Genomic DNA, 72,089 nt, shown 5'->3' with positions numbered 1-72,089 from the left:
TAATAATTCCTGAAAATAAATTTATCAGCTTAAATTAACTTAACAAACTGAACATTCAAGAGGAGAAAGCTCTCTTAAGTGGATCAGTGGGCAAATTCTATAAACAGAAGAAACAATATTCTTTTCTGATTCCCACCATCATAGAACTTTAGTAGATTGGATATTTGCTTTATTTTCTAATCCTAATTTCTCAGAAACCATCATTAAACAAACATTGAAACATTAAGTCAAGCTTCCCAAATTATTTAGAAAACCGATCAAGAAATAACAGAAGAAGGTTTCAAAATTTTCATTCTTTTTTTTTTTTTTTTTGTATCTTATCTAAAACTTTTCCAATGGCTACCATAACACAAGTAGATAAAAGAGAACAAAATTACATAAACCATAGAAAAATAACAGTAATAAAGGCAATGATAAACAACAAAAATTAAAAGAGGAAAAGGAGAGAGAAATACCTGAAATAGAGAAATGGGTTGGTGGTATAGTTAATTTGGATTGTGTAGACAGAGAAGAGAAAGCGGGAGAAGAACTAGGCTGATAATGATAACTAAGCAAAGAGGACTTAGCTTTATTCATATAAACGTTTTGAAATTGATACTGATTAAGATAATGGGAAATTTTAATATTATTAGAATACAAGGTGGTGGCTTGGCATGGCGTTAGCGTTGTGAAAGCCGCCATTTTTCTCTCTCTCTGAGGAGACGAGAGATGGGGAGAAGAAGGTGGACGAAAGGTATGTGATTGGAACGCTTTTGTGGTTTTCTGTTTGGTCTTTTAATTATTAACACACAAAACCAAACCAACAAAATATCATGTTTAAGGCCTACTTCCTTGCCTCTCAATTTTAAGAAGAATTCATAATGTTTATTTTATATAAAATACGAAAATTATCATAACAAAATATATACGAATATATTAAATACAAAATATTTTTTTTTTACTTTTTAAAAATCTATACATATATATATATTTTTAAAAAAAATTTTAAAACATATTATTTTTGTATCTATTTATATTTTGTCAGCATATTATGTTTAAAATTTTCAAATATATTTTCAAGGATTTTTTACCGATGCGTATTTGCCAAGTGCAAACTTACCTGCTGACAATGTTCTATGATGTTTGTTATTAGAGGGTCAAAAGAAATACTGTCCAAGTTTTATCAGAAAAACCACTTCTGACAAGTCATAATCATATCATACTGACTATAAAAATCCCAATTATAATAATTAATAAAAATAAATAAGCAAACACAAAAATGTATTCCAAAGGAAGAACAAAGCAGCTTTTTCAATTGATAGAGAATTCATCAGTCAACCTTACATTCAGCCGGTTACATTTTGTCTTCTCTTACAAACATTACAAACTAAACAAATTAATCTCAGTCACCATACAATCATGCCAGTTTTAAAGTCAACAACAAAATAACAATATCAACGGTTAGATGTTTAAAATTTGAAAAAGGTAACGTTACAAAGATACAGATACAGTTTTGGAAGAACCAAAACTTTGAGAGTTAAGTGTCTATGGACAAGAGTTTGAGGAATATCAAGCACTAATGAACATGAATGAAGAGGTTAGAATATGAACATTTTTGGTTCAACCTCATGAGAAATGGCAAAATTCAGAGGGAACTTCCACCCGAAAAGTATTATGTCTGTTAGCAGCCCCTTGAAGTCATCAGGAATTAGCCATTTTTTCTTAGAATAGTGTTTCAAGCAGTTTCGGAGAAGACAAGGTTGCCACAGATTTAAACTGGTATAACAAAAAGCTCATTAGAGAACATATAGGAAACCATTAAATCAATAGTAATTGAGTTCCTATAAAAGTTTTGAAAGATGCTACTTGAGCTTAATATTCAGTTGTGTATAATTCAAGTTCAAAGAAGCTATTACCCTTTGTTGCCTATATTTCATGCGTATAACATTTAGAGGACAACCGTTGGTGTTCAACTGTAAATCTTGCAATGCATGAACTGTGGTTTTGAGATCTGATACATTGTATGCCGTGTAGTGTTCTAGAGTTGGATTCTGCCAAGAAGGAAAACAAAGAGTTAAGCCAGAGATGTACAGGATAGAACCAAATGAAGGACCAATGAAGAGAATGCAGACCCATGGGTGACACGACTGATCCAAAGTCCATCTGGCAAGAAATACAGCTGATGCAGCTACGATAGAAGGAGCAAAACTTAAGAAACCATAGTCAATTAGTGTCAGTTCTGCAAGATAGTTTGCCAAGTATTCCAATTCTATGCTAGGGCTCTGCAATTGGCAATTAGGTGCAGAAAATTCAGTCATATGCAGAAATAAAAGGAGCTTGGTACCGCATGAATTAAGGCCAGTTCTATCCCAAAATAAATATGTTACCGTGTAAGAAGCTTGTGCTGCTCTTAGGAATCTCCTGAAAAACAGAAATTTTGCAGGAAAGAGAATTAGGATAATAATGGAGTATTTTGAGCCTATCAGACTTTCATATGCATACATACATATTTGGGTTGGGCTAAAATACCTGAGAAAAGTTTTTGCAGTAGGTGCAAATAGTTGAAAACCAGAATACTTTAATACTTGACTCTCCATTTTTAGCACCTGCCAATTTCTTTATGTAAGAAATATAACTAAAAGTATGTGAACAAAGGAAGAAAATAACTTCAGTTGGCTCATTTTAGTTATGTCCAGGTAACCATGTCAATTTCATTACCACAACATTTATGTGCAAAGAGACATACATGTTTACACGAATTATAACTGTTCAAGTGGACTCTTAAGAACCCCATTTTATTTAGCTCAAGATCAGAGCTAGAACATAACTGCCAATGCAGAAAATCTAGCTGAAAAACTTTTAAAAGTCATTTAATTGCTATCCGGAAAAAGAAAGGAAAGCCACCGGACTATAACCATCCTCCTCTTCCCACCTTCCTTTTGTCCCTTTTTCTTTTTTTGAAGTCAGAAACACTTCAGCTCCAAGCCACATAATTCTTTTCTTTTCTAATCTTTTTACCCTATATTGGCCAGCTCATCTGAAACAATGACAGCCAAATTAATGCATACCCTGTTTTCTCACCTTCTCACTGAATTGGCAACAAAAAACTCCTACAGCACAAAGCAAACACTATGTGCAAAATAAAGACAAAAAAAGAATAGTAACAGCCTAAACCAAAAATTTTACAAATGTTCAAGTAGATGCCTGTTAATGAAGTATCAATGACATACCTCCTCTCTAGTGTAAGTGTTGTCTGTGATGAAGCAAAATTCTTCTACACGAGGTGCACATATTTCCTCATACTTGCTTCAAGTATAAAGAGAAACTAATGTTAGAACTACAAAATGGAAAGCAATGTAGAAGTTATTTTATGATGAATCCACCATTTTAATCTTCAAACCTCTGAGATTAAATTATTTAAGTATACTAGCAAACTAGTCTCATTATGATTAAGTAACATTGACAGAAGAATAAGTTTAAGACTCTGGTACAACAACAGCATGGGAATCACTTTCCCCTTCTTGCAAGATTGCTGTTTGTCAAACTTGACAAGAAACTTTTCTAATCAATTGAATTTTGGACTGTCTCTCAAGCAACGTGATCATATTTCTAAACTTTCTAATACTGTCCTTATGCAACCACTTCCTTCTTCACAATAACATTGTCAGCATCAGGCAATGCTCTGACATAACAGTGCTTAGCATAAATGATGAGTACTTAGATTCATTGCTGTTCATCTTCATTTTCTAATTGTAGCATCTACTGTATTTGCAGTACTAAATACAAACTAAAATTTTGAATTTTTTACTGAAAAGAAATCATGGAACAAATCTGAAATGGACGCGACAGCTTACGATGCTATCAGCATGCAAGTGATCCCAAGAAGTTGAAGTCTTTGTCTTTCGATGTAGTTTTGAGAGAGAAACCAATCAATTAGGTACACTGTGAGGTAAAGTGTGTCAGGCACCAACTTATATTCTTCAGATACCTGAAACCAAGATGGTACTTCCTTTGAACATTGGTATAGGAAACAAAGAAAAGAAATAAAGAATTCTGTCATTAAATAGCCATTATAAACAGCCAAAAATATATAATTGGTTTTCAACCAGAGGTCAAGAGAATTTATCTGTATGGAAAAGTTAATACCTTTTAATGTTGATATGCATCAGAAACAATAATAAAAAACTAGCAAACCATTTTTCATATCCACATCATACCACCAGTGCCCCAAGATATGATGGTGTATCGTTGGGAATGCCGGTTTTTACTTGATAGATCAAAATCTAAGAAAGCACAACCTTCATGACTGTATGTTTTAAGCGATTAAACAATATTTTGATGGCAGAACTATACCAACCTCCACAAGCCAATCAACCAAAATTCCCCGCATGCTTTGAGTGATATCTCGCTGTATTGTCTCCATAAAATTAGGAGATGGCCTGCGGACAAGCTGAATAAAAAGAGAGATTAAACCAACTGCAAAGACCAAAAGTTCAGGCTAATGTAGAAGACAGTAGAAACACAAAAAGTGCCCCTGTTCACTCCCTGACTGAAGTAGGAATTCAGAAGTCAAACCACGAATGTTATGGGCTGGAAACGAGCTCAGAAAGCACAACAGAGCTCACAAAAAGTATAATTTTGTTCATACCCGAAAAAAACATTACATAGCTTTGAAGTCTGCTGTTGCATAATGTTAGCTAGTAAAATCACACACTATGCATGCACCCAAACTTTTTGAAAAGAATAAGTCATCAACTATGAAGTTTTATTCAATCAGTTTTGATTGGAGAGACCATAGCATAAAAAAGTGTTTTGTGGATGATGATGCAGATTCTCTAACTAGTAAGTGTCCCACTTGAGGAGTTCTATTGGTTCAAACTAAAGTTCAGCTCAAACCATCGCTGATGCATATAAATTTCCAAGTTAAATACAAAAAAATAATAATAATAATAAGCCATGGAGAGTAAACGTTCCAAATGCAAGGAGTTAATCACTCATTCTTTTTCATGCGTATGAGATCAAAGATCAGCTCTCAATCAATTTTAATTTGTATACACCTTTGCTTCTTTCATCAAAACTCAATCTCTTAATTTCACAGAACGCTTCAGTTTGGGGGTTTCTAACAAAAGGCCTGCTCTTGTTCCCTTCTGGTTGATTGAGCACGGGAGCAAACAGGTCTCAAATATTTTCTGGTAATGATAGAACAAGGTTTGGCAAAGCCAAATGTCTGACATATTTCTGAGTAATTTTTAAAAGATTTAAGTCACAGTGGAACCAAGAACTGCAAATATACCATAAGACAGGATGTATACATTATATGCACCCCAAGTCACATAAATTAGATTGCTTGAGGTAGTTACTCATGTTTCCAATTTTGCTGGTTTGGAATGAAATTCATTAGTTCCTTAGTAGATCTGAAGGGAATAATAATGGATGTGGGAACATGAAAGTGAAACAAAGATAAGAATGTCTATAGCACATACCTCAGCAACCTGCAAGTTGTTATAGATTTCCGGGGCATAGAGGCTACAAAGTTGAGGATCCTTCTTATCTGAATCAATGTCTATAAAGTCTGGATCACTAGATGTCATTGAAGTCGCAGAAAAGCCAATCTTCTCTACTGTAACCATTTCAAAAATGTCAGTATTTGCAGCACGAAGCCATATAAAACAACAAGGCAAGCATATGTCAACCTATATGGCTATATCTCCAGCTTATAACCATTAACAAAACAAGAAAACAAGCAATGCAAAGTACATTTTATTTTCCAATCTGGAAAGAAACATATTGCTTGGATAATAAGGTTCCAAGACATTTAGTTTTATGAATGTAGTGCTAGGACGAGTCTCCATAGGACTTTAAATTTTACTAGATATAATAATACAACTAACTAAAAGAATAAAATTATAGAGCTATCTTTTGACTATTACTTGGCTTTATAGAGATTGAAAATAAACTGTTGTTGCTTGCTTTGTTGTTTATGTTCTTCAAAAGATTGCCTATTATGCCATTCAGAAGAAATCCCATTTTGTAGAGAGGATAAACTGACTATTTGGTTTTGAAAGCACCTCAGATTAAACCTGAGAACAATCAATTTTGCCCTTTCCTAGTGCTGATATCCCCACCTAATATCACTGAATGGATGCGTAACCATGTCACCAATATTTTTTTTTTGCCGAGATCATGTTCCGGATCTTTACTGTTAATATGAATTTCATATTTCATGTCCAATTTGGATGACAAATAGGCAATATATTTAAATTGTTTCACCTATTAATGTTGGTGTCTACACTCAACATTTGTACTCAAATGCCTAAAATTGTTAAGCACACAATTCTCTCCAAGGTGTACTTTCTCCCATGCTAACCAAACTTAATATATATGCATTCTTTCATAAATATTTTATCATCAAATTTGGATGTAAGGGTGAAGGAGAAGGCTAACCATTTCTTGGAGGGCTTTGGGGTTGTGAAGGCATTGTGAAACTTTGATTTGCAAGCCAATGGTGTTGTATGCTATCATTTTTTATTCTATTTAACAGAAGAGTGGCATCTCCTTTCACATTAACTGAGCACGTAACTTCTAATTTAGCTTCTATTTTTGCAGTCTCTTGAATGCCTTCTTTCTGTGAAATGGCTTGAGTTGGCTGGACCTGTGGTGCTATAGCAGGGGCTACTTTGGACGAATAGGCCTGCCCTTGTCTAGCCTGCTTGCTGCTCTTAGCCTGGCAGTGTCAAAATCATAAATCTAATTACAAACATCTGAGCAGTAAAATACATTTTTCATGAACAGATTGAATATGCGTATCATAATCCAATGTCTTTAAAAATATATGCATGTAAGACCATAATTGAACTGATATTATAAATTGACTAAGGATGGCATATTAACCTGGATTTTGGTTTCATTAAAGCACTTCCTATATGAATTATTACAGCAAACATTCGTTACATCCTGAAGCACTGCTCTCTTCTTACGCTGAAGGCCTGCATTATCAAGTGCATTGGTGTTGTTTTCGTCCAAGGCTGTTCTTTTGGTATTTGCTCGCAAAACCCGTTTCTGATCTGATTGATTAGGTGCATTTAGAGGTGGCAACTGTCCAGAAGCACGCAATGCAGCTGCTCGAGCACGTGTGAGTCGACCATTAAGTTCTCCAACATTAGCAGAAACTACATTTTCTTTCCTCATATTTACACGTCTTGGAGAATTGCAACACGGAGCAATAAAATGAAGCTAGAAAAGTAAAGCCTGCATCAATGCTCAAAACCATACCAAGTAAATATCAGTATAAGGAGATCAAGCAACAAGATCTGATTAAAACTTATATCTTAAACATAGAATGGTAAAAGATATGGCAATGTCAGATAACAAATCTCACAAGCACATAATGTAACATAGTAACAACATGGTGGGAGTTGAAATGCCACAACAAAGACGAACCTTTTATACTTCAAATTTCAAAATAACAATACACATTGGTACATTCATCCAAAATAATGTTTCTCCATACTGTTATTTATAGTCAAACTATGTCTCTTTTCACTTATGATTGGTCCTGTCAGATTTGAAGAGGAAACTACTATAACTTCACTAGATCACACATCACATTGTAAATCAGGCAATGCATTTAGGGAACTTTTGCTCCTTTTGCAAGTTGTTTGTAAGAAAAATTTGCCATGTCCTAATGTTTTTCTCTATGAGAAATCCCATTTCACCTGTCAGTATAGACATAACTTAAAAGCCAGAAAAATGAACAAATTAAAAGCTTGTTCCTCTCCAAAAAAAAAAAAGCCAAATCAAAGGCTAATACAATGCAGAAAACTAAAAGGAAAAGACCTTGAAATTTTGATAAAAGGAAACAAATCAAATCTCGAATCTGAAATCTATGTGAAGCTAGTACCATGAAAACAAAACATAGATTTGAATCTTACAAGAAAGCTTTCTTCCAAATTTTGGCTATAATGTTTACATATGAAGACTTTAAGTAGCAATCTAAACAACAATCTAAAACAACCAGAAATCAAGGGTAACACGTGAAAAATTCAAAAACATTTGACACAATCAACAATAATGTACATGGAAATTTAAAAACAACAAGAAACTAAACAATAAAAGGAAACAAAATTTTCTGTCTAAATAATGTTTCCAAATATAAAGAATTTTGAAAAAAGATTGAACTAAAAAGTCAAGATCCTAAAAACCAAGAAAAATAAAAAAGAACTTCAACCCACATTTCCCTGAAAGCTTCAAAATTTTCAAAATTTGAAGCAAACCAAGTAAACTCAAATCGATCTGGTGACTCGTAAAGCATTATACATTGGAATTCAACAACTCAAAAATGAAAAAAAAAAAAGGAAACTTTTGCAAATGGGTATTTTCTAGAATTAAATGAATGTGCATAAAGATTGAAAGTTTGACCTGATTTTTTATCCTTCTCTAAGCTCCAAGAAACATCTCCTCAGAGCTTAGAAGGAAGAAAAGAAGGAAATGTTTGTTTTCTTTTTAATCTGTAGAAAAAAAAAAAAAAAAAAAAAGAGAGAGAGAGAGAGAGAGTGAGTGAAGTGAGCGGGATTGGAGTGTTGGTTTAAACTTAGAATATAATAAAATAAAAATTAAAATAAAGTTTAAACAATTTATTTAAATTAGGGTTACGTATATTTTAATTGGGGGTCTGATCTTAGGGTTGAGTGAAAAGAGTGTGAAGACAGTTCATCGCTCGGGGGTTTGTTATATTGGTTTTGATTTTGTGGTTAATGGGGCGTTGGGTTGCTTTGATTTAACTGTTGGCGTTTTTACATGTTTAACCCTTGATGTTACCCGTTGGCTCGTTGACTAAGGCTGGAATTTGAACGGTATGATGGTCAAGGGGGGAATCAGATTGGCTTTATTGTTTGATGAGGAGGAAGAATAAATTTCTCTACTGGCGAAGCTATGAATGTCGAGAATTAGGGCCACTGGCTTAGTGACATGTTTCACTTTTTTTTTATAAGAGAGCAAAGAATTTTAAGTGTGTATATATACATATATACCTGGGATAATTTCTCCTCTAGCTGCAGTAATTTAGAAAATTTCTAATGCAATACATGTAATAAAAATTTTTACTGTTGAATGTGGTACCTTATTTTTATTATATTTATCATTGTTTTTAATTTCATTTATTTATTTATATGTGAAAAAAAATCAATCAAAATGTGTCACGAATAAAAGGAGTGTTACATTTTGATTCATTACATGTTGCTAACACTTAGTTTAATCTCATTCATTAAATAAAATATTTTTATTTTAAATAAATAAAAATTAAAAAAAAGTACTTTTAAAATTTTTTCTCTCCTCTGCTCTTTACTCTTCTTTTTTTTTTTAATTCTTAACTTCAATCACTTTTACTTAATCTAAATTATCTAGCAACTATTGGATTTGATAAAATACGGTTTAATTAAATTAGATTATTCTCTTATTTATATTGATTAAGAGACCAATTTTTGTGCGAAATTTTTTTTTTACAAACTGGGCTCACGAAAATATTAGATAATTAAATTACTGTCTCCTCCTTTTTTCATCTTAGGTAAATTGTTGCAAGATTTAGAGTTTGTATAGTATAAACGCTCAATGCTTTTTATGAAAAAACCAAGAAAAAGAACAACGCATACTACTCATTTAAAAATCTAATTTAAAATTAAAATCTTTAATTTAAAACAACACATACTACTCATTTAAAAAAATCCAAATATTCAAACAATAAAATTATATTAAACTTTATTTTTTAATTAAAATATTTTTTAGAATAAATTTGAGAAGAGTTGAACTTTAAATTTTAGGTTAAATATAAATCTAACTCATAATATACTAAGAGTATTCAATGTTCAAATCTAAAACCTTGTTATAAAAACAATTTTGAATAGTAAAATGATTAGATCTAAGATTATAAATTTATCAAATTAAAAATGATGGTAATCAGTATTTGAGCGTTTGGTATGTTTTTGAATTAGTTATAAAAATTTCAAAATTTAATCATTTGAATTTTTTGTCATAATAGCATTACCATTAGCTCATCCAAATAAAAAATTTAAAAATGTTTTTAAATTTTAATGAAAATTAAATTATTAAAGTATAATAAAAATGTGAAAACAAATGTTAGGAAGGAAGAGGTTAAACAAATACTTAAATAAATATAAAAAATATTGTATATGGTTAAAGGCATCAGCCAAGAACCAATGATTTGAAAATTTGAAAACAAGAAAAGTCAAAAGAGGTTAGTATATTTGGATTTTAAATTGGAGATACAAAATTTTTTAAGATATATTGATTATTTGTTTTGATTTTTATTATTTTTCAAGATAATTTGGACCCCACGATATGGGAGAAGCAACCCATCGCCCATTAATGTTAAAAAAAAAAAAAGCTTTGCTTTGTATTTGTTTGCTTTCAATATTTTTTTTATTAATCTTTTGTTATTTTTTTAATTGAAATAAAAGAATTTGAATTCCACCTTATTAGTATAAAATTTTAAATACATGTTATTATTTTACTAAACAAAATATTTAAAGTTTAATTTTTTTTGAAATAAAAATAAATATACATATCATTTAATTACATACTTAACGGCATTCATGTTTATTAATTATTAAATATTAGTAAACACACTTTGCAATATTGCACATTTCTAATTATTTTAATTTTTTTACAATTATCGATTGACGAATTCAAGTCTAGTATATATATTTTTTTTACAAAAGTAAAAATAATAAAGTATTATATTTTTAAATCTTAAAAAAAGGTTGAAACTTCAATCAATCATAAAATCTCAATATTAGTATCCATATCATAATTCATCATAATTCGATTATATAAAAGCATTCACACCAAAGTTTCCTTCCCTCAAAATACGATGAAATGTACAAACTTAATTTTTATTCTTCAACTCATGAATATCACCAATTAAAAGAATCAAAAGGATAGCACTTAATAACTGTTACTAAAATTAGATCAATAACAACCCCAGCATCCAATTCACATTCAACCTTGTAAGGCATTCTTGCCATGCTAGCATCCACATTAGAACAATAGAAATGCCAAACAATGACAAAAGCAGTTGAAAGTTCTATAATTACATTTTCCAACAGTGCTGACCGTGACAGAAATTAATTTCAAAGAACCAATCATAAGCATGGGTTTTAGGAAAATGATTCCAAGTTGTCACATAGTCACGAAAAGAAATCTTAAAAAAAGCCTTTTTTAATTGTTTTTCAAATAAATAAATTCATCTAATTTAATAATTCATTTGGATAATTGGTGTGAATTTTTACGGCATAAAAGCATTATTTTGTCGTTGATCATTAGGGAGTTAATGTTGTTTTGATGCTTAGGTGATAAAAATCCTTCTCAATCTATCCAAATGAAGCCTACAAATTCATTATTTTACCCGTTTTTTAGATCAGAGTTTAGCTGATTTGTATGTGGATGTATTTTATCTATAATTTTTTTATTATAATTTTATAATTATTTAATTATAATAAAAAATTATGTAAGAATTACTATTCATAAATATGAGTTTCATATAACATTTTAATAAATTTTATATAATTTTAAATTATAATTAATCAATTATAATTTAATAATTATAAATGATATTGGATGAGTATTGGAGCGAGATAGTGTTGGAAGACCTCACTTTGATTTTACCGAAACAAAGAAAAGCGTGGGATCAATTGGATGATATTGAACGGGAACAAATGCACCAAAAACGCAGAAGACTGAGTGAATTGGATTGGTGACACTCAGTAAGTTTTTTATTTTAATCATTGACACTCAGCAAAAGCTTTGTTTTTTTTTTTTTTTTTAAATCATAGTTACCTAAATCAGAGCAAATATTGAATCGTTTAAGGTTTTAAATTATCGAATAAATGATTTAACCATTAATTCAATAGGTTAATTGTCGATTTAATAAAAAATATTTTAAAATTTTAAAATTCAAATTTTTAATTAAAATTATAATTTAATAATTCAACCATAAAACTATATATAAACTACAAATTTTAAAATATAATATTCATAAAATAATTAATTACTAGTTAGAAATAAAATAACTTAATATTTTATTAAAATCATATTTTATATTTTAATAAATATAATAAATAATAAGTAATAAAGAATTATAAAGAATTATTATTTATATTTATTAAAATATAAATATTATTTATTGATATATAATAATTAATCTTTATGTAATAGAAAAATATCTCAATATAAAGTTAATAAAAATGAAATATTTATATTTATATGAAAATTAGTAAAAAGGAAATTAAAATCATTTATATATTTTTTATATGAATGTAGATTTTTTTATTAATTTTATATATATACATTCTTTTATTAATATTTCAATCCCAGTCAAATAATTAATCATTTTATTAATATTTTTTATTAATTTTATATATTTTGTTTTTATAACTATTTTTAATTATGGTATCAATTAATAAATTTTTTTGTTAGATCATCTTTTTTTAAAATTGCTTATTTTTATATATGTATAAGTTTTTTTACAATATCACCATTCACATATCTTAAAATAAGTTAATATATCATTAATATAAGGATGCAATGACTTTGATAATAGAAAATAAGAATTTGAGGGCTTATTTAGATGAAGTAGTAGTATAATGATTTAATTAGATTATATTTGAATATTTAAATGATTTTTTTTTATATTTTACCTAAATTTATTAGTTGATATTAAACCAATCCGATTAAAAAAAAAATCATTTGATTTATTGATTTATTATGTAAATCGTTGGTTCATAACAATTTAAAGCGATTTAATTACAAAACCTATAAAACCAAATCAGTTTTAGCATCGGTTCATCGATTCATCTAATCGGACTGACAGTTTGATTTGATTTCAATAATTATGTTTTAAGCCATCCAAATTTTTTAAGCAAAAAAAAAAAAAAGCTTATGATAACAGATAACAAAGAAAAGAAGAAAATGAAATTAAAACGAGGACATGTGCATCACGCCTCCAAAGAGAAATAGCAAATCTTAATTCAATCTTCATTTTAGTAATTAAAATTTCGTGTTTTTATATTATATAAAATATTAAAATTTATATATTTATATTATATTTTATATAAAAATTATGTATTAAATTTATATTGAGATAAAATATAAAATATATATTTTCAATTTTGTTAAACTCATATATAATTATATTAAAATTATAAACAATATTACTTTTATATTTTATTTTTATATTATATTTATATAATATTTTAAATTATCAAATCTTTCAAAAACCTCTTAAAGTTCAAATAATTTAAAAAATCTATTTGGATGGACGGTAAAATTGATTATAATGAGATTGAAAACTATGATTGCAATGAAATTAATTACTATAATAGTGAAATTAAAATTAATGGTGAAACATGTATTTGGATGCAAAAGCAACAGTTGCAATGAGATGAAGTGTAATAAAAATAGAAAATGATCATTAAGAATATTAAATTAAAAATTGTATATAATAAATTTATAATATATATTTGATATTTTTAAATTAATAAATTGTTAAAAATATAAAAATATTTTTATATTAAATAATAATTTTATTCATAAAAAATGAAAAGTAATTAAAATGAATACTATAAAAATTTATTTAATTATTAATTATTTTATTATATAATTATAAAATCTTATTTATTTATATTAAATTAAAAAGTTATTTAAAATTTTTTAAATAGAAAAAAAAAGAAATGAAAAAAGAAGTTAAGTGATAAGGACGTTTTTGACTTAAAATTATAATTTCAAGGCTAAAAATGAAAAAAAAAAAAAAAAGAAGAGAAAGTATGATTATTTTTGAAAATGAGTACCGCGGTGGGGTTAAAAACTTCTCATTGGATCCTTATAGGTTCAGTCCAATTTTTGCTTTCAGTGCATTGAAACCATCTCAACTGCACTGAAGTTCGGCCATCCAAATGACAAATCCCAGCACGTTTGGGCAAAAAATCAACCAAAGAGTTCGTTTTGCCCCATCCAAACTTTCACTGCATAGGGTAATTTCAATTTCTGTTAATAATAACGGTATTATAAAACGGACAAGGAAAGGAAAGGAAATCACATTTCAGTTTCTAAGACGGGCCATATCTATGACGCTCATTGGGCCAGTGAGAGGAGCCTTAGTCAAATTTCATCACGTATTTTCAGCAGACTGCAAGTTGATAAGCTGAGCTATGGACATATTCACAAGATTAAGCCAGGGTTGGTCATACAGGAAAGCATGTCTTTGAACAAAAAGTAGATGATTGGTTTCCCACGCAACACTGAAATATGTCGGTAACTGACAGTGATTGATGCAATCATGAAATAAAACCAAGGCAACCACATGTAACAGCTCTCCTTCTCTCTTTCTCTTTGTGTTATTATGAGCTTTCGCCATTTTTTAAATGGCAACGGGCTTTAATGCAAAAAGGGAATTTTCCTTACAACTTTCACAACTAAAGCTTGTTAAATTTTAGTTTGGATTCTGATGTCTATACGATCAAAATTGTCCAAAAGACCAATAATTGCTTAAGCTCACATTTAACAGTTTGTCCTTGCGTGACTCGATGGAGCGAGTGACTCACTTCTCGTTGAGACAGATACAGAGATTTATGTAAGGAAATAAAATAAAGGAAGAACAAAGAGCATCTTTTATCTTTATCCGACAAAGTCTAATTTTGTGAGGCTCTGATTTCATTGACAATCTCTTAAAACAACTCGTTTTTCAAGAATCTCTTACCTTTGACCTCGTAAAATTAACCCAATCAAAATATATAAAATAACAATAACCGTGGTCTATTTGAATCCGACGGATGAGAGACTTGCTCAAAAAATTTTAAAGGCCAACTGGGCACATGGCATTAAACAAATGCAGAGGTTGAATTTCTAATTTTAAAGTCACGTTCTATTTCATCCTCTCTGCATTAAACAAATTGAAAAACAAAGAAGGCTAATGAAACATAATTCTTGGAGATTCCAACAACATTAAATAGCCAGAAAAAAATATTTCTGCCATTATGATTTCTTTTTTTAACTGCCACTATGATTCAGTTTCACGTGGAAATTAGTTTAACTGATGTCTCTTGCGGAAGCTTCAAAGAAAGTTATCTTACAGGCTCTTTTTTAACTAAAGAGTAAAATGATTTTCCTTTTTTGTTTTGTTTTTTTATGTTAACATTAATACTAACTTAGAAAGGTGTAAAAATTCTGAAACAGACAAAAGCCGAAAGTCATGAAACCCACGAAAGTAGCCTATTGGGATTTGGGAGAAGAGCAGGAATAACAAAAACAAAAGAAAGAAAGGCGTTTCTCCTTTTGGCTTTGTCTTTTTCTCTTTCTTTAGAGTAATATACAAGCGAGTTTGGTTTATTATAGTATTTATATATATTTACAACATTTATCTAATGACGTCTTAGATAATTAGTTGCTGTGGGGTTTTTGACGCTGTGCCTAACTCAATCTTGCATCTGTAGAAAAAGGCAGCCTTTCTTTGCTAATATCTTTGAAAGACTCAAACTTTTGGTTTTTTTTTCCTCAAATTTAAAGACTTAGTTTTGGTGGGTTTTGATTGTTTTGTAGGGAAAAGAAGAGTTTTCAGAAGATGGGTTCTTATGGAATGTTTGCCAGAAGGATTGTGGAGACTGATATACCAATCATGGTTCAGGTATTCATTCAGTTTTCAAATCTGGGTTTTCTTTGTTTTTGCCAATAAATCTGTTTACAGATTCAATCGATGTACTTTTAGTGTCATATTTGGTGGGTGAAGTGTTTTGGAAGAAAGTGTTTGTTGGTTTTTGAAGATGTTGAGGGGTGGTTGGTGTTGTTGCAGATACAGGAATTGATCCGAGGAGCTAAAAATTCTATGTCACTGGCTCAGGTTTGCGTTTTTCCTTTTACCAATGTGTTTTGTGTTTTATTGAAAGAATCCTCTTTTAATCAATGTTAGTGCATTTAACATGTTTCAATTTCGTTTTGAGTATGGTGGTGGTATTGAGAACTGAGAAATGGACGTTATTTTCTCTGGTCTCTATGTTCCAGGTGTCTTTATTTTTTGGTTAAATAACAATGAACAAGTTATTGGAAACTGAGAACAGTTTCTTTAAACTTGAGGTATATGGTGTGTTTGGCTGCAGGTTTTAATAAAATGGTTCTCTTTTTATTCTTTCTCTCCTTCTCTGTCTTGTTAATCTTAGTCTTTAGTAGAACAAAATCTTGTTTCCAACCACCCAAAACTAAAGTTCATACTTGTCATTTCAGTTTTTCCTGAAAAGGCCCTAAAATAGTTGCATTGAAAACCTGCTTATGGTTGTAGATTCTCTTCTGGACTTTTTAATTTAGATAATTGTCTTAGCTATGATTAGATTGCAATTGTTATTGAATTGGTTTATCCCTCAGTTGCATTTGGCTAAGGTTGAGTTGTTTCTGGAAAGTCTTTTCGGCTAATTGTGCTACCTTTCTAACTTTTTTCACTGAAATAATTGTAGGGAGTTGTATACTGGCAACCACCCAAACAGGCACTGGATAAGGTTAAAGAACTTGTGGAGGATCCTTCAATTAGTCGTTATGGTGCTGATGAAGGTCTTCCTGAACTTAGAGAAGCATTGATAAGAAAGGTATATTTTCTAAAGAGTTTTTTTTTTTTTTTGGGTAAATATGAGGCTGCAACCTGGGGATTAGGGAAAGGGTTGTAGGTGCTGGGATTCGAATTGCAGGTCTGCTGGATGCCATCTCTTAAAGGTGGCTCATGAACCAATTGAGCTATACTCCGAGTTCATTTTTTGAAGAGTTTGTCAGACTTTCTAATTGATAAAATTGTGGTTCTCATGGTTGGTACATAACAATGTGAAAATTTAAAAATTTTCAAAACACTGTAGACTGAGATTCTTTCCTCTACTGTATTTAACAATATACAATTATGGCAAATGTGTGTTAGGTGCACTAGGTTGACACTTGGGCCTTGTGCCAGACTTTGACAAAGCTTATAGGTCTGTAACTTTGGTTGGTTGGGTTGGGATTGATGGCTAAAATGAGCTTAATTCTATTGGTTCAATTAGCCTATAGGCAGCCCAAGTTTGAGACTTCTAGTCACGTTTTTATGTTTTTGTTTTATAGGCTTAATAATCAATATATGAATAGCTATGTAGATGTAGTATATCTATCAAGTTTTCCTACCCTCTAAATGGTTATCATTATCAAAAGGTTTTTACGCAACAGGACACTGATGTTTACAACTGGATGTATACTGAAAAATGTATGGGAAGTAAATTAGACAAAATTAGTGCCTGGGAAAAGAATGACAAAGCCCAAAGATGATTTTTCATTTTTTTGTCATATTTATGACAGGTATTTGTTAAAATATGCCAGGAATAGGACAGATTGCCCTAGAAAACAAGCCACAGTGAAGATGACTTTTCTTAGTTGTTACATCTTTCTGTATTTATGTGTTGGAGTTTGGACTCTGCCCTCAATTTCCCCCTAAAGTATTAAAGGTTCAGCTTGAGCTTCCCTGTTGGCCTTGTCATGTTGGATTTGAGTTGAGTCTTGTTGGACTTGCCCAAGTTACATCTCTACAATCTGTGTACAATGTATATTTTGAACTCTGGAATTGTTAGCTCAGTTCTTTTTCTTGATCTGTTATTCTGCTCGAGACTATCAAGGATTGGCCCAATTATTTGAGTTGGAGTTTTGACTCTGCCCTCAATTTCCCCCTAAAGTATTAAAGGTTCAGCTCAAGCTTCCCTATTGGCCTTGTCTTGTTGGATTTGTGTTGAGTCTTTATCAATTTGCCCAAGTCACATCACTGCAAACTGTGTATAATGCATATTTTGAACTCTGGAGTTGTTAGCTTGGTTCTTATTCTTGACCTGTTATTCTGTTTGAGACTATCAAGGATTGGCCCAATTATTTGAATTGGCTATTATTGTCCTTGGTACTGTCATCATTGGCTCTGTTTTGCGCAAGTATCCTTTTCAATTAACATCATATTTCTCAGATGGTGCTGCTTTAGCTTCTTAGAAATGTTGATGTAGTCACTGCCATCTTTTACACCAATTTCCTATATTTTTAACAACCTATGGCATTGATGTGATGTAGAAATTGCTACTCTAGACCCTATTTTCATGTAACTAGAAAGTATAAAAATATGCTGTAAAATGATTCTCTTTATTTCTATGCAGTTGCGTCAAGAGAATAATTTGCACAGGTCTTCAGTGATGGTTACTGCAGGAGCAAATCAGGTAACCTTTAGTGCCTTAGAGAATTTTTGTTGTGTGTTCATATTGAAGGTATAGAGAGGGGCAAATTGCAGCTAAGTAGGTTATAAGTGCATTAAATATTTCTTTGCGTCACTTTATTTTTAGATTACTTGTAGAAGCAGCTAGATGATTCACTTGCTGCTTAATTCTGCATATATACCCTTTCCCCACGTTTTCTTGGTTTTCTAGTTTTATGTGCTCAAATTTTCTCATATATAGGTGCTGATTTTGCTTGGTCTTTAAGACTTTGTATATCACTGCCAATGTTGTAGGCCACTGCTGCAACATGGCATCTTTTGAGCCATGTTGGAAGGCCATGTTCAAGATCAAATTGGATGTGAGGAACAATAGTTATGATGTTTGAGGAAATGATTTGCTATTTAACTTGCTACATCTTTTAAGTCAGTGTTAGAACTTTTGAACAAATTTTGGACAAGCGACTGATTATTATGAGATTCTGCAATAAAACTAATTATGCTTGCATCCCTGGTAGAATGGATTAAAGCTTTTGACTTTGAGCTAAATAATTTAAACTTGTATGAATGATCTTCCTTCCACAAGTGTCATACATATGCTGTTTTATTATAAATCTCTTCTAACCTTTTTGCATTACAATGGATGATAATTTCATTCTATTGTTGGTTTAAAATGTAAAGCAGTGTTGCCTTTTCTTTTCAAATGTATCAATTATATCTCTCAGGAAGCTCAAACTACCCGTTGCTTGTCTTTATAACAGGCATTTGTGAATCTTGTTCTCACGTTGTGTGATGCGGGGGATTCCGTAGTCATGTTTGCTCCATACTATTTCAATGCCTACATGTCCTTCCAGATGACAGGTGTCACAAAGATACTGGTGGGTCCTGGTAATCCAAAGACTCTTTATCCAGATGCAGGTGCGGATCATGATAAGCTGTTCATTTAATAGCCTTCTAATTGCTTATAGAGCTTTTGCATTTGTTTTAGGGGTAGTGTAAGTTCTCTAATGATGTTCTCCATATTATTGGTGAAGAAAAAAAAAATTGATTTGTTCACTTTCTGCTCAAGACTTGCTTTTGTTGGTTTTGTTTGTTTGGAGAAATGAGGAAACAACTTAGAGCCTATTTTCAATGGGTTTGCTGTTGTTCTGGTTCTGTCTACCGTATAAATTTGTAGTCACTTAATTGGTTGATTTTACTTGAAGAGCTTATTTGACCATTATGATTAAGTAGTATAAGGGCAATAGATTTACATGCATAACAGAACACATGATGTATTATTATTTGGACCAGGAATATCATATGTATTGTTTTAGATGATTTATCAGTGTCATCTTCATTTTTCAGACTGGTTAGAAAGGACATTACAGGAAACTAAACCTGTTCCAAAGCTTGTTACCGTTGTTAATCCTGGCAACCCATCTGGGACCTACATTCCCGAGCCACTACTTAAGGTCTTTCTCTTTCGCTCTTTGTGTGTGTGTGTGTGTGTGTCACCGTGTCATGTGCCTACATAAGTGGGTATGCACCATGTCTACAGTTCTGCATATATGCATCTAAGGGTGTACTTGTGTAGGTTTACTTCTGCTAGATCATGCTTTCTGGAAAAACTTATTCAATTTCTTGTTTTACTTTAAAATTCTTTAACTACTTTTTCTTGTTCTTTTAAATAGAGGATCTCTGATTTATGCAAAAATGCTGGTTGCTGGCTGGTTGTAGATAATACATATGAGTAAGTCTCTTCTGTTTTTGTTATAGAGGCATTCCATGTGATAGATCTTTTTTTTATTTCCAAAGAGCCCCGCATCCTAATAAAGGTGTTGAATTCTGATAATTGAACTATAGCATACTTTGAGATTCAAAGGATGTAGGTTTTCTACGATAAGGATAAGGAACCATTCCCCTCACAGCTGTATGTTTAAATAAGATGTAAACTGAATAGATTTTAGAAGTAGCACAACATTAAGCGGACTTTATGTCATACATACAGTCTAGATTAAGCAAACCTTTTTTGAAACCTTGTTTTCTGCAGCTAGAATTGTGTCACTTTGCACTTCAAACAGCTGTGAAATGGAAGTATGCTTGCAGTCTTATCTTGGGGGCTGTGCCCCTTCTATTTTTCCTTTCCTATGGATTATGATTTGAGCATTAGTTTGTTAAGATAAATGTCTAGATGGCAAGGGATCAATTGACATCAGGAGCATGAGAAATTGATGACCAAATCCTTGTGGGATAGTTGATGGTTTACCGTGGATACAGGATATAGTTGCATTTAAGTAGTCTTTAATTACGACAATTTTCAATAGGCAATGCTTTTAGATTATTTCTCTGAGAGTTGCAGTGTGTAAACTCTTATATTACATATTTTCTATGACCACCCATATGCAGGTATTTTATGTATGATGGTCTAAAACACTCCTGCCTGGAAGGAAATCACATAGTCAACATCTTTTCTTTTTCAAAAGCCTACGGGATGATGGGATGGCGAGTTGGATATGTAAGTAACAACGTTGTGAGAACAAGACCTTTTTCTTCTCCTCAAGTATGCATATATCTTTGGTTATTAAATCAAACATCCAGAAAATTATTTTATGATGATAAAACTTTGTGCTTTTTCTTTTTCTTACCTAAGTGAAATTTGTGTTTCTCTTCTTGGTCAATGTTATTTGTCTCAAGTTCTAAAAGCATTTACATTTTTTTGGGTGATTTCATACTTACAAATAGAACTTACAATCATATTCGAATAACTTTCAAGATATATATATATATATATCCCATAATTCATCCATGGAAAAAATCAATAAACAAACAAAATAAAAATAAGATAAAGGTGGACTAACTCATACATAGCCAAAGAAAGAACAGAAAAGGAAAGAAAATAAAAGGGAAAATGAGTTCTCTTATTCAGGGGAAGGAGCTGCCCAATCTTGTTCATCCAAAAAGGGTAAAAACAAAAAACTGTCCACCCTTTTATCTGTGTGTAATGGTACTTTGATTTATGGACTATATATATATATCAAAATTCTTTAATTTTGTACCCACCATATTCTTCATAATTTACCATGAAGTATTTGTATGTGTCTATTTTTTGTGCACTTAGACTGAACCTGTATGGATGCATGCAGATTGCATACCCCACAGAAGTGCATGGCCTTGCAACTCAACTTCTCAAAGTTCAAGACAACATACCTATCTGTGCTTCCATAATTTCGCAGCGACTTGCCTTTCACTCTTTAGAAGTGGGACCTGAATGGGTACTTGAACGAGTCAAAGATCTTGTGAAGAATCGAGAAATAGTTGTAGAAGCACTCTCACCGTTGGGAGAAGGTGCTGTACAGGGTGGAGAAGGCGCTCTTTACTTGTGGGCAACTTTACCAGAGGAATATGTTGATGATGTCAAGGTTGTTCACTGGCTTGCTAACAGGCATGGGGTTATTGTGATCCCAGGAACTGCATGTGGTTCCCCAGGGCATTTAAGGATTTCCTTTGGTGGGCTGATAGAGGATGATTGTAGAGCAGCTGCAGAGAGGCTGAAGAAAGGATTAGAAGAATTGGTGAAAGATGGAATGGTGCAGTAACTATATTTTTCATTTAATTGAGATGACAGAATTGGGTCCATTCACCAGTTTTAAGTTTTAGAACTGGTTCATTTGAATAATTGTTGGGTATCTACCTGCTAAGGTGTTCAAAATTAGAGCTGCAGCTTCAGTTGTCTATATTGGCAAAGTACTTTAACTGACACCTTCATAAATTGCGCACATTGATGTTTAATACATGCAGACTCTTTACAATTTTCGAAGTGCTCATTCTATTTAAATTCCATAGTCTTAATGTTGGCAATGACATGCTATTGGCGTCAATATCCAGAAGGTGTTGATTCTCTATTCTGCCTATGCAAGTTGATGCTCATGAAGCTGAGTCAGGCCATAGTATGTCATACTCATCGGTCCACCACTACAAGTTAGCTTTCTTCACATGCTTGGTATCAAGATATTGTATTGTTTGTTTTGATCCTTTAAACCTCCCGGTTTTGTATTACAAAAAATGCTTGACAAGTTGAAAATGATGTGAATAAATCGAACTCTACTATACAGTGGCTGTGGTATTCATGGCTCTTGAGAATCATGACATTTAGCAAGTGTTTCTTGTTGGATTGGTAGAAGAATGTGACCCTAGACCTGGGGTTGAAGTGGTTGTGCATGGTTCTCAGGGACCTCAACTGAACTAGCTATGTCCTTCATACTGATCCTTTATGACCACTATTTTATGTAAAGTATTGGTTATTGTTTATTTTTTTTCACAGCTCAGCTTTCAGCATGCTAGACCTATTTCTTATTTTTCAACCGTTATGTCTTAGTTCTTTTTCTTTACCCAAAGTCAGAAGGTTACCCAACCCTTTTCACTTTAAAATTTTAATTCAAATGGATGAATGCCAAAAGAAGTTTAAAAAAGAGGGCTTGTCATGCAACTTTTCCAACTGAAAATGTGGGATCACATCTGAGAGAAATGTTTCTCACCTGAGAGCAATTAGGCAGTGGTTAAATGGTTAAATCCATTGAAAGTGAAAAAGGACAAAGAAAACATTACTATAATCCTTCTTGAAGTGAATGGGGTGGTGCTTGATTTGATCTGTTTGAATCAATGTTCAAATGTATTAAACTAATCATTCGAAGTTTTCATATGTCGTTTGTTCATTATTAATTTTAAAATAAATATTATTTAGAGCCGTTAAGAAATTTAAGTCAGAAGATCTAATTGAAAAAAAATGTTTGGCTACCCTATCAAAATATGATAAATTCAAATAAAATATAATGATAAAATACGAAAGTAATATAAATAAAAAATATAAAAAAATATATTTAAAATTTTAACAAAAATCATAAATAAATTTAATAAAATAAAAAATATATTTTATATTTTTATGTCAACACGAATTATAATATATAATTTTTATATAAAATATGATATAAATATATAAATTTTTAATATTTTACAGACTGAAATACATAAATCACCATTGAAGAGAGTGAAAAAAAAAAAACAAAAAGGAAAAGAGGAATTCGATGAATAAAAATCAAAGCAGTAATAAGCTTTTTGTTTTGGGTCCCTCCTTCAGTGTGACTTCCGTTATTGGGTCCACAATAACCAACGGCCTAAAACTCCAAAAAAGGCCCAAAATCACAAGAGCTCAAACGTAATTTCGTCCCTTACTGCCTCGGTTTAAACGTCGCCGTCAACTCTCTCCATTCAATCCACAAATCTAAACGGAAAGCAGGACAAAAGAAAAGAAAGAAGATTTTGTTCTTCAAATTTAAAACCCTAGAATTTGCGAGATTTTTTGTTTTTGGATTTTGATGGTGAAATCGAAATGGTAGGAAATTCGCTAGCTGGATTACAAGATCACTTGAAATTGGCTAGAGAATACGCTCTCGAAGGCCTCTACGACACTTCCATTATCTTCTTTGATGGCGCCATTGCTCAGATCAACAAGTAATTCTTCTTCCTCTCTTTAGTTTCCTCTCCTTTTCTGTAATTTCAGCCACTCATAATGTTTGTCTCATTTTTGTGGGCTCTAAATTACGAATTTGTATGCATAGTTTTGATTCGCAATCAAGTTAGTTACACTGTTAATAGTTCAGTTAGATTTTTTTTTTTAATTTTAAGAGTTTTTAGAGGAAAAAATTCAAAAAAATGTTAACTTTATCGGAGGATTTTCTTTTTTAGGTTGCCAATCATAAGAAAATGAATGGTAGATGTAAATGTTTAATATTTTATTTTATTAGGTCAAAAAATTTACTTATTGGTTTCAAATTTTTGGTAAACAATTGTAATATTATTTATTTATTTATTTTTATTATTCATAATGTCAATGGTATAACGAAATAAATGAAAAACCCATTTGAATTATAAATTGAAGAAGTATGTGATGTGTTTGCTTTTGACCTTCTTTAGAAAATTGATATTTTTGTAGCTATTGTTTGAGTTACTTCGCTAAAATTATGATTTTTGTCATGCATTTAGGCATCTAACAACTCTTGATGACCCGCTTATTCGTGCAAAATGGATGAATGTAAAGAAAGCACTGTCAGAGGAGACCGAAGTTGTGAAGCAATTGGATGCTGAGAGAAGGTCATTTAAGGAAGCCCCTAATGGGCAGCGTCCTTCTTCACCACCGATTCATGCTAAGTCGTCTTTTGTGTTCCAACCATTAGATGAGTACCCGACTTCATCAGGTGCCCCAATGGATGATCCTGATGTGTGGAGGCCTCCAAGTCGGGACACTACAAGTAGAAGATCTGCAAGGACTGGTCAAGTAGGCACGAGGAAATCACCACAAGATGGGACTTGGGGTCGTGGTAATACTAGAACAGGTACAACCGGACGTGGTGCGAAGGCTGGTGCTTCGAGTAGAACTAACACAGGGGTTAGAGCATCTGCTGCTGGGAAGAAGGGTACTGGTTCGGGGAAGTCTAGCAAAGGAGATTCAGCAGTGAGTTCCAGTTGACAAAAAGTTTTGCATGTTAATTTTAACTCATTACTGTCTTTGCAGTTTGAGCTTTCAATCTAAAGCTTAACATGTTTAGTGTCACTTCTCATGCATGTGGCAAATTTACTATTAATAACTGAAACCTCTTTAATATAATCCCAAATAGTTATAGTCACATGAACAGTTTTTGCTATTTTGAAGTTAAACTATATTAATTTGATGTTCTCAATTTTTTGGTGATTAATTTGCTTGTGCAATTTTTTAGAATGGTGATGCTGAAGATGGAAAGTCAAAGAGGTCGCAGTATGAGGGACCTGATCCAGATTTGGCCGCAATGTTGGAAAGGGATGTTTTAGAAACCACTCCTGGAGTACGGTGGGATGATGTTGCTGGTTTGACTGAAGCAAAAAGGCTTTTAGAGGAAGCTGTTGTTCTTCCTTTATGGATGCCTGAATATTTTCAGGTACTTGCTGCAGTTGCAGCTGAATTATCATTAAAGTATTATTTGGTTGAGGGCATGTGATATTGCTAGAGCAATTCATGTTTCTGTCACATGATACGGTGTGAATACTAAATATATTATTTCTTATGATTTCATTGGCTTGATTTTGCATTCAATAAAGGGATATAATGACAGTTATTTAAGTCTAGTACTCTGTATATATTTTTAGGGACTAAGGAAAAGTCATTAAGACAAACTTAGTTTGTGTAAAAAATTTTAGAAAAAAAAAAAAAAAAAAAAAACTTTTCTGCATATCTTTTTGCATCCAAATCTACATATGTTGTTTTGACATGGACTGGTCGACAGGATGAGTTATTTTCTTCTTGTTTTGTCTTTAGGGAATTAGGAGACCATGGAAAGGTGTTCTTATGTTTGGGCCTCCTGGAACTGGCAAAACTCTTCTCGCTAAAGCAGTTGCCACTGAGTGTGGGACAACTTTTTTCAATGTTTCTTCTGCTACATTAGCCTCAAAGTGGCGTGGGGAGAGTGAGCGCATGGTCCGGTGCTTGTTTGATCTTGCAAGAGCTTATGCTCCTAGTACAATTTTTATTGATGAGATTGACTCTCTTTGCAATGCCCGTGGGTAAGTTTGCTGTCTGTTACTGTACAGTTTGGCTGTTATCTGCGTTTCTATCTTGGCAGTTAGCTTTAATTTATTCTTGACGTTCAGAGTTTATATATTTCTGTGCATTTTTCTCTAGCATGATGGGTGAATGTATGTGCCAGTATTTCAACATTTAAATTGTATATTTCATGGATAGACATGCTCACTTTTTCTTCAACTCTTCATTCATGCATTTACTGATGCATTAAACTCTCTTTCTCTTTCTCCTTCTCTCGCTTTATGGCATTAGCTTTTGCTGACCATTAAATAAAGTCTTCGATGTTCTGCGCTAAAATGTGATATTGATAGATTTATTCTTTGGTAATGTTGTCTGACTCTTGTCTTTGAATGCATTTTTTTATTTATTTAGGGCTTCTGGTGAGCATGAATCATCTAGAAGGGTAAAATCTGAACTTCTTGTTCAGGTAGATGGTGTAAATAATACTGGCACAAATGAAGATGGTAGCCGTAAGATAGTGATGGTTTTGGCTGCAACTAACTTCCCATGGGACATAGATGAGGCTCTCAGGTTGGTCCTGTTTATTTTTTATATGTTTTAGTCTTGATTTTTTTTTTCTACTTTTCGGTTGACTGGATATGTTATTTGCACCAAGTCATATGTTTGAGGGATCTTATCATTCAAGTAGTTTGCAGTTGTTGTATCTAATTGTTCTTCATGCAATGTAGGAGGCGACTGGAAAAGCGTATATACATTCCTCTGCCTAATTTTGAGAGTCGTAAGGAGCTTATCCGGATCAATTTAAAAACAGTTGAGGTAAATTACTCCCACCAATCTATGAATAATCTTGTGATTCTTTTAAGGCTTTATGATGTGATTATTTTCTTTGTTGTGTTTTTTGTCATGCCACATTTGATTTGTTTCATTGATATTTAGTTTTACTTTAGCTATAAGTTATTCATGTGATGGTTCAATAAGGTGAAATGTAGCTTTGGTAACATAATGGTGATGTTGTAACTTAAAATTCTTTTGGGAGCCGAATAAAAGTATATGTATGAATTATCTGAAAAGTGGGTGATTTTATAGAATATTATAATAGATTGGTCATATCTCACGTAAAACTAATTTCTTTATTAGTTTGTCTGATGAGAGCAAGAAATTCCACAGCCAAGTAGTTTCATTTTTTGGGAGACAATGGTGGATGTGAGAGACTGAATTGAAGAGGAATGTGCAAGCACAAATTTGTCATTCTAGTGTCCTTCCCCCCTCCCTCCTTTAAATACAAAGTCTTTACCATGTTTCTGTTTTCTATTAAAACTTTATGTTAACATGGATCCATCAAGGTAATTTTTAGGGTTTTTTCAGTGAAAGATATAATGCTAGAATCAATACTACCAGTCCAAGAAATTTACCAAAATTTACTCCAGTTTCCTTGCAAATGATCCCTTAAAAACATTGGCCAATGGTCAGCATACTATGCTTGTAACGAAATTGAGTTTCAGTCTGCCATTTATTGTGCTTTGAGCATCAAGACTTTTCGTAGCTTGAAAAGGTTAGCTTGTCTGTGTGATATCTGCCAGAAAGATTATAAGGTCCTGAAAGCCAAACTCTTGGCTTTTGTCTGTTTAAGCTGTTATTTCTATTTTACGCCCTGCATGCTACGTTTGTCTCTTCTAATTTAATATTTGTATTTGTATCCTTTTTCTCCTTTATATTGTTCATTTATACTATGAATTTTAATAATTTATGCTAACATTAATTTGTTTTCTATTTAATGATACTGTATATCTATGTGGCAGGTGGCTGCTGATGTGGATATTGATGAAGTGGCTCGTCGAACAGAGGGATACAGTGGGGATGATCTCACAAATGTTTGTCGTGATGCTTCCTTGAATGGCATGAGGCGTAAAATAGCTGGAAAGACACGTGATGAGATTAAGAACATGTCCAAAGATGAGATTTCAAAGGATCCGGTTGCAATGTGCGACTTTGAAGAAGCCTTGGCGAAGGTCCAGCGAAGTGTTTCTCAAGCCGATATTGAGAAGCATGAAAAGTGGTTTGCAGAATTTGGATCAGCATAAGGAATATTGAAAGCCTTTTTGAGGATGATATATTGTTTGCTTTCCTGATATGTTTATGGAAAGAGTGTTCATTGTTATTTCTTATATTTCTGGGCATTTTGTTTGTTCCTTTGAAAGTGGGTGACTGTTTGTAATCAGAATGTTCGATGGTTCTTGCATGGTTGTTATTCGTATCTGTAATCTCATTGATGATGTAACCTGATCATGGTTCACTAATTTTATCAGTAAACTGTGCGTTTTGTCAAAATCCAAAATTTGAAACATCTAGAGATACTGCAAAGATGCAGGAGTCCTGTCTTTCTCCTTAGTTTGTTATTTCCTACAGTGACGTACCTGCAATGAGTAGTTAGTAGTGAGACTGAACTGGGTCCAGACTAGTTCGGAAAATAAATGGAATGCCTTTGTTCTTTTCGAAATATTAGGTTGGATAAGTAAGAGTTGAACCTGACGTGTTATGCTTATTCCTTTCGTGTTCTTCCTTCCTGTTACGGGAACAAGGTTACGGACAGTTTGAGTCAGCCAAAGCGAAAGACCCCAATCAGAATCTATATAGATAAGTTAAAACACTATTTGGGTCCCATGATCTGCCTTTATTTCTATAAATACGTCCAACTGTATTCAGCAACTTGCTGCGCCCCTTGCTGCACTCGTACCAATGGATAGTTGGAATCTCAATCCCACTCTCTTTTCTTTCCTTCTTTTCTTCTCTCTTCTTCAACTGTAACAGCCACTTCTTCAACTGTAACAGCCACTTCTTCACAAGTAATTTTAAATCCATTCGAAGGTAATTCTTCATAAACATTTTGATTTTTCAGTTATGGTGGGATTTGGATTCTGCTAAGCTCGATGTTTTTATCTGTGCTGTAGTTGCTGATGATATTGTCGATGGTGGAACATGTAGCAGATATTGTTTGTTCGATTATAAATTGTGGGCAAGGAATATGTAAAGCTTCGAACAATTCACTGCTTGGATTTGACTGCAAATGTAAACCTGGTTGGAAAAAGTTTCAGATTGGACCTTTCAACTCCCCCTCTTGTCTGATTCCTGTGAGTTTCTCACACTCTCTTTTCTCAAAGAGCAAAAGGAAAGAAATTAATACCATAATTTATTTACTCAACAATTGCAGGCACGGTTGACTTTCTTTGTGGCTAGGGAAATCCATCACCACCTCCGCCCCAGCTTCTCTTCCACCACTAGCAAATCAGACTAACCGTATATATAAACCATTATACTTATGTTTTATGTTTTTAATTACTTCAGTTTCATTGCCATGTTCGAAAAAAATATAATTCCAACTAAAGGAAATGAGCTATTCTTTTACTCCACAGGTTGTCATTTTGTTTGGTGTGGTGATGGAAAATGTGAGTAATGGAACTGGACATATCTGTCACTGCAATCAAGGCTCAGAGAATTTGTTTAATCTAAGTTGTTTTAAACCTTCTAAGTTGGCTTCTTTTCTTTACCTCTCTTGATCTTGTTAGGTTAAACAAAGCATAAATTAATGAGCAGAAAAGTATAATTTTGAGGGTAATATATCTTGAAAATATAACTAGGTTGAAGCTAAATTGTAATGAATTTTAAATTTGATCATCTATTGCCAATTGGTTTCAAAGTCAAAAACTTTTTTGAATAATGGATTTTGTTGGTGTTAAAAGAGGTTTTTGAAAGGTGATACAGATCAAGAGTATTGTTTTTTGTGTTGCTTAGCCAAGCCAATAGTTAATTTGGGAGTTTAAATATGTATAATTTGCGAAAACTTTTGATCCAGGCTACTTTGGTGCTGACTGTCGGGACCTTGGGTTGGACCTGCAGCTTGAGCATCGACAACCACCATCACCAGCATCATCTGGTACTTCGGGTTCATACGGCAATGGTAACTATTTTAAGCTTTATATGTGTAATAAACTAAATATGTTTTTTTAATAAACAAACCTGAAAAAAAAAATGCTTAAATATCAATATTTCTTTACATATTCCAAAAGGGTTCATTATTTCAAACCAATTGGGCTCAAAATTTAAGCCTGTTCGATTCTTTTGGGCTTATAGATTTATAATATTGAGCCTATTTTAAACTAATTTTGTAAATTTTTTTTACAAAAAAGATCGTAATTTGAGATGAAAAAAAAGATTACAGATATCGAGATTTAAAATTTAAATATACTAGATGTTACTTTTTAAGGATAATTCTTGCTTTGTACCGATCATTACAGCTATACATGCATATATTATAGGACTTAAGGGTGTGTCAAATTGCTGGGGAACTCTATGCGGACGAACCCTGATAGTCGTACTAACAGCCTGCCTACCATGTTTTGAGAAAAGAAAAATGATTGTGCAGACATTCAACAACATTGGCAATTAATTAGTTGATAACAATTATGAGTTTTCTTTTTTCTTTTTTTTAAAACTTCATTATTACTATGATTTTATTATATGATAAGATCATTTGAAAGAGATATAAAAGAAAAAATTTATTGATGCAAAGATTATTAGATTGTTCCAACGACATCTGGAAATGGTCATTTTTTTTTTTAATCCGCAGTCCAACATTGACATTATGGCCCAAGGGAAATGGCATGTCTTCGAATCTCATAAGCCCCAGGCTCAAGCCCGGCCTAACTCTAAGAGCATTATTTTTTTTGTCATAAGTGGCTGATCATAACCCTTTTAAGTTTGCAAGTTTAAACTGTTTAATTATCCATAATTTTTACATCAATACAAGTGTTTGAGAATTTTTTTTTAACAAAAATTTTACTACTGTTTTAATTAAGTTAACATAATTTGCTATTAGAAAAAGATATAGGTACTCATCTAATACATTCATTTCACGCGCGCATAAAATTTTATTTTCAAATAACATATGAAAGTTCTAATAATTTTCACTTAATTGTTCTTATTGTTTTGCTTCAATAGGAGCTGAAGTCCCTTTGGACTGACTTGAAAAAGATTAAAACATCAGAGGATTGGGTACAAAACAATACATAGCAATGTCTAACAAATTAAATCATCCTATAAGAGGACAACGCATGTGCCCCGAGGAAGATCCTTTATTACTAATGGAAAAAACCTGTTTTATTCTGTACTTCTGTTCTTTTTATTGTCTTCTTCAATGCTTCTTGTAATAATTTCTTCAATTGTTTTTTGATATGGAAACCAATTGCCAGTAACCAACTAATTTCATGTGCCCAAAAACCAAAAAAAAAAAAAAAAAAAATCCTTGTCATTAATTTTCTAGTGAGTTAATGTGGTTTCTTCACTTTTATTTTGTTTTTTTGTTGTTTGATTTAAATGATAACTTAATTAGTAGTTTTTCTTTAAATATAATTTCTATCATCAAATTACTGTAGCGAGTAATTTGATTGCTAATTAAACCATTTGTTTAATTACTGATCCGCAATGGAAAAGAAAATAAAGACCAAACATGACATTTATGTTTTTGTGATTAATCATACTAGATAAATAGAGGAATTTGAACTTAACTTAACTAATTAATATAATTAGAGATAACATTTAACAAATTAGAGAATAAAATTGTAACGCTTACAATCTTAATTTTAATTATTTGTAGGTTACGTTTTTTTTTTTTGTAAAAAAAAAAAAAATAGAGATAGATGTATAGGTTTTCTCCAAATAAGGTATTGACATTTCACACCATGAATAAAATTTTTTCCTTCAAGTAATTCTTTTTATTAATGTTTCTTTAAACAATTAATAACTTAATTTGTAGTGTTACAATCAAAATAATTCGTCTTATTAAATTATATTTTAATAACAAATTACATATTAATTCAACGAGTGAGTAATTCGATTGTTATAAATCATTAATTATTGAATTACTTCACATTGAAAAGAGAATAAAAACCAATCATACCATTTCTTTTGTTGATTAGACATAGTAGGTAAATAGGGAGGGATATATAGGTCTCCTCCCAAGAAAGTATAGACATATCATACCATGGCTGAATTTTTTGCCTTCAAATAATTCACTTTTAGGTCAAATGTTTGGCTAAGCTATGAAAGTTGTGGAAATAACCAAAACCCCACTCCCCTTTTTTTTTCCCTTTGTTTAAAAATGATTTTACAATTAAATAATATAATACCTTGTATTTCAAAATTTAAGATTCGAATTCAAAATTTTCATTCAATGGCATATTAAGTATCATTTTATGTAAGTCTTGTTGGTTATTTATTTGTCATATTTTGCATGAGACATATGTATCAACTTAAGTACTTCATTACTATTTTTTTAAGCAAGAGAAAAAATAAAAAATTGATTTGGCATAACTCAACATAGCAAAGGTAAAGTGAACTTTGGATAAAAATCTTAGATTTGAGTTGTTACAATGCTTCCTTTTGTACATGTAGAAAAAGGGAAATTTTTTTTTTTAAGAAAGAGAGAAGCAAAAACAAGGAAATGATGAAGGAAATGGGAGAGAACCAATTATATCAATGGTTTATTGACAACTTGTTTGTCTACTTGCATGTGATGGACCAAAAGACAAAGGGCATGTGGCCAAGAAGATTGCCATTCCTATGAGAGCTATATTTGATTTTGGAATTGCATTTATGGTATTTTCTTCTTCTTAATCCTTTTCCATTTGTGCTTGGAATCTCAGTGCAATGAAAGTAGACAACCCTCATAGGCTTTTGGTTTTTATGTTTCATTTTGTTTCATTGCCTTTATTTTGTTCTTTTCTCCCCTTTTTGGTACCTCTTGTTCTTTTCTTCTTTTTATGATTTTGTTTTATTGGCTAATTAATAGCCTTGCTTGGGCATGTTTGGCAATTTTCTTAAAGGGGATTAAGAGATTTGATTTAAGAGCTTAGATGCGGAGGGCGAGATTTCAGCTTCCCACCTTTATCTTAGAGAAGTTTGACACTTATATATAAATATTAATTAAAATAATGAATTTGTTTTTATTCACTATTAGTGTAATTTTTTAATTTTACGAACGAAATTAAAGTTCTCAACATTTTTAAGTGTAATATCTTTTTTTGAATTTGAACATGAATTTTTAAAAGCCTCCGGCTTTAATTTTTTTTTCTCACGATAATGAGATTTTGGTAATATTTTCTAACATAGGTAGATCAATAATATGTAAAAGAGTAGCTAATATTTGTATTTATATAAAAAAAACTTAAGAAATACTTGATGAACAATAAAAATTTTAGCACAAGTTTTACTTTTTAAATTGTTTAAATTTTTGTTTAGGATTAAACATTCATTTGATCCCTCTTATACCAGTACTTTGAGAATAAAATCTTAGTATTAATATTTTTTGGGTTATTATGAAATTCAATAGGCCAGTTAAGATTATTAATGGGAAATAATCTTTTTTGTTCCATTTGATAAACTCCAATTTCGCTTCCAAAATTTAAGCCATTACTTTCAATTAAAAGTTACTGAAAAACACCTTACTATAAGTAATTAATCTGTCAAACGTCAACAGAAATTAAGCAACTGAGTAAATGAGACAAAAATTAATCCATCACATAATTAAATCTTAGGTCGCCATTGTGATTTGTGACGACTACCAAGTCATTTTCTTTCTCCACTCACTTGGGTTGATTTCATTTGTCTAACAAAAGATTGTGGGCTATTAATTGATTAATATCCAGCAATGAATATTCCATGAGAGAGGATCACAATATTGTCTATTTTTGGGAAAGTTAAAACTAAATCAAAATCACTATTCATCAAATAAGGACAAAAAAAAAAAAAAAACATCGTTGCATTAGACTTTTCTAGGAGATCATGTATGTATTTTAATTATTTGGCTTTGATATTTCAGTCTTGTTTAAAAAAAAAAAAATCTAGATGTTCATACTTCACATGCATAACCCTTTGCAAAACTTGGGAAGTTGCCCTCTTAATATAGGTGTAGGACTATGTTTTTTGTGCAGTAAGAGTTGCCTTTTCAACACTACCATGCAGTAAAATGTGGGATTTTGAGAAACCCAAAAAATAATTAAACCAATAGCATGTAAAGAATTCATCTAATTCTACGATTGCACAAATGTGTAAAAAGGTAAAAAATAATAAAATAGTAAAAAAAAAAAACTAGAGAATTGTGCTTAATGTGATCGTATAGTATTTAGGTTTAGCATACAACAACAACTACAAGATAAGGGAATTGGTCTCCCAAATGAGCAGATTTGTCTTACTTACTATTGTATTAATTCTTAATGACTTTTCCTCTGCAGTCTAGGCTAGGCTTTACTTAGAGACAACAGAGTGGATATCTAATTTTTTTTTTTAGAAATTTGTGTATTAATTTATTTTATATTTATAATATTATAATTTGTTTATATTTAATATTATTATTTAAATTCAAATCCATTTAAATAAATAGTATTCTTTTAAATATTTAAATTCGTTAAAATATCTGTTTATTTAAATTTTTTTTATTAAAATATAAAATGAACAAAATTTAAATTTAAAATTTAAAATTTAAATTCATTCTTCATTAATAACAAACAAAAATTATTTATCAAGGTTTGAAACCTTCCACAAATATAAAATTTTACATATTTTACATATATGAATGGATAATGAATTTAGATATGAATTTGAATATCCGTTATTATTCATTAAAATTTAAATAAATTTAGATATTAAATATTAGATATTTATAAGATACTATTTATATTCTATTTGAATTCATCACAAAAAATAAATTTTTTTATTTAAATCCATTAATTATCCATTTATAACTATCTAAATCCAATATAAACAATTCAAATAATAACAATCATACATTTATTTACTATCTATTATCATTTTTATTCATTGCATATCATGTACTTGGTTAAGAAATTTCAGAAGTGAAGACTGAAGAGGGCAATCTAGAACTCAACAAACTATATATTTATATTCATCACAAATATCCATGGCATAATATGTCCAAAATGGGCCTTCATCTTCATGTGAATTTTCTCACTCTTTGAGTACTCTTGTCCCTGTAGACATTAAAAAAAATTAATTAAAGGAATTTGTTCCTTTATTGAATTTAGGAAACATGAGGTGATATAAGAGTGATGAGATCCATAAATTCTATTCTTAAAGCTTTTTTTTTTTTTTTTTTATGTACTCATCTAATAACCGGTGTCATTTGTAATTTTCTTCCTTAAGCTTTTATAAAGAATTTTGTTGGATTTTGAGAGTACACAGAATTTTCCCCATGTAATGTAATGTATATAAACAATGCAAAAATATTATACCCAACATATATGTAACTTCAAATTTTTACTTGTTAATGAAAATGTTATATGATCTGAAATTGTGCATTCATCCAATCCGACAAAACACGCAAGATTATCCAAAAAAATTATAATATATTCTATTGTGTTTATCATATACATAAATTAATCCATTATTTTTCTATATAAATAATCGTATAAACTTGTAAATGGATAGTAAATTTTTATGCTTGAGCTAATATAGTTTGTCCAACATATAAAAAACAAAATTTCGTAAAATTGTTCAACAAAAGGCCTATCAATGCATCAACATATAAAAAACAATGCAAAAACTAATCCATCGTACACTCGAACTCCATATTGCAAGGGGTGCAAAAAGGGAGGGGTAAACAGCAAAACTTGCTTTTCCAATCAATGTCGAGTAGCCAGAAATTGACACATATATCTTGCACTCAAGCTTGTCCAATATACATTGTACCGATACCGATTGATCAAAAAGTGATCAATCGATCAATCTAAATTCCATAAATGGAAACAACATATGATATAAGAAATCTAAGTTTCTTTCTTTGTACTTTGGATTGATTTCATCACTTCGATCACTAGGACGGTCCAACTTGATCAAGACACGTTGGCTTTATCCATTACATAGCTTTTTGTGTCATCTTCAACTTCAAATTAAGACAATATATTGTTCATATTATTCAACAACCATCCATGCATCAAATTCCCCTTATATTGTCCTTTCTAGCTAGGAGCGAGTCTCAAATTGCAACTGTTTGGGCTCGCTCTTATTGACTAGGGATGATAACAGCTCATTATCAGGACGGATATGATACTTTTTGTTATAATATACGTGTTTGTTTTTGTATTTGTCTGAGTAATATTTTTGTAATCTATCTCTAGGTTGAGTAATTTAAATTTTACTCGAATATTCGATTATTATTTAAAAATAACACAATAATTCAAAAAATCATATATAATAAATCTACACCAAACAATTCAATAAAATAAAAAAATAGTTTCATTTGATAAAGTGCTAAGTAAAATATTTTTTTTACAACTTATATATTATTTAAAAAATAAAAAATAAAGAGAAATTAAATATATATATTTTTTATATATGTCAGGTATTGGATGATCAACGGGACAGGTATTACCTTTCTAGTCTCCATCTCCGAATTTGATAATGTCCAAATCTGATTACTCGATTATCTTTATTGGGTATAAATTTCTCCTTATATCGGTACTCATTTGAAGTGAAAAATAATTAATCCGTAGAGTACAGCTGAAATTGCCATCCCTATTATTGACATTATCATGAATTCTTCCCTTTCTTTTCACAATGAGGTGAAAAGAATGATCAATTTGATGCTTAAATATATTATAGCATTGCTTGCCATCAAATGGATTATGAATGACTTAATCAAGAAGATATATTAGAAATATGTACTAACTAGGCAAACAATGTGTAGGTTAATCAATTACACCTCATTGACCTTATGCATGTTTTTTCTTAAATTTTTTTCCCATTTTTTCTCTTTTTTTTTTTTTTTCATATGAGGTGAGTTTTAAGCAATTTTTGTTGTTTCATAGCAAGAAAATGTAGGAAACTAGGATTCATATCCCGGTCTAGTATGTCCATTTTATTAACTTAATAAGATCTTCAACTTTTGCTTAAGATAAAGTAACAACGTAAATCCAAATTTATAATTTTTTTCCCTCTGAATTAATTATGAAGCTTTGGTAAACATAAGTTGATACATTGAAAAGCGTCTATTTTCGTTTTTGAAACAAAATTTGGTACAAATGGAATTTTATTGGGTTTTTTAATTAGATATTATATGAAATGGTAACACTGTAAATCAATCAGTTCGATCATTCAAAATTCAAATACGAAAATCCCGAACTATTAAAAATCCAAAGTCCAAATAATTAAAACATTAATTGGAGTCATAATATTTTGAATAGTTAAAAATTGGTTTCTTTTTTTTTTTTAATTTTCTATTAACAAGGACAAAATATTATTATCTTCGCACATTTTCAATCGCTATGGCATGAAATGAAAGTCAATTAACTTGAGCACTATTTTCTTTTGGAGAGAATGATTTTTGGTCTAAAAGCCAAGAATAAGGGGTAAAAGTTTTGCAAGAGGTGATACACGACTTTTGCAACACTTTTGGCTCCAAAATTTTCTATTAATGGAAGTACCAAGCAAAATTGTCCCGGCAGTGAACAAACCAAGACTAAAATTTTGCATTCGGATTTTCGTCACCGCTATTAAAACATGATTTGGTAATGGCCAACATTAAATTTACGTTTCGTAGACATCAGAAAATAATGACATTCAAGGGAATTTCTTTTTACCATACAATGACTTGCAAGATTTGGAGGCTTGGGCAAATTATAATTTGGTAGTTATAATATTTACTTTAGGTAAATGCATCCTACACAAACAAAATCGACGAAATTGATAAAATGAAATGAGAAAGAATTTGAAAATATAATGACCCGAATAGATCAAATAAATATAAGAACTTTGTCCTTGAAATTTGCATTATTATTTATGCACATTAGCATTATTTTGTTTTCTCTTGTCAGCTTTCGGAGCATTTAGCAATTAGTATGTCTTTAGTTAAAATACTTGAACCAATAAAACCGGAAAAAATAATTGAAAATTTTTACATGCACCTGTCATTGGAAGCTCAGGTCTATGCATCTCTTGAATTTGAGAATGGATTCTTTCGATGTCTAAGATCAACTTTTTCCGTAAGAAAAGTGTTCGGGCATTCAATACTAGTACTTAGCCATCCAAGCTGTTCCAAGCTGTTGCAAAACACAAGGCACACCAAATATTTGATGGAAAGCTAAGGAGAAAAAAACAAATATAAGGCAGGAGTATATTGTATTATTCAAGGTTCTGATGTATAAATGAGGGTAGAATAACTTTCTATTTATAGTTGAGACCCTATTATATCAACGGTTGAGTTTAAATCAATCGACGGCTTATATGAAGTCCTAAGAATACATTCAAACTACATAGGAGCTCAAATGCTATAGGATGAATACCCTAGAGTGTTTAAATCAGATGGGACTACATAGAGTCTAGAAGGTTCCAGACCTATCTGTTGTAGTGCCTGTTCATGGGTCTGTCAAGAGGCTTTTCGAACCTGAGCACCCGGCTTGGCCCCTGGAGTCCTCTGCCCTCACACATGCCCTATGACTTGGTCCCGCATCTTAGACCCCAGGTGCACCTTGAGGCCTGATTTTCTTGGCTTTCTAGCTCATTGTCACTTGAACTAATGCTCATGTTGATCTTGGAGAGAACCCTTGTCATAATAGTTTTTGAATAGCTAGATGAAAAGACGTTTAAATTGAGAGAAAATAGTAAGAATCATTATTAATTTTTAAAAAAATGTAATTAGTCATTTAAAAATTTATTTTTTTAATAAAATTATAAAAATAAATTTAAAGTTTATTAAAAAAATAATTTATAATTTACGAAAAATAAAATTAGATTCGGGAGTCGATTACATGTGAAAAATGATTAACATTCTCACAACGCTTATAAATTGATATCAATTAATCATATATTATTTTTTATGTTAGATAAAATGATTTCAATTTGAAATTTAATAACAATTCCTTGTATTTTTTTTGATAACGAAAGTAATTTTATTAATATTTTATTTAAGAATATTAATGAAAATTTTAAGTTAAAGACTTATTTTAAAATTTTACAACATCTAGACAAAATTTAAAAGGACTCTTTTTGTTTAAGATTTATTATAATATTTCTTAAAATAAAAATAACACTCATTGCAGAAATTAATTGTTGGTGACTCCTCAATATTTAGACAGAGTACCAATAATTATTTCTTTCAAAATATTATTTTTAATTTATATAGAAATCTATTTTTGAATTTTTTTTTTTTTTTACAAAAACATCTTATGCAAAAACTAATTAAACTACAACTAACTAAGAAAAAATTGCAAAAGGTATAGACATGCGTAATGAATGAGAGTAATAATCCATAAGTGCATATGTGCCAATGGATGGTGTGCATGATGATGAGATGCCATTTTAAGTTCGGTTTCTTAAATATAATGAGACCATCTAGACCCTTCAATCTTTAGGCAAAGATTAGGTGCGACTATTTATATTTAAAATCTCATTTTTTATTTTTTTTATTTAATTGCATTTTTGTTGCAAGTTAAGGACTTGTACAAAAAACTTAATGAAATAAAATTTCTTATATACCCCATTTTTAGGTAGCATTCATGAACAAATTATTTCACAAGAGATTTTCATACGTATCCTTAGAATTCTAGGATGGTTTTGGGTATGGGTTCTAGGTAGAGTATCAAGAATTATTTCCTTTGGAATGTTATTTTTAATTTATTTAAAAATCTATTTTTGAATAATGTTTTTTACAAAAACATCTTATGTAAAAACTAATTATACTACAACTAACTAAGAAAAAATTGTAAAAGGTATAGACATGCGTAATGAATGAGAGTAATGATCCATAAGTGCATATATGCCAATGGATGATGTGCATGATGATGAGATGCCATTTGAAGTTTGGGTTCTTAAATATAATGAGATCACCTAGACCCTTTAACCTCTAGACTGAGATTAGGTGTGACTATTTATATTTAAAATTTTATTTTTTAATTTTTTTATTTAATCGCATTATTGTTGCAAGTTAAGGACTTGTACAAAAAACTTGATGAAATAAAATTTCTTATATACCTTATTTTCTAAGCGACATTCAGGAACAAATTATTTCACAAGAGATTTTCATACGTATCTTTAGAATTTTAAGATGGTTTTTGGGGTTTTGGGATGATTTAGGGATTGTGAGTCGAATTTAAGTTTTGAGTTAAATTTAAGCTCTAGGTTTTTGTTTTTTAGGGTTTTGAAATTTAAGGTTTAGGGTTTTTGATTTTGGGGAATTTAAGGTTTATATTTTTAGGGTTTTAGGTTTTAAGGGTTTAAGGTTTTAAGTGTTTAAGGTTTAGAGTTTTAAAGGTTTTAGGGTTTTGAGTATTTAGGGTTTTGGGTTTTAAGGGTTTAGGGTTTTGAGTATTTAAGGTGTCATAACGTATAGATCCATAAATCTATAGCTAAACTTAACAAATGGATTCGCCACCAATCTTTTTTAACTAGGTGTGATTGACCACCTAAAGAATCTATCCTTTTAAGGAGCTCCTAAGCTTAACTAAGGGTTTTAAAAGAATAGGTTCGGGTTTACTAACTAAAACAAGGTTCGAGAGTTCAATTACATGTGGAGAATGTTATAGCACCCCACATGCCCATCCGAAAGATAGTATCATATTATTTTAAATTTATCCTTAGGTCTTGAGTCTAATAGTTTCAAATTTTTATGTTAAATATAAGAAATAATTTATAAGATTCTTCCATCAATCTGGTAGAATTCTTAAAAATATTTTTTTACCTCAAGAGTATTAAAGAATCTTATTTATTTTTTTGAAGAGGCTTTGTCGTCAGAAAAAAAAGTTTAATTATTTATTTATTTTTTGTTAAAAATATATCTAATTATTCCACAATTTGGGCCAAATTAGAAATATTTTTTCTTTTTTCTTTTTTAAATTTTTCACAATTTGGGCCTATTTATAAATTCTCTTTATTTCTTTCTTTTTTTTATTTCTAAATTTTTAACCTTTTGGGTCAATTTAGAAATATTTTTTTTCAAAATTTCAAAATTTTCCATCATTTGGGCTTATTTAGAAATTCTTTTTTTTTTGGAAAGAAAATAATATGACAATTATTTTTATTGAAATTTTATTTAAATTATTTCACAATTTGGGATAAATTTAAAGAAAATTTCTCACCTAGAGATTTTTTTTAAAAATTTACTATTTGAAATTTCTAATAATCTTATCCTTGGATAATTATCAAATATTTTCAACCCAAATTTTTTTTTATTTTTTTGTTTGAAAATAAATATTAATTATTGTTATTGAAATTTTATCTAAATTATTCCACAATTTGGGGTGAATTTAGATAGAATTTCTCACCTAAAAATTTTATAGAAATTTGCTATTTAGAATTTCTATAGATTCCATCATTGGATAATTAATATTTATTCCTAAAATTTATTTTATATTTTTTAAACATTTTTTCATGCAAAAAAACACATAAAATAAATAAATTAAATTAAAAAACAAAAAAATATCAAAATAAGGAAACAACTCGACTTGGTGGCTCGACTCTAGGCACACAAAATGGCTCGGGAAATACGATTTGGCGGCTCGACTCCACTACAGGAAGAAAAGTTGGAATGGCTCAAAAAACGGCTCGTCTTGAGATAAAAACTAAAAAAAATCATCGAAATCTGATCCAAAATAGGCTTGGGTTTGGCAAAAGGTTTGGGCCTTATTTTTCAGGTGAGCTTGGCTTAAATTATTACATCAAAGAATTGGGCTCTTCAGTATCTAGGCCAAGTCTGGGCCAACTTGTATATCAGGTTAGCTGGAACAGGTCAAAACTTAATGAGTGGGGTCAATCAAGCAGGTTTAGTCTTAGAACGAGTTGACCCTTCCTTATTCTTTTCTTTTATCTTTTTTCTCTGCCAAGCCTTCTTTGTCTCTTCCAAAATCTTTTTTGGACTAAGATTTGTGACCTCTCATTGGTTTCAATTAGTGTTGCTGTCGTCCACCGCCATCAGCGGTCGAAGACTGTCATTTCGGGTTTACAAAATTTCCATCAACAGTCTTCACTTCTTTGTTGGCCTCCTTCCTTCTAGCGACTCAAAGAGCCTTGAAAGCCCTCCAACCAATAGGGGTCACAACTACCATAAGTCACCTTTGGTGCCACCACCATCGGCCATCGCAGTACTCCATTAATGTTCCAACCGTTAGCTTCTTTGATCTCCTTCCAAAGCTAGGCTTGAAAACCCTAAAATTTGAAACCTCTGAAAATTCCAAAGCTTTACTGCCAAACCTTTTTTTTGATCTTTTTGATTTTGTGTTGGTCCTCTGTATTGATGTTGAATTGTGATTTTTGCTGTTTAGTTGAATGGTGGTATTCTTGTCTCTAGATTCTGCCTATGTGTTTATTGTGTGACTGTAGTTGTTAATGGTGTCTGTGTATGGGTTTGTGATGGTAGAAGAACAGTTCAGCTTGAATTGTTGTGTGTTTCTGTGTGTCTCAAGCTTAGCTAGGATTTGTATTTATAGGACAGAATCCAAAGCCGAATGAAAATCCCAATTTTTTTGGACTTTTAGTCTCATTCAACCTCTTCCAATTCATCCCAAACTCTTCAACCCAGTTTTCACAAATTCAATCACTTTTTCATTTTTTTTTCATTTTTGTTATTTATTTAATCAACAGACCAAGTTAAGTAGAACTCCAGATAGATTGGAATGTCTACAGCTATCCCTCTTTGTGTATTTTTTATGCAATAAAAATTGTGCAAAGACGTAGCCAACCCAATCAACCTGACACAAATTTTTTATTTTTTATTTTTTAAAGTAAACAAAGTTCCTCTAAACAGAGATTCAACAACTTTGAGAAAAATAAAATGCTCCTCTAAACAGAAGCACCATAACTTTGAAAAATAAAAATGCTCCTCTAAACAGAGGCACCACAACTTTGAAACTTTGAAAAATAAATTGCTCATCTAAACAGAGGTACCACAACTTTTAAAAAATAAATTGCTTCTTTAAATAGAGGCAACCACAACTTTGAAAAATAAATTACTCTTTTAAACAGAGGCACCATAATTTTGAAAAATAAAATGCTCCTCTAAATAAAGGCACCACTACTTTTGAAAAATAAAATGCTCCTATAAACAGAGGCATTACAACTTTGAAACATAAAAGGCTCCTTGACAATCATGTCCAGAAGAGTCATAGATCAGATTTGATGAAATTTGTAATGAAAATTCAAAGATTCACAATTTGAGTTTAAAATTCAAAGGTTTAGATTCGTAAGAACTTTTCAGCTTCGCAAGAATTCTTTGAAATTTGATTCTCAAAATTTCATATATGCAAGAATTCAAACTTGTAGGATTTTCAAAATTTGCATTTGTGAGATTCTCATCCAAAGTTCAGGATTCGCATGCAAATTGTAATGCTCACATCCAACATTCGAATTTTAGAGATTCACATCCAAAAGTTCAAAACTTCTCATTTGAGTTTAAAGACTCACATGTAATAAATCTTAGATTTTCTCATCTAAAATCTCAAATGTTATCATTTGAGTTCGAAGATTCACAATCAATAAATTTTAAGATTTCACACCTCAAAGATTCTCATTTGAAACTCAAAATTCAAAGATTTTCATTTGAAAACGTCTTAAAGATTCTCATTTAAGACTCAAAGGTTCTTATTTGAAAACGTCTTAAAGATTCTCATTTAAGATTCAAAGATTCTCATTTGAAAACCTCTTAAAGATTTTCATTAAAGACTCAAAGGTTCTCATTTGAAAACCTCTTAAAGATTCTCATTTAAGACTCAAAGACTCTCATCTGAAAATATCTTAAAGATTTTCATCTGAAAACATCTTAAGATTCTCATTTAAGACTTAAAGATTTTTATTTGAGGGCTCACAATCTTATCTTAAAAGGCTCCATCAAAATATTTAAAGTTTTTTCAAAATGACTTTCAAACTTTTATCAAAATCAAAAAATTATGTAATGAATGTCATGATCAATGATGCAAATACTTTCTTGATGATACGAATGCAACAATTTGAATTCTCACAAGACTAAAAATGTCATATTCTCAACCATGAGCCAAATGTTCGCTGCATAATGCAAATGCATGGCCAAACCAAAGTTTTAAATATTTTTCAAACAATAATGTGAGTAATACAGATGTCAACGTCATGAAACTCTAATTAAAATGTGGTAACATGGCTCTCAAGACTCCACTATCCCTCATATTTCTTTTTCAACTTTAGCTTTTGAGCACTGTAGAACAAGTTTCATCAATTGATCCTTGTCATTTTCATCACTTGATCATCATTCATAAGCCTCTCAGCACTAACCATTCCAGAATTTTATCCTTTGACCTATATTATGTTCATCACTTAATCACCATTGACAAGCTTCTCAACACTAGCAATTCCAAAATGAATTTTATCCACTGATCATCATCATTTGATCACTTTTCACAAATTATGTCGATCAATCCATCACCACATTCATTCTTTGGTCACACCATATGTCCTTTCAAATCATCTTTTCAAGTTTTTACTTTTTTTACCCCCTATCATCTTGGATTTCTTTTCAAAAGAATGCAAGAATCTTTTAAGCACATATTCATTCATTCATTATCATTTCAAATCGTGACAGATACAATGCAATCATACATTTTCTCGATTTATTCTAGGGATGCAACAATAAGAGAGTATAAGGTGAATTGAGAGAAAGTTAATCAATGACGAACGAGTTTGGTACAAAATCAAATGGGAAAAGAAACAAGTTGGATGCATGTCATTGGGATGAATGGTATATCCAAACAATGAATATTCAAACAATTTTGAACATTAATCTAGGATTTTTTTTCAAAAACTCATTCCATTGACTTTCAAAGTTATTTTGAGCTAAGTAAACTTTGCCCCAGCTTTGAGAGATATTCAGATATCTTTGTCCTTCTTTCATGTGTCCAACTCTCAACTCAGAGATTTTTTTACTCAAATCATCCTTTTTGGTTTTCAATTTGAGTCTTCATTTTCTCTTCTTTTACATTTTCTCATTCTTTCATTTTTTTTCTTTTTTTCATTTTTTTCTCTTTTCATTTTTCATCCATTAGTGATATCTCTCACCCATCAATCTCTAGAACAATGTAGCATAATTTCATTGTTTCATACAAGTATGCCTTAGTTCAACATATGATCATTCAATTTGAGCATTTGCATTTGATCTAAATGGACTTTTAAAGGTTGAATGTAGGCCATGGAGTTTTAAAGGTGTAGGGTTTTAAGTATTTGGGGTTTTGGGTTTTGAAGGTTTTGGGTCATAAGTATTTAGGGTTTTGGGTTTAGGGTTTTAAGGGTTTTAGATTTTTTAAGTTTTAAGGTTTTGAGGTTTTAGAGTTTTAAGGGTTTTAGGGTGAGTGGTTGGTAGTCAAGTGGGTTGGTGGTAGCGGTGTCATGCACAGCACCCACTACCACCGCCTCATACCCTTTATGTTTATTTGTGTTTTTGTATTTTTTTGTTTAATGTTTAATTAATTAATTAATATTATTTTATATAATTGTATTCTAATATAAATAATAAAATAAAAGTAAAAATAAAACAATGAGCCTAGGTCCAAAAAAAAATTCGAGTTTCGACCTGTGAACTAGATAAAATTGATAAATTTAAAAACGTGACCTAATTTTATTTATTTAAAAAATTCAGATAAAATTTGATGTCTATATCCTGAACTTGGGTAATTCGTGACACATGCATATATATGACTATTTTAGTATTCATAATGATTCCCATGTTTTGATTTTCAATTTTAATATTTGTACAAAATTATTCAATTTAAATATTGAATTAAATTGATTTTCTCTCTTTCTTAATTAGGCTTAATTTTCTCCCCTATTTGTTTACCATAGTTTTTTTTTCTTTTTTCTTTATACCTCATGTACTGATTGTATAAGTGATAAAAAAAAGTTGATATTCATAAAAAACTGATGGAAGGAATTTTATGCTCTGTTTATGCTATTTTTAGAAATGTCAAATTAGCTATGATAGGTCAACACAATCCATTTAAATATTAGCTCATGTGTTAATAGATTTTGCTAGTCTAGTAATATTTTTGACATGCTGTGTTGGCATAGTCCATGAAAGCTAAGAGTATGGCCCAGCACGACACATAACCCGTAATCTTCATGGGTCATACTGTGCTAAGCATAACATTATTTTTTATACCAAGATAGGCCAAACAGAACCCATTATTAGTTTTTCAAAATTTTAATTATCTTTTTAAAAAAATCATTTGTTATTATTAAAAATAACATGTAGTAGATAAATAAAAATAAAATGAAATAAAAATGACACAAATTTATGTGATTCGATAAAATGTTTATATCTGAGAGAGGGGTAATATAATTTACTAAACAAAAATATTGAAATTACAATCTTAATATTTCAAAAAACACACACATACATATATAATATATTATAAAACACAATATTATCATTCTATTTTTCATTCTCATTATATGATGATTCACTTATATAATATGTTTTATCTTGTGCTTTTATTTTATACTTTTTAGCCTATAATAATTTACTTTTTTTATTGAATTTGTTTTACCTTGAAGTCTTAATTTATTTTTATCATTTTATTTTTGTTAATCACTAGTTAAATATAATTTATCTATAAATAATTAAAATATTTAATAATTATATTTATTTAATATAATTTTATTTTATAAAATATCAACAAGATATTAAAAGTAAGTATAATTTCATTGTAATATAAAAAGCAAAGTATAATTTCATTGCAATATAAAAAGCAACATGAATACACTAAGAAGCTATGAGTTTACTTGTAACAATTATATGCTAACATGGCACAATTAGGGTTGTGTGGTATGTCGTACTAACCGATTTGTCACGTGCTGACACTGAGCTTTACGGATCATGTCAAGCCAACTCATAGGCCTAAAATCTTCTAACCTAATATAACATACGTATATATAGTTTTTTGATCCAACCCAGCTACTTAACAAATCATACCAAGCACAACCCATATCACCCATACCATACCTAATCGTGTCATATATGCGCTAGCCAACTCATTTGACAACTCTTTAACTATTTTCAACTTTTAACTCATTGTTGTCCTATTGGCTATCTTACTTTTCTATCATTTCAAATAGGATATGATGCACCAATTACCGTGACTTATTTTTAGCATAATATAAATAAATAAACATTTATTTGTGTCAACAACCACAATTTATGCCTTAAATCTACAACATGGGGAGCTGGTGAATGAAAACGATGCTAACCAATGAGGTCCAAACCAAAAGCATCTTTCATTTCTTTTTATTAGAATGATTTAACTTTAAACAGAAAGTTAAAACAAAGTAGGTAAATTCCATATTTAGACAATTGTCAGGTACCATCAACACTAAAATCCTCAATCATTCAAAGAAGGCCAAATCTATCTCCAAATACACTCTCTTTAACATCTAAATTTAACTTCTGCATAAAAAATTTTAAAAAATATTTATAATCAATGGAATTTTAATTACAAATTATAAGTAAGAGGAAAAAACCAAGGTAAGATCAATATTTATGCATTACAATTGATGTAATTGAATTTGATATGCATTATCTAGAAAATAGATAATTAGATAAACTTTTTTTTATAGAGAATTTATTGAGTCAAATGCTTAGATATGATAATTGATTAATCTGAATTGCATAACTAAGTTTATAAAATATAAATTAACAGCCTAATTTATATGGATAAATAATTATATTGAACTACTATTTTTTTATTGATGGAAACTACCATTAATTTTGTGAAAAACTAATTGTATACAAAAGTTAAATTAATTAATTTAATTTTTCTGTCTAGACCTATTCATGAGTTAAATTTGGTTTTAGACAAGATTTTTAAGCTCAAGATCTGTCTGATTTGGCTTGTGAAAATATTTTATTATTTTAATTTTAATTTTGAAATGTATTCAAAAATATTAATATAAAAAATAATTTTTAATATTTTAATAATAAGTTAAATTAAATAAAATTTAATGGACGGATCAAGCCGTAATTTGGACAAAATTTTAAAAGTGTTAACTAGATTTGATTCGTGGACTTTACCCAATCTGATTCCAATATATAAAAATTCAAATTAAGTAATAAAGATTATCAGAATGTTCAAACATCCTAATATGTAGATATTACACTGAGGTTTTGATTGCAATATAAATCAAACTCAGTGGAGTTGAATTGAAAATGATGTAACTAAAAATCGGTTTGGTCGTGCTTGTCAAAACTCTTTTGAATCATAACATGGTTTCACCTAATTGTTTTTATCCCTTCACAAAAAATAAACAATTAAGGATTTGTAAGGTTCAAATCTCACTCAAACTTTTTCGCTGGCAACAGGTCTAAACATGTGGTTTCAATCTTCAATAATGGAGGCGAAGGCTCTTTACATGAGTTAGATCATTCTAATTTCTTTAGAAATGGAAATATCAATTAGCATTCTACCAAAATAATCCAAATCTTTACCCTTAAAGAATTAAAAATATTAATTGGTGTTAAATAATACTGATTAAGATTACTATTAATATTTTATTTTCTTTTAAATTTAATTAAAATAATACATTAAATATATTTTTTAAAAAATAAAATTTTAACTACCAGTAACTGTAAATTTCTATAAAAACAGGTTAATGGAATCCAAAAGCAAAAAATTAAAAGAATAGGATGTACAATTCCGAAAATCAAATAAATGCAATGTAGAGAGAACTGGTCATTAGAAATTAGTACTTGAGGCAGAGAGTGACGTACTGCTTTACCAAAAATAGAAATCGTAGTCGACATGTAATAAAGAAGGATCTCCCAAACAGTTTTGGGGCGAATTACGCGTCAGCCAGAGTTTAGTCTGGAAACTTATCATTGAATCAAGATGTTGCCCAAGTATAAATTGACTCAATGAATTTTGTCCGTACGCCAGTACTTGTTTGCTCATTGATGGTATTTTGGGAGCGATGAGCTGGTGGAGCTTTGATGGTGACGCAGAAGGTGGTTGGCAGGATGATTCGAATCTGCAGTAAAAGAATTACAGTCAGGAGACATTGAAATTGGTTTTTTGATGTGCATTTCGATGTTTAAATCAGTAAATTATTTAAAATTAGAGTTAGAGAAGCAAAAAGTTATTTGCAAAGAGTATTAAGGAGGTTTATGGAAGAAGGGTTTGAGATTGTGTATTTAGATCTCTTTTTTATTTTATATATGAGATGATAGATGATAATATAATTAGAATTAGTGATAGTTGATGAAAAATTCATGTGAAGTTCAAGAAGAAATCATACGAGTGAATGAGTTACATTTAGTAATTTTAGACTAACGTAAACTATATTTAATGATTTTAAATAAGTCGAAGGATGATGATAATTGAGTTAACTCTTTCTATGGGTGAAAAAGTAGGAGTGAACCCGTATTGTTTTAAGAAATTTAAATTTAAATGTTCTATCTTTTTTATTGATGACATGTCAGTTGAATATATACTGACTTTTTAAGACGTAACGATTAATCTTATTAACTAAGTGAAGAGGTATAATAGTTCCTTAATTATATATATCATGTATGTGTTGTTACCATATTAATGATGCACAATATACAATATATTATGATTATCGTAAATATATTATAATATAATATATTGACAAGAAAATTTTTGAATTTCATAAATGAATTTGCGTAATGGATTCATGAATAATTTGATAAATATTCATTAATGATTATGTTAATTTTTTTAATTTTCAATGAAACAAATATATAAATTTAAAAATTTCACCCATGCTTAAGATAATATATACAAAATTATAGTTTGGTGTGATAATTTCAAAAGTAGGCTTCAACTATTTTCAATGCTGAATTTGTGGTGTTAAATTAACTACTTATAAATTAAAATTAATGCTAGCATTAAGTTCTGAACCATGGTCTCTATTTAACTACTTGATTTGAATATATTTTCTATTTCATGAGACTTAATCTTGGCCTATATTAAAAATGGCCCGATCCCTTTGATTCAATTTTTTTAGTGCATTATGCATGAGTTTTTTTTTTTTGTTGATATGCATGCACATTGAGATATTCTTTTGTTTTTAATTATGTTAAAAATTAGTTATAAGATATATTATTTTGAGAAATTGATTAGTGAATTTTATATTTTAAGCTGAAATACTAAATAAGTAAATGAACAATCCAAAATTAAAAAAAAAAATCTAACAAACTCCTATGTCGATAGAAAAATATCACATGACACATGTGACCTTTATCACCATTGAGCTCATGATCAGTTGATCCTTAGCACTTATATAGCAGATGGCATTGTTAATCTGATGTGGTGAAAGTGGCTGAATGGAAATGACCACGACTTGAAGATAAAAATTTTTCTACTCAATCAAATTTGTCACTTCAAAAAGGCCACATTAAAATTTATGCATTTTAGAAAATGCTAGCTGCTTGTTAAAGTCATATGATATATGTGAAAACTTTATGTGAATATAAAAACATATTTGACGACAAACCATATGACATAGACATATCTGAAAAAATAGAATCTTACTAAAAAAAAATTATGAAAGTTCAAAGATTTATTAAGTATTTTAATCTATATTTTATGACTATAGGTAACAGCTTTATATATGATGGCCAATTATTACCTTAGAGCAAATATCTACTTTTATCTTAAATCATTGTATCTAATTGGGACCGTTTTGAAACGATCGGACTTCATCATGTCTGTGCCACGTGAACTGCAGGTGTATGAGGAATGACTATTATGCATGTGTATGTGCGCCCCCACGAGCTCACAAGTTAGTAACCAAAAAAAAAAAAAATCAAATCAAAGAAAAAAAAAGCATTGTAGATCTTTTGTTTAGAATTTAAAATTCAATTCAATTCAATTCAATTATATAATTATTTTTAAAAATTAACACTCAATAAATTTTAAATTCTAAAATTTACAATATTTTAATTCCAAATTATGATCTCCCCAAAAAATCCTGTCCGAGGAAAAAGAGGGAGGTCCATATATAAAAAAAATCCATTTGATAATTCTTGGAGACACCCCCAAAATGTTTTAGTGTAGTAAAGAGTGATGATTTTTGGGAGCCCCACTTGGTTCATGTAGGACAAAAGAACACAAATCTAACCGCAAAATACCAAAAGGAACTTTACTACTTTTCATGGAAATGACCAAATATATATATAAAGTGAAAAGCATAGGAGTACTCATCCCACTCTTAATTATTTTTTGGACAGAAATACCCTTGCATATGTTCCCAAAAGAAGTTTTTGTCTTGTTCCCCCCTCCTTGATGATGAGGAGAATACCCTAAGCCCACCATGAATTTAGAAAATTTGAGAGAAGTCTGTCCATCCATTTTGGAAGGGCAAGTGGGAGAGCAATTAGGCAAGTGAAGGTGGAGTAGCAGTGTGAAGTAGTGGAGATAGATGATGTAGGGTGAGGATTGGGAATGTGGGGACTGTTGACATGGATGTTTTTCTACTTTAGGACAAGACAAAGGCACATGGAGAGAGAAGCCCCCTACTCTTCCATGAACCCTCTTTTGGTTTTTGAGATGCTGAGATGCTTTTTCTTGCTTTCAGTTTAATATTGTTTTGTAGAGGACAAGATGGTCCTTTCTGTTTTTGCTCTTTCTCTTGTCCTATACAAAACATTCACTCTCCTATCCTCTCTTGTCCCCTTGTATCGTCACCTCCCCCAACACCACTCAACATTCTCCAAAATGGAAAAACAAAATAAAAAATACACACAAAAAATCTCGCTTACTATGTCACCATCATCTTCGTCCTCTCTCTCTCTCTCTCTCTCTCTCTCTCTCTCTCTCTCTCTCTCTCTCTCTCTCTCTTCCTTTCTTTCTAATAAATATTTATATGAGGAGAGACTTTGTTACATATACTTTTTCGCATCGATAATGACTCATCGTCTCTTATGTCCAAAGAGACTATTCATTGCTCATGAATTTTGTAAATGTAAATAATAAAAAAAAAGTAATAATGAACATATAAGTTTATACTATAACCCCCAAAAGAGTAATTAAAAAAACTAAGTTAATGCGTAAATACTTAATTATCATATTTATTTATATCCCGATATAATATTTAAATTAAAGCTTTATTTGAATGTGATCAAAGCACTTTTTACTCTAAATTTGCAATTTTTTTTAATTTTTATTTGCATTTGATTTGATTTAATGGTATGTAACTCTTTTTAAAAGAGATGAGAAATTTAAGGTTCAAATGTCTTCTATATTATATTACGTTTTTTATACTTAAAAGTATAAAAAATTATTTTTTTATCATCAAAATTAAAAATTTAATACTTTTATCTGTATAAAAAAAATTACTTGATTTTAGCCATTTTGTTTCCAATCTTGATAAAACTAGAGGAACTTAACACATGGGAGTACTTGGACCTACTTTTGCTAGCTTAGTGGTCTCTTCTTAATTTGCTATATTTTACTTTCACAATTAGGTGTCCCCTTTTATACATTTGCTATATTCATAAGGTTGTTGTTTAAAAATAAAAATAAAACAATACTAGATAGATGAAATACAACTTAATGACTAAATGTAAAAATTAAAATATGTTTTTAGGCCATTATGAATTAATATATGCTTTGAATGATGAAAATTGTCGTATATTTAAATTAAACTATTTGTTCATTAAAATAACAGAATTATTAATATTATTTGAGTTTTGTATGCATAATATATATTTTTTATTCTCAACAACATAAAAACTTTGTTCACATAATGTATTTGTGAGATTTAATTTAATTTAATTCTTTATTTACAAAATTTTGAACTTCAAAAAGAAAAAAAAAACGAAAATTCCTAGACTGATCCCACCGACTAATTTAGTTAAGATCAATTTACATTATCATAAGGTTTTTGGTGATTCAAAAAAGTAACATGGGGTCAGCAGTTCTAATTCTTTGTAGAAAATTTTGTTGCATATATAGCTTAATTAGTTACTAAAAGTTTTTTTTTTTTTTAATGAAAAAACCTAGCAATAGTTAATTAGTTACTAAAAGTTAATTTCATATAAAAATAATCAACTATAATCTAGGATGATGTCTTTAAATTATATATATTTTTTGGTATTGAGGAAGGCCAAATGCCTTAATATCTTTAATAATTTCGTGTCATACTAAATAATTGATCTTCGGCTTTATTTATTTAATTTCGAAATTCAATCCCAAGTCCAATTCAAGTATTTAAGATAAAGTTTCCAATTGTATTCGTTGAATTATAATTTTAAAGATTTGATATTTCAAGTTTAAAATTTTGATAATTCAAATAAACAGAATAAGAAAATTGTAACAAGCAAAGGACAAACAAAATTTTATTGATGTCACATGATTTCTTTTTTTTTTTTTTTTTATGGTTCTCTCTCTATTTTTTTATAAAAAATATCATAATTTGAAGATAAGAGAATGAATTGTAAATATTAAAATTTAAACTTTAAATTTGCAAGATGCTACTTCATAAAAGTGATTATATAAACTAACTGAATTAAGGTTCAAATTCGATCGCTCTTTCTGCCTTTGTGATTATAAATTTCACTTAATTGTTAAGGATGCTAATTAAGTTTTTGTTTCTTTTTGTCTATATTGATATGATAACTATAATATTTATATATATATATTTATCTGTGTGTGTGTGATATGAAAATTATTGTTTTTAAGTTTATGTAAAATTTAAAACTTATTAGAATTTATATTTGATTCATGTATAAATTTTATCCACGTAAATCATATAATATTATATCATTAATAAACAAATATAAATTTTTACAAGTAATGAACCACACAATGACACCATATAAAAAATTAATTTTAAGATTTTTAAATCTTAAAAAGCAAGTTCACTTAATTTTAAAATATATTTAAAATCAATTTTTTTGAGATATCATTATATGGTTTATTGAAAATATACAAAATTTATATATTAACCATACATCAAATATAAATCTTTAAAATAAATATATAAATTTTTTTAAAATTTTTTTTTATTAATAAGATGACAGATAATATATAAAATCTTTACAACATCTATCATAAATTTTCACTTTCTGTAACTTCCCCATACCATAAATGTCATAACCTTTTACCCTATAAAATCAAATTCTCTCTACTCACTCCTTTTCCCCTGTCTATATATATTCACTAGAAGCCATCATATCTCTTCGCTCATTTTCTCTGTTTTTCATAGCAAAAAGTACACCTCTACTCTTTTTAACTCATTAAAAACCAATACATACTTTTATTTCTTGTAAACTCTCAATTTCTCTCGTTTTCAAGCACAAATTCTTTGCTTTCTTTCTCTTTCTTGAACTTTCACTATGCCTTCAAGGCTCTCTGACGCCTTTAGAGGCCAGCCTATCCACCCCCAACAACTCAAACACCCTGACTTTACCTCACTTCAAGAACTACCTGACTCTTACGCATGGAATCAGCGCGATGATGACTACCCTTCTGGCGACGCCTTCGCCACTGATCAATCCGTGCCAATTATCGATCTTAATGACCCTAATGCTCTTCAAGGCATTGGACATGCATGCAAAACTTGGGGAGTTTTCCAAGTCACCAACCATGGCATCCCTACTAGCCTCCTTGATATGGTGGAGTGCACTAGCCGGACTCTTTTCTCTTTACCAGTCCACCAAAAACTTAAAGCTGCTAGATCACCTGATGGTGTCTCCGGCTATGGCTTTGCCAGGATTTCCTCCTTTTTTTCTAAGCTTATGTGGTCTGAGGGCTTCACTATTGTTGGGTCACCAGACGAGCATTTTCGTCTAATTTGGCCCCAAGATTACCGCAATTACTGGTGAGCATCAATTTCACACATGCTCATGCACGTGCAAAATCCGATTCCCTTTTTGTACTTCAAACCCTATTAGTGAAACTAAAAGTTCAAAATTCTATCAACATACATACTATTATCTTTTCTTTGTGGCAAAACTCAAATCCCATTTGCTACACTTAATGCAATTAGCAAAGGTTACAATGAAAGCTATGGACCCACGAAGTAGATTTGGAGGAGTAATGGAATCAATAAACAAAAAACCCCACTTGTCAACTGTTTGCTTTGTTTTATATATCTATAATAATATCAGCTTCACTGTTCCATACAGTATTTTGTATTTTTTTTTCTAGTTTCTTTTTGCAGGAATTTGATTTGTTTCATTTGTTTGTTTCTTCATCAGTGATGTGATTAAAGAATACAAGGAAGAAATGAAAAAGCTAGCAGGCAGATTGATGTGGCTGATGCTGGGTTCCCTAGGCATTATAGCCAAACAAGATATCAAATGGGCTGGCCCAAAAGGCGATTTCAAAGAGGCTTCAGCGGTCTTACAATTGAATTACTACCCGGCTTGTCCGGACCCAGACCGGGCCATGGGTCTCGCTGCGCATACGGACTCAACTCTCCTCACCATCCTCTACCAGAACAGCACCAGTGGGTTGCAGGTCTTAAAAGAGGGAGCCGGATGGGTCACAGTCCCTCCTCTACCGGGTGGGCTTGTGATCAACTTAGGGGACCTTATGCATATACTATCGAACGGGTCATACCCGAGTATTCTTCACCGGGCCAGGGTGAACCGTACCCATCACCGGTTTTCCGTAGCCTATTTATATGGGCCACCATCTAGTGTCAAAATATCACCCCATCCGAAACTATTAGGTCCAGCTCAACCACCCCTCTACCGACCAGTTACTTGGAATGAATACCTTGACACCAAAGCAAAGCATTTCAACAAGGCACTGTCATCAGTTCGAGTTTGTGTTCCTCTAAATGGATTGGTCGATGTAAATGAACACAATAATAGCGTAACAGTTGGCTAAGAGAGTCATTTTTGTTGTTAATCTCCAATTTCGTTTTCTTTCTCTTATATTATCTATTCCTTCCCATATCTTGATTGGTTTGGACATTTTATGGGGACCCTAAGATTTTGGAGGATAGTATTGGGAGTTGGGATGGGTAAACTAAAGGGAAGAATAATGAGGTTAGTTCCCATGAAAAGGCCCAAGTGGATAAGTTGTATCAAATCATATAAAGAGATGCAGACAATGGGTCTCCATTCTGTCTTTTGTCCTTATGCTGAAAGATATGTTGGGAAAAATTCTTATTTGAAAACCCGGATATGGAGGAAGATCCCCATCCGAAGAATAAGACAGTAATCAAGTTAAAAAAAAAAGTCTGTTAAATCATTGGTTGAACATAGATGATGATGCAAAACTATTGAGTCCAGGACAAATTTTCCTGTGGACATGTATAACTCGAATATCCATAAGAAAAACCCGCATCTTTTAGCCCCGGATATGGAGGAAGATCCCAATCCAAAGAATAAGACAGTAATCAAGTTAAAAAAAAGTCAGTTAAATCATTGGATGAACATAGAAAATGATGCAAAACTATTAAGTCCAGGACAATTTTTTCTGTGAACATGTATAACTCGAATATCCATAAGAAAAACAAGAAAATGCGGCCATGATTACATGAATAATCACGAACAATCAATCTTTTTAAAGATATTTTCTTCTTGGAATTGTGAGCATTATTAATGCAGAGACAGAGGTGTCAGTCATTCCTATAATGTCATGCAAACTGAAGATGATATTGCCTCTGCAACCAAACCACGTGCAAATCCACGTTGGCTAGTCAGGTTTGAGAACCCTACCTTATCACGGGGATGTGGCATTTTTTACCCTTTTTTATTTGTTTGCTTCTTCATTTCTTCTTTGGAAGGTTAAACGCTTACGTGAAGTTGTCTATCCAAAATGAAACCAAAGAAACACACATCCCTTTTCCCTGTCGACCCTTTTCATTGAACTTCTTGACCTGAAACAACAAAGAGATTACAGGACATTAACATAAGCAGAAAAAAGGGAGAAAATTTTCAACTTCCCAACATAAGTCTGGTTCATTCTAGATTTCAGATGATTTCCGTAAAGTATGGTTAAATGGTCCCATCAGAAACATTATTGAAGGCACCTCCCATGGCATTTAAAATATAGCTTCTATGTTAATTTATCTTCAAATTGACAGCTATAATTAGAACTTATTTAGAGGAAAAAAAATTTAAACTCCAAGTTTTCAGCTAATTTTTAGGTGAATTATATGAGGAGCCAATTAAGCAGTCTTGTTCAATTGTAATGATGTTTAGAGACAAGAGACAACTTGCAGTAGCAGCCAAAGTTTGTGATTCTTCTAAATGCTAAGTGCCAACTACTTTAAATTCTTACCAATAGCTAAATAATGTGCACCTTATCGTCCACTGTCTCCACAATCTAGCAGCAATTTAGAACAGGGAATTTTATCAAATCGGAATCCAACTTCTTAAGTTGCAGATGATATCAGAATCAATCTATGTCACATCATTTAGAAGCCAGCTCCCGGGATTTAATAGATATGATGTTTTATTAGGTGTAAAATCTATATCCCATTCCATCAAACATATCATTGTGTTTTCAATTCAGATTCAACTTTCGAATTCCATAACTTCACCACACAGTCCAAATTGGATTAAAAGTAATCAAAGCATTTTTCTTTCAGAATGCGAATATTTTTGCAGGGTCAGATCCCACTTTCAGCAAAATGCATTGATCAGCTAATCTATTCATATTCGTTTTCTTCGAAAAGCAATCTGTTGTTTTCATTTTCACAGGAATGATATTCAGATTCTGCGGTGGCAAACATGCAATACTTAAAAATATCCTCGTAATGGATCCCCCCTTGAGGCCAATGTCTTTTCAAAAGGCCGAAATTTTTACGTCTGAGTTAGACTAAACATCACTCAACCGCTGAAATTCAGTGTACTACAGAAGAAGTAAAGTGCCTGCTGTCCATTGAAGACTTCAAATCATTCAACCCATGGTAGCATCTGCTATAGTAAATTAAAAAAGAATCAGGTTTCAATAGTAGTGGTCCATGAGAGATCATGCATGGGATCAATCATCTATCACTATCTGATGCTAAAAGTCCAGATTATTTTATAGGCAAGGAATATATTCATTGTAAAATCATTACAGCTATCCTGTATTCATCTGATTGATATGCAGTAAGTCAGTATCTAGATATCATCCATCGGAATTTCTCAAATTGTTTAAGGATTAGAAATTCATATTGGCATGAATGCTGAACAGTTTGCAAAACATCATCAAGATTTAGATGAAAGGCAAGGATTCTGACAAAGAAAAGAGAAAAGGAGTGAAAATATATCTCTGGAAATTGCAATGAATTTTCAGACGGTACCAAGAAGAAGGGATAATTAAGTTTCATAGAACTTTGTGACGCTTGTACCATTGCAGAAGAGAAGCAAATCACTGCAATAATCAAGGGAATTATTTTGAAAGAAAATGCAGAAAAGAAGTAATAAGACAGACAAGGCAGGAGTAGGAGGTTGATGACTTCAGATATTAACAAGAAGGGCAGGCCCCTAGGGACGGCAGAGAGGCGAGAGAAGATTTTGCTGATATGCATTGCACAAAAGTCAAAGCATCACTATAACAAGATTGAAGGGAAATGTGTACTACAGTGAATATGATAGCTAAACCCATCTAGGAGAAAGATCAGCAACCACTGAATGGCCTTAAATGGTGCTAATTAATTTTGAAGACATTCCTTACCTACTAGCTTAATTAATTTAACAAATATTCCTCTTACAACATTGTAAGTGGAACGTATGGAAATGGTTTGTGGCCTCTGCAGCAGTGCATGTTCCATAGGATATTTCTTCCTAAATATTTATGTTATCCTGACATATTCTCATTAAAATTTATTAAAAAGACCTTTATTACTTGGTGAGCATATTGCAACCAACAGAAGCAAATTAACCAAGCATTCAATATTGCTGCACCTAATGCAATATTTCTCTTTGAATCTTCCCTCCGCAAATTTAACTGCTATGGATACACCTAGAAAGTGGGAGATGGAGAAACCCTTAATTTATTTTTCCAGAATAAATTAACATAAACACATCAAAGTTGTTGTAGTATAGTGTTAAGTATTCTGCCCTGTCATGCGGGTGAGCCGGATTTAATCCCGGCAACGGTGACAAATGTTTTTTGGTTCCTTTGATATTCCATTATCAGTATTTCAGACTACTTTCGACTTGGAAGCATCTTTGTTTTGAATCTCCAGTCCATTAACCTCATTTGATACAATAGGGTCATCATAGTCTGGTCAGAGTGAGCACATGCTCTGAGGGTTGGCTCGGTGGTTTGGGGTCCTTCATATTTCATGATATAATTTGTGGAGTCTATGAACTCATCCATGTATTTCTCCAGATCGAAACTCCCCAAAATCATCCTCCTAATTGTCTTCTGCCATCCGGATGCTAGCTCTGTGACTGCCAAAGGCAGAGCAGTTGATTAAGAGACCATATATTATATGCAATAAAAAAAGTATTTTAATTGAAAGAAGTCTATAGTTTTGCTGTCAAAAGAAAGGGTTTTAATTGCAAGTGAAAGTATCAACTGAAAATTAGGAAGTTCTCTGCCAAAAGTAAGAGTTTGATGATAGAATTTTAATCGGAAAGTAAATCGAAAGAGTTATTATTCTGAACCTGAGTTTACATCAGGCCACATGATGGTAGTCCGGCGTTGTTCAATGTTTTCAGCAATATTTGCGTCATCAATGACCATGCTTTCACACAGTGGTGCTATAGGCCCACAATAGCCACGAAAGAGCTTCTCGGAATCATAGAGCCTTTTCCGTGCGTAAAGGCAGGTCGAAAAGCACTTCAAGGGCTCCAAATCCTGCCTTTCGAAGCTCCAGGGCTTCTTCAAACAAAGCCTCGAAACAGCCGTACTCCTGGAGTGCTTGCCGGACTTGGACTTGCACCAAATCCCGTTCGGGGGGTGCCTGGCTTCAGGTCTTGTTATTAGAAATCTATAACCGGAAGCCTAACCGAGGTTTCTTTCTGAGCTTATCTCTGTTTTCTTTGTAATGTAAACAAATAATGGAAGAGTTCGATGTTTCGTGTGCTTAATTAATGTGACAATTTCAATTTCATATCTAAAATTTAAGAGAATTTGTTACATCATATTTATGAAGGCTTGAATTATGATTGGATGACACCTTTTATACATAAATCTATGAGATTTATTAAGGCTCAATTAGTTGACATTGCGGTTGCGATTAAAATTACATTGAAAGTCCCTACTTTCTACCATTGAAAACAAATTTATCATGACTGTGAATTTGAGTAATTTTTAAAATTTTCATTTAAAATTATTCAAATTTAGCTAACTTTGACTTTCATTTTGACCCACGTGATCAAATTCATCTTTTCTACATAGCAGTAGAAATTTCATCTAAATCTCTATAGAGTTTGGTTTCGATAGTGTCAAGAATTTTTCTTCTCTCTTGTGTTTTGAACCTGTTGGCAATTATCAGTATTTTGGAGCTGATGTTTCTTAGCCATTAGCCCATTACCTTATTACCTTGGTTTTTAGTGTTTTAATTTAATATAATTCTTTTTTTTTTTTTTTGGGCATTTGATACGTTATTCTCACTGTCTATTTATTCCTTTTTGATTAATTAATAAACAATTTTCTTTTAACAAAATTACTTTTTTAAAAGGTGTGATTAACGCATTTAAAAATTGAGAATATATCATTTATAATCATTACATTATAATCAATTATAATTTAAAATTGTGTAAGGTTTATTAAATTAAATTTTATATAAAAATCTAACTTATAAGTGGTCGATCCTATAAAATTTTTTATTATAATTGGATAATTTTAGGATTTTAATAAAAAAATTATAAGTGAAATGCTTCCTTAAAAGCTTTATCCGAATTAATTTATTTTAATCTATCCATTTAAATTTATTATTGAAATATATGAAAAATTTTCTATTAATATTAAAATTTTTAATTATATTTTAAAATTAAAATAATTTTAATTTATGTAATAATGTCTTTAAGTAGGGACGATACGAACTTAAAAATTCCATCCAAAATCCACCTTATGAATATAGACTTTGGGGTCCCAAGATTGATATTTGGTTACTGAAAGCCATAACTTTCTTGTAGTGATATTGTCGCATTAAAATAACAATCCATTTTTTATTCATATTCGAAACTTTAAATACATGACCAACATATCTTTCATGTTAGAGAATAAGCTAGATTAACCCTTATTGCATCCCACACATTTATTAAAACGATCAAGGTTTTGACCATATGTAATTAAGATGGAAACTATTTATACATAGAGCCCAATTTTAGACACCACAGTAAGCTTTAATAGCAGATTTAGATATTCGACCTTCCTCGGAGTAGCAGAATTTCAAGAACTCCGCGTAATCAAAGGGCTTATAGAGAGAGGGGTGTGCTTCATCCACTAGCTCCTCTGGTGCCTTCATTATGCAACCTCCTTTTGGGAATGAAAACAGTCCAAGCGAGTACCTTGGCTTGTCTCCGCTCATCATCACGCGATGATAAGTAGCCTTCAATCGCCCATTTAACCATGCCTTCAACATAATCATACCGACTTAATTTACCTATTAGACATTTTTTGTTCACTTCACAATTTATTGCAGAGAATATTTAGTTGTTAAAGAACAAACTCCAGGAAAGTAGCGTTCCTTTAATTATAAATATTTTAGTTTAATTTGTTTATATAATTGTCTTGAGATGACATTTAAAATATCTGGAATTTAAGTATTACTATCTTTATTTTTTTTTATTTTTATATTACAATTTCTTTTTGTACAAAAAAAATTCTTGTATTAAGTTGATTTGAACAAAGTATAAAAATATTATATAATGTAAAGGTGTTCAGGCACATGGTGTTATCAAGCTGACATTTAAAGTTTCGGTTTAAGCTGATCCTTATATACATACTAGTCTTTAACAGGTGCATTATGCACATGTAATTTTATCTCTAAAAATTTATATCAATAATTTTTTTTTGATATTATGATAACAATGATAAATAATATTAATTTACTTTTGATTTTGATATAATATATGTAAAATTTGATAACTTTTGATAAAATTTTAATAACTTTCGATACAATTTTCGTAATCATTGATAACATTTTAGTAATCTCTTAATGTAATTTTAATAATTAATCTTTTAGTAACTTATGATATACTTTTAGTAATCGTTAATAAAATTTGAATTATTATTTATTTAATAATAGATTTTTGTAAGAAAACTCATATTCAATTATAGTATAAGATAATTTTTTATATAATAACAATATTGTTTCATTCAAATTTAGAATTTTTTTCACTAAATTTTTCATTGAATAGGTTATGGTAGTTTTATCCAAGTCTCCCAAGATAAATTTCAAGTTTCATTTTTGCTAATAGTCAAGATTCAATTCCTAACCACTTTAAGTCCAAAAAGTTTATCAATGATTGACAATAAAGTTATCATTAATTTTTTATTATACTATCAACAATTTACTACTAAGCTATCAGTGATATATTATTAAATTATCAATGATTTATTACTAAATTAGTATTGATTTACTATTAACTTATGAATGATTTAGTACTAAATTATGAATGATTTATTATTAAATTGTTAATGATTTACTACTAAATTACTAATGATTTGTAATAAAGTTATAATTGATTTACTATTAATTTAATGATGATTTACTATAAAGATATTAATAATTGACTAATTTACAACTAAATTATCAATAATTTACATATAAATTATCAATGATTTACTATTATATTATTATGCATTTATTATTTTGTTATCATTAATTTACTATTTATTTTTTGATTTACTAACAAATAATCACATAATTATTACAAAATTAACCATGATTCATAATCAAGTTATCATTAATTTATATTAAATTATCCATAATTTACTATTAAGTTATTTAACTATTAAGTTATTGATGATTAACTACTACTAAGTTATATTGATTTACTTTTAGATTTCAATATAAACTATTAAATTATCATTGATTTACTATTAAATTATTTATAATTTACTACTAAATTTATCAATTAACTACTACTAAATTGAGATTTAATTACTATTAAGTTATCACTAATTTACTATTAAGTTATAATTGATTTTTTGTTAAGTTATTAATAATTAACAACTAAATTATCACTTGTTTTTATTAATCTATCATTGATTTACTAATATGATGTTATACTTTTAAAACCATGAAACATGAAATTTAAACAACCCACTAATAATATATGAGATAATTTTCTTTTGATATAATAACATTATTGTTTTATTTAAATTTAAAATTTTTTCACTAATTCTTTCTATTGAATAAGTTCATGATAAGTTTATCCTAGCCATCAAAATAAAAGTTTTCACTTCATTTCTATTATTACCAGGGTTCAATCATAGGCAATTTCAAGTATAAAAAAGTCATCAATGATTGATAATTAATTTATCAATTATTTATTACTAAATTATCAAAGATTTACTACTAAATTATCAATGATATTTACTTTTATTTTATGAATGATTTATCATTAAGTTATAAAATATTTATCATTAAGTTGTGAATGATTTCTATTAAATTGTTGGTGATTTATCATTAAGTTATTGATGATTTATTATAAAGTTATAATTAAGTTACTGATAATTTACTAAAAAGTTATCAATGATTAACTAATATACTACTAAATTATCATTGATTTACAATTAAGTTATTAGTAATTTACTATCATATTATTAATGATTTACTGCTAAGTTATTAATTTATTAGTAAATTATCTATGATTTAGTATTACATTTTTATATATTTACTATTAGGATATCATTGACTTATTACTTAATTTTTGATTATTTACTATAAAATTATATCTGATTTAGCACTAAATTATTTATGATTCATGATCAAGTTATTACTGATTTATATTAGATTATGCATGATTTAATTATAGATTAACTATTATGTTATAAATTATTTACTACTAAGTTATACTAATTTACTTTTACTTTTTTAATGATTAACTACTAAATTATCAATTATTTATTACTAATTTATCATTGATTTACTATCAATTAATTATATTAAACTGAATTTGATACACTATTAAATTATTACTAATTTACTAGTAAATTATCATTGATTATTACTAAGTTATCAATAATTAACTACTAAATTATCACTTATTTTTTGTTAAGTTATCCTTGATTTAGTATTATGTTATTATATATTTACAACTATATTATAATTGATTTACCATTAAGCTATTATCATATATTATTATATTATTACTGATTTACTAAAAAGTTATCAATTATTTATCACTACATTATCGTTCATTTATTATTAAGTTATCATTAATTTACTACTAAATTATTGATGATTTTTATTATATTATACTGATTACATATAAGTTTTTATTGATTAATTACTAAGGTATTAATTATCTACTACTATGTTATCATTCATTTATGTACATCCAAAAAGAAAGTAATCACAATGTATGCTAAATTATGTAATTTATAAGATAGAGAAGAAAAGAAGAAAAAATTCAAGTTTAAATGATTTGAAAAGTATGAGTAAATGCTGTTAATTTACTCTATAACTTAACATGCCATAATATGTTAAAATCATAACTTTTTATACTAATATAAGTATTAAAACTAAATTAAATAAATATATACAATATATATTAAGTCAATATTTTAAAGAGTTTTCTCAAAATTTTTAGTTCATGGTAAAATAATATATATTAAGATAAGTATTATTAATGATTTGATTGAATTATTAGTGTATATATTTTCATACTTGTTAGCGAAGTAGAATTGTATATAAAAGATTGAAAGTTTTGGAGTGTTCTATCATTAATGGAAGTAATAAACTTTATCTTATGTTTCTATTTTTAAGTATATAATTTTAAGTAAAAATTTTGTTATATATATGATAAAAGTAATTTGAACTTATTTACTAAATAAAATTTATAAAAATTAAGTAGACAATGATTTTAAAAAAAATTAGATTCATAATAATTACTTTCGTGTTCTTCATAATTTTTTTTTACTAAACAAAAACCTAGATATTTTTAATTGTTGCTTCATTCTAATTACCACCATTCAAAATAACTTTTTTGATATTTTGATGCCAATCAAATTCTCCATTTAAAAAGAGTAAATAATATTTCACATTCTCTATAAAAAATTTCTTCTACTACATGAAAAGATAGTATATTTTTAATTGTTACTTCATTCTTATTACCATTATTTAAAATGACTTTTTGATATTTTGATGTCAATTAACTTCTTCATTTGGAAAGAGTAAAAAAATATTATAAATGGTCATAGCAACCAAAATAATGTTTAACTTTATGCTATCTTCATGAATGATTTTGAACTATGATATGATCTCTTTTAAATAAAATATTTGAATTAATTGTCTTCTTTAACTTATATAGTGGTAATTTGATTAACAAATAAACAATTATAAACTCGTTGATTTAGATTAACATTTTTATAATATGAATTTCAAAATCTTCAATCCTTTAATCTTTGCGAAACTTGGGTATAAGGATTTTTTTCTAAAATTATCATTTGTAACTCTTTCACTTTTGTACTTAAATTTTTATTGTGTTGTGTTCTCATTTTATTTTGAAATTTATTAAAAGTGTCATAAAAGTATAGTTAAAATAGCATGGATTAATAAACTCAAACTTGAAACAATTCAAAACTCAAATTAAATATAAATAAAATTTTTACTTATTTTAAATTTTAATTAATTAAAAATAATATAATACACATTATTATAATAATGAACTAACTTAACTCAATTTTAATTGATTTAAAAATGTTAACAACTTAGTAATTATTTAAAATTCGAAATGATTGAATATAATCAAAATCTGAATTAAACTAATAACTCAATTAAAATCCAATTTTAGTGATTCATCTTCCATAATAATTTAAAAGTTTTTTTATTTAAGCTTTTTTTCCCTTCATCTCAATGTTTTATTTTTATTGTCTTTGTGGTTGAATTAGTTAATTAATTTTAAGAGAATTTTTAAAGTAAAATTAAAATTATAAGCAATTTAATATACTTATTTTTTATTTAAATTTAGGATGATTTAAATTCACCTTTTTAAATAAAGAGAAGTATGCATCAATTATTGAGTTAAATGAGTTTAGATATATAAGTGAATAATTGAATACACTATGAATAGAAATATATAATAAAACTTGACTTAACCTAATTGGTCATTGACCCTAAGTCTAAAATCTAACTCAAAATTATAAAAAGTCAAAATTAAAAATAATTGAAATACCAAATATGTAATTAAATAAAAATTTATCAAATAAATTTTGATAATAAATGCCTTTAAATCACTTTTATATTTAGTTAAATTATAATTTATAATATTTTTTTTATTTTAGATGTAAAGAAATAATTAATTTGATAAAATTCAATTCGTTTGAACAAACATTACCTAATATGATAACCTCAAAAATTTTTATATAATAGTTAATATTCTTTAACTAATATAAAAGAGATAATGAGTATATAATGTTTCATCAAATAAAAAAGTTTCATATTAATCATAAAAAATTTGAAATCAATGTGTTTGTATATTTTTTTATTGAAACATCATATAACACTAACATTTTTTTTATTATATAGAGATTATAGAGTTACGCATAACCAATCAATTTTTAGTTTCATTTTTCTGCTTAAAATAATCTTCCATTGGTGCTTTTATTAATTGAACATAATTGTACATTCTATCAACTAAAAGCTTAATTTTCTTTTATTTTAAAAATTTTATTATACGTAAATTTTTGTTATATAAATACATAATTTTAAAAAATAAAATAAAATAAAATCTTACCTTGAAAGAATTCACCAAAAACAATTAATTTTTATTTCACTTAATAGTTTTTTACTTAGAATAATTCACATTAGATCATTTAACCACTTGGATTATTTGATGTGAAAGATCATTTTACTTATAAAAAGAATCTAATAATAAAAAAATTTCATTTAAATTAAAATTTCTAAAAAAATTACTAATGATATTTTGATCAATCACTTTTAACATTTTTTAAATTAAAATTTTATTAAGAGTATTTTAATCAATCACTTTTAATATTTTTTTAGTCTAATTATAAAAAGAAAGAGTCCAATAATAAAAAATTTATATAAAAACAATTAGTAAGGATATTTTAGGCAATCACTTTTAATGCTCTTAGAATTAAAATTTTAAAATTTAAAAAAAAATTTAATTTTACATAAACTCTATTTTTAATTTTAGTAGATTTAAATTAAATTTAAATGAATTAATAAAAGTTATACATATTTAAGTATAAATTTGTTAATTTAAAATTTAATATACATAATTTAAAAAAAATAAAATAAAATAAAATCTTACCTTGAAAGAAATCATCAAAAAAAATTAATTTTATTTTACTTGATAATTTTTTACTTAGAATAATTTACGTTAGATCATTCAACCACATAGATTATTTAATGTGAAAAATTATTTTACTTATAAAAAGAGTCTAATAATAAAAAAAGTCATTTTAAATTAAAATTTCTAAAAAAATTACTAATGATATTTTGATCAATCATTTTTTATTTTTTTTAAATTAAAATTTTATTAAAAGTATTTTAATCAATCACTTTTAGTATTTTTTTTAGCTTAATTACAAAAAGAAAGAGTCTAATAATAAAAAATTCATATAAAAACATTCAGTAAGGATATTTTAGACAATCACTTTTAATACTTTTAAAATTTTAAATAATTTAATTTTACATAAACTCTATTTTTAATTTTAGTTTATTTAAATTAAATTTAAATAAATTAATAAAATTTATCCATATTTAAGGATCAATTCGTTAATTTAAAAATTTATAGGGATATTTAGGTCATTTATTATTAATATAATTCACCAAAAATAATTAATTTTAGTTTACTTGATAATTTTTACTTAGAATAATTTACGTTAGATCATTCAACCACCAAGATTATTTAATGTGAAAAATCATTTTACTTATAAAAAGAATTTAATAAAAAAAAGTTATTTAAATTAAAATTTCTAAAAAAATTACTAATGGCATTTTGATCAATCATTTTTTAATATTTTTTAAATTAAAATTTTATTAAGAGTATTTTAATCAATCACTTTTAGTATTTTTTTTTAGCCTAATTATAAAAGGAAAGAGTCTAATAATAAAAAATTCATATAAAAACATTTAGTAAGGATATTTTGGACAATCACTTTTAATACTTTTAGAATTAAAGTTTTAAAATTTTAAATAATTTAATTTTACATAATAAGGATAGTTTGGACAATCACTTTTAATACTTTTAGAATTAAAATTTTAAAATTTTAAATAAATTTTATTTTTAATTTTAGTTGATTTAAATTAAATTTAAATAAATTAATAAAAGTTATACATATTTAAGGATAAATTCGTTAATTTAAAAATTTATAGGGGTATTTAGGTCATTCACTATTAATAGTTTTGGAGTTCACACTTTTATATATAGATGATATATATATATATATATTGTATTTTATCATCATAATGATAATATTTTATTCTATAATGTTTTCACATTATAAATTAAAATTAAATGAAATATACCATTTAAGACCCACTTGATCAAGTTCTAACCTAAAATTAAGTCCAAATTTGGCAAAATTCAAGTCAAGCCAATGGGCCAGGATAAGAGCTCTGTCGTTAGACACCTGACTCGAATATATAGCGTGCGTAGCACTATTCACTTCAACATATTTTATACTAATTAGTTAGCCTATACATGTTAATAATTATAATTGGTCTATATATACGACGCAATGTTAAATCATCAATAGGTAAAATTGGAAGACTTACATGGAGACATTCCCCAACGAAGACAATGAAAGAGTCTTTGGAGGGTTTCACATCGATCCATTCTTCCTTGTTGCTCTGTACCCCCGATCCGTGAACCTCATTTTGATACAATATGGTCAATAGGTTCTTGTCTGTGTGAGCGGATAGTCCAAGCTGTGTTTCAGAGGTTTTTGGCTCTTTATACTTCATTACCCTAAGAAGGTAGTTTGTCGAGTTCATGTGCTCATCAATATATTTCTCAAGATGGAAAATCTCCAATATCATTCTTCTTATCATTTCATCTAACTCCGACAATTGCTTTGAGAAGGATTGTATAGTTTTGCTGTCAAGATTAAGTAGAGCTAAAAAATCAGGTGGATAAAAAAAATTGAAGACAATAAGTATATGTATATATAGACTATATGCTATTTCATGGAAAAATAGGTAGAATAAGAAATTTATGAACCTGAAACGTGTGTTTCCTTCAGGCCAAAAGGTACTAGTCTGGGCTTCAACTTTTTCCATATTGTTTGGATCATCAATGCCAATGCTCTCATACAATGATAGATGAGGGTATTGACCAATATACCCATTATAAGGCAGTTTGGAAACATTGCGAGTTTTGATTTGTAAAGGGAGGTCAAAAAGCTCTTCCACGGCTCCCAATATTGCCTCTCGGATCTCGAGAGGGATCTTGTGGAACAAAGCCTCAAAGCAACCATACTCTTGTAGGGCTTGTTCGACTTGGCTTTTCACCAAATTCCACACAACCGTGCCAGGTTTTAGATCTGGTTTAGTGAAATCAATGACTGGAAGCTTCAAAGCAGTTTGGGAGCCCATTTCTAACAAAGAGTTATGCAGAGGAAGTTATTTTTTCTTGTGATTAATTAGGTCTGAAGCATTCCATACACAAATGAACAAATTTATATACAGCTCCAATTTATATATCTAGTCTCACATTCAATTTGTCAATTTGACTGTGAAGTTTTTAGATTCTTGTAGGCTGGTAGTTTAGTGTAGTTTCGGCAAGGTTTTTGCTTCTATTTTTTTTTGTCTTAGGTTGAATTCAATTTGAGTGTTTGGCAGGGGCTGAGTTTTGGATGCTGCTGCCGCCTTTTTGGCGGATGTTGTTAGGCAAGCCTCTCTTTTTTGTTGTTTCACTTGGTCTGTCGGGGTACATATTTGTTGGTACTTAGAACTGTTTTTTCTTTTCTTGTATTTTAGTTTAAATTCATAAAATATATACATATTTTTAATTCAAAATAATTATAACAGCGATTTGTTGTCTAGGAGACTCATCGTTAGATTTGGCAAAAATTTTCGGAGTCATTACCAATATTTTTAAAGGGTGTGATTAATCATCCAAAAATATTATCTTTTAATAAAAATCTTAAAATTAATTAAGATTTACTAAAAGAAATTTAGGTCTTCGAAATCAAGATTAGGTCCGAGAGTATATTACGAGCAAAGAAGGTATCAGCACCCTTAAGTTGCTCGTTCGAAGAGCGGTACCAATTAAACATGTATAATCTTTTAATTTTAATGATACAGTCTTTTATATTTATTTAATTTCTTAAAATTTATTTAAGAAATATTTTTTTTGTTGTGAAATTAGTATTATTATTATTATTATTATTTCGTATTCTATAAATTCTCCAATGTTTTGGCGGAATTTATAGAAAATCACTATTTAGAAAGTATTTCGAAAAAATTGACCATTCACAAAATTCTCGAAATCTCATTATAAGATATTTTATTTATTTGTTTTAAAAAATATTTTAGGAACATCCTGACTCTTTGGTGAGTTTCTAAAATTTATTAAACAAATTTTAAGATTATCCCGACTCTTTAGTGACAACTTAAAAATTTTGAACAAGTTTTATGATTATCTCAACTTTTGACAAGATCTTAAAAAATCATTTTTTTTTAGTTAAAGGGAATTGATTAATTAATTAATCTTTATTATGATTATTTTAAAAACTTTTTATTATTTATTAATTATTTTTATTATAAAAAATTTAGATTATCTCAACTAATCAGCGAAATCTAAATATTAATATCTTGCTTGTATTAAAAAATATCGAACTCTTTCAATTTTTTATTTTTTTAAATATTCAAAATATCAATTATTATTATTTTTTTTATTGTTTTACATTGTCTAAATCAATCTTTATTTTAGTAAAAATAATTTTGGATTATCCCAACTCTATGGTGAAATCCGAAAAATTATTTTTACTTGCAACAATAAAAAAAAACTTAACTCTTTCAGTTTTCCCTAAAAATTGCACTTAAAGATTCATTTAAAAAATTTATTTTTTTATTTATCATTTTTATTTATTATTATTTATTTAGCAAAAATTATTTTTTAAATTATCCCAACACTTTGGTGAAATTTAAATAACATTTTTGTTTGTAATAAAATTTATTTCCCTTAAATAGTTCTTATTATTAATTTTTTTTGCATATTATATTTTTTAGGTCTTTATTTTATTTTATTTTAGTTTTTTATTTTATTTATTTATTTCTAAAAAGTTATTGCTAGTAATAATATAAAACAACAATAATAAAACTAACAATAACATCATAAAAAATTAATATAAAAAGATAAACATAAAATAAATAAAATCAAAATAAAAAATAAAAATAAAAAAGAAAAACCTGTAAAATAGGTCGGGTCGGTGCACAGGTTGACATGCGGATCTTGTGCAGGTCGGGTGCGAGTCAGATGCCCAAAATGACGTCGTTTTAGAGTGCCTATAAATAGGCCAAAATCAGTTTTGTTTTTCTTATTTCTTCTTTCCCCTCTCTCTCTACCACAGAGTCTCTTTCTCTAAAAACCTAGTAGCTCTTGCCAGCTATAGTGTCAATCTAGATTTCGGCCAATCGTCTTTGTGCACTAATGGCCAAAATTTTCAATGGCACCGAAAAATTCAAAGATACATAGATTCCAGTGGCCAAAAAATTCAATGGTCGCCAAAAAATTCAAACTTTTTCAATTGACTCAAAAAGTTTTTCAAAAATTTCCAAAAAATCCTAAATTGCTAAATTTTGTTTTCTAAGTACTTCCCCAAACCCAGATTTGTAAAAAAAAAAAAATCTTAAACCTCATAAATCTAAAATTTTATTCTCGGTTGTTTTTTTTTTTTTGTAATTTTTTGTTTTACTGTTGGTTCTTCAAAGAGGACTATAATTGCTCTCTCTCTTTTTTTTTTTGTTTTGTAGAGCCCCTAGTTATTCCTCTGTATTTCCCTCTCCGTTCTCTTCTATTTTGTAGAAATTAACTCTATTTATAGAGTTTCTAAGATTCAAGATCTCAGATCTCCTGGGATCTTTTGTGAAAAATTTACAGATCTATTCGATGACTTTTGGTAACCGAATTTTATGCTGCCAAGTTAGACAGTGTCAAAGAGAAAAAAATCACTATGATAGCTAATTTAGTTGCCAGAGTTGAAACCAAAAGATTTTTTTTGACTT

General features: G+C 29.5%; 6 protein-coding genes and 2 pseudogenes across 11 annotated transcripts in view; 4 read left to right on the top strand and 4 right to left on the bottom strand.

Moving 5' to 3' along the window:
* The window catches only part of LOC111318559 (P-loop containing nucleoside triphosphate hydrolases superfamily protein), a 3,794-nt gene extending 3,007 nt beyond the window's left edge, over positions 1–787 (bottom strand). The window contains exon 1 of the mRNA XM_022921419.2: positions 456–787. Coding sequence (XP_022777154.2) covers positions 456–681 — 226 coding nt within the window. The 5' untranslated portion in view covers positions 682–787. The remainder of the gene's footprint in view (positions 1–455) is intronic.
* Positions 788–1,425: 638 nt separating this feature from the next.
* Positions 1,426–8,533, bottom strand: CYCA2;4 (Cyclin A2;4). Of its 2 annotated transcripts, XM_089755607.1 has the most exons (12): positions 8,398–8,533; positions 6,871–7,227; positions 6,424–6,703; positions 5,463–5,599; positions 4,337–4,429; positions 3,834–3,967; positions 3,210–3,285; positions 2,509–2,585; positions 2,367–2,400; positions 2,112–2,261; positions 1,896–2,030; positions 1,426–1,755 (listed from the first exon to the last, which is right to left on the bottom strand). In XM_089755607.1, the coding sequence occupies exons 2-12, from the start codon at positions 7,165–7,167 to the stop codon at positions 1,702–1,704; spliced, it is 1,467 nt and encodes a 488-aa protein (XP_089611733.1). In that variant the 5' UTR covers positions 7,168–7,227; positions 8,398–8,533; the 3' UTR covers positions 1,426–1,701. The 2 variants fall into 2 exon arrangements, with proteins under 2 accessions (XP_089611733.1, XP_089611732.1); XM_089755606.1 differs by having other exon boundaries at positions 2,112–2,400; positions 8,398–8,530.
* Positions 8,534–15,227: 6,694 nt separating this feature from the next.
* LOC111274487 (Pyridoxal phosphate (PLP)-dependent transferases superfamily protein) lies at positions 15,228–22,034 on the top strand. Of its 3 annotated transcripts, none has more exons than XM_089755014.1 (10): positions 15,228–15,350; positions 15,586–15,670; positions 15,836–15,883; positions 16,491–16,619; positions 18,183–18,242; positions 18,997–19,153; positions 19,583–19,689; positions 19,909–19,967; positions 20,624–20,732; positions 21,361–22,034. In XM_089755014.1, the coding sequence occupies exons 2-10, from the start codon at positions 15,608–15,610 to the stop codon at positions 21,811–21,813; spliced, it is 1,185 nt and encodes a 394-aa protein (XP_089611140.1). In that variant the 5' UTR covers positions 15,228–15,350; positions 15,586–15,607; the 3' UTR covers positions 21,814–22,034. The 3 variants fall into 3 exon arrangements, with proteins under 3 accessions (XP_089611140.1, XP_022714899.1, XP_022714898.1); XM_022859164.2 differs by lacking the exon at positions 15,228–15,350 and adding an exon at positions 15,413–15,485; XM_022859163.2 differs by lacking the exon at positions 15,228–15,350 and adding an exon at positions 15,413–15,485 and having other exon boundaries at positions 15,752–15,883.
* Positions 22,035–23,484: 1,450 nt separating this feature from the next.
* On the top strand, positions 23,485–28,115 carry ERH3 (P-loop containing nucleoside triphosphate hydrolases superfamily protein). The gene is made up of 7 exons (XM_022859162.2): positions 23,485–23,725; positions 24,257–24,725; positions 24,988–25,185; positions 25,563–25,807; positions 26,199–26,357; positions 26,516–26,603; positions 27,587–28,115. Exons 1-7 carry the CDS (start codon positions 23,604–23,606, stop codon positions 27,866–27,868), a joined length of 1,563 nt encoding a protein of 520 aa, XP_022714897.1. The 5' UTR covers positions 23,485–23,603; the 3' UTR covers positions 27,869–28,115.
* Positions 28,116–28,229: 114 nt separating this feature from the next.
* Positions 28,230–30,708, top strand: LOC149511115 (uncharacterized; annotated as a pseudogene). The gene is made up of 6 exons (XR_016334003.1): positions 28,230–28,652; positions 28,736–28,915; positions 28,996–29,077; positions 29,198–29,294; positions 29,638–29,742; positions 30,101–30,708. The product of XR_016334003.1 is annotated as an uncharacterized LOC149511115 (transcript).
* A 23,307-nt stretch (positions 30,709–54,015) lies between these two features.
* On the top strand, positions 54,016–55,900 carry LOC111318557 (gibberellin 3-beta-dioxygenase 1-like). Its single transcript, XM_022921416.2, has 2 exons — positions 54,016–54,641; positions 55,021–55,900. The coding sequence occupies exons 1-2, from the start codon at positions 54,157–54,159 to the stop codon at positions 55,655–55,657; spliced, it is 1,122 nt and encodes a 373-aa protein (XP_022777151.1). The 5' UTR covers positions 54,016–54,156; the 3' UTR covers positions 55,658–55,900.
* A 2,168-nt stretch (positions 55,901–58,068) lies between these two features.
* Positions 58,069–59,707, bottom strand: LOC111318556 (putative 2-oxoglutarate-dependent dioxygenase AOP1; annotated as a pseudogene). The gene is made up of 2 exons (XR_016334251.1): positions 59,380–59,707; positions 58,069–59,163 (listed from the first exon to the last, which is right to left on the bottom strand). The product of XR_016334251.1 is annotated as a putative 2-oxoglutarate-dependent dioxygenase AOP1 (transcript).
* Positions 59,708–60,911: 1,204 nt separating this feature from the next.
* LOC111318555 (putative 2-oxoglutarate-dependent dioxygenase AOP1.2) lies at positions 60,912–69,635 on the bottom strand. Its single transcript, XM_022921414.2, has 3 exons — positions 69,082–69,635; positions 68,637–68,958; positions 60,912–61,295 (listed from the first exon to the last, which is right to left on the bottom strand). Exons 1-3 carry the CDS (start codon positions 69,453–69,455, stop codon positions 61,047–61,049), a joined length of 945 nt encoding a protein of 314 aa, XP_022777149.2. The 5' UTR covers positions 69,456–69,635; the 3' UTR covers positions 60,912–61,046.
* Between the last annotated feature and the right edge of the window lie 2,454 nt (positions 69,636–72,089).

Source organism: Durio zibethinus, chromosome 26, assembly GCF_047325235.1.
Source record: "Durio zibethinus cultivar Kanyao isolate XHJ-2024 chromosome 26, ASM4732523v1, whole genome shotgun sequence".
In the NCBI taxonomy this organism is placed as follows: domain Eukaryota; kingdom Viridiplantae; phylum Streptophyta; class Magnoliopsida; order Malvales; family Malvaceae; genus Durio; species Durio zibethinus.
The sequence above is the reverse complement of the archived record's forward strand: the minus strand, read 5'-3'. Positions and strand labels throughout refer to the sequence as shown.

Excerpts from the sequence above, each read along its gene's own strand:
- LOC111274487 (XM_022859163.2), top strand. The coding sequence starts at position 15,608 with ATGGGTTCTTATGGAATGTTTGCCAGAAGGATTGTGGAGACTGATATA. Across the intron at positions 16,620-18,182 it reads GAGAAGCATTGATAAGAAAG|TTGCGTCAAGAGAATAATTT; the intron begins GTATATTTTCTA and ends ATTTCTATGCAG. Across the intron at positions 19,968-20,623 it reads GTTGTAGATAATACATATGA|GTATTTTATGTATGATGGTC; the intron begins GTAAGTCTCTTC and ends ACCCATATGCAG.
- ERH3 (XM_022859162.2), top strand. The coding sequence starts at position 23,604 with ATGGTAGGAAATTCGCTAGCTGGATTACAAGATCACTTGAAATTGGCT. Across the intron at positions 25,186-25,562 it reads GGATGCCTGAATATTTTCAG|GGAATTAGGAGACCATGGAA; the intron begins GTACTTGCTGCA and ends TTTTGTCTTTAG. Across the intron at positions 26,358-26,515 it reads GACATAGATGAGGCTCTCAG|GAGGCGACTGGAAAAGCGTA; the intron begins GTTGGTCCTGTT and ends CATGCAATGTAG.
- LOC111318557 (XM_022921416.2), top strand. The coding sequence starts at position 54,157 with ATGCCTTCAAGGCTCTCTGACGCCTTTAGAGGCCAGCCTATCCACCCC. Across the intron at positions 54,642-55,020 it reads CAAGATTACCGCAATTACTG|TGATGTGATTAAAGAATACA; the intron begins GTGAGCATCAAT and ends TTTCTTCATCAG.
- LOC111318555 (XM_022921414.2), bottom strand. The coding sequence starts at position 69,455 with ATGGGCTCCCAAACTGCTTTGAAGCTTCCAGTCATTGATTTCACTAAA. Across the intron at positions 68,959-69,081 it reads GAAGGAAACACACGTTTCAG|CAAAACTATACAATCCTTCT; the intron begins GTTCATAAATTT and ends TAATCTTGACAG. Across the intron at positions 61,296-68,636 it reads TCGTTGGGGAATGTCTCCAT|GCATGGTTAAATGGGCGATT; the intron begins GTAAGTCTTCCA and ends ATTATGTTGAAG.